Source organism: Camellia sinensis, chromosome 4 (assembly GCF_055761805.1).
Source record: "Camellia sinensis isolate YWXY chromosome 4, ASM5576180v1, whole genome shotgun sequence".
NCBI lineage: Eukaryota > Viridiplantae > Streptophyta > Magnoliopsida > Ericales > Theaceae > Camellia > Camellia sinensis.
The window spans coordinates 60,472,640-60,544,728 of record NC_138964.1 but is presented as its reverse complement, the minus strand read 5'-3'; the positions used below and the strand labels follow the sequence as shown (position 1 = coordinate 60,544,728).

General features: G+C 36.0%; 2 long non-coding RNA genes and 1 pseudogene across 2 annotated transcripts; 2 read left to right on the top strand and 1 right to left on the bottom strand.

The window, feature by feature from the left end:
• Positions 1 to 21,816: 21,816 nt before the first annotated feature.
• Positions 21,817 to 22,584, bottom strand: LOC114313663 (class V chitinase CHIT5b pseudogene; annotated as a pseudogene).
• A 5,681-nt stretch (positions 22,585 to 28,265) lies between these two features.
• Positions 28,266 to 29,729, top strand: LOC145823348 (uncharacterized). Its single transcript, XR_014365629.1, has 3 exons — positions 28,266 to 28,592; positions 28,916 to 29,184; positions 29,414 to 29,729. It is a non-coding gene; the product is annotated as an uncharacterized LOC145823348 (long non-coding RNA).
• Positions 29,730 to 30,834: 1,105 nt separating this feature from the next.
• Positions 30,835 to 31,627, top strand: LOC114269740 (uncharacterized). The gene is made up of 3 exons (XR_003631712.2): positions 30,835 to 30,952; positions 31,089 to 31,147; positions 31,517 to 31,627. It is a non-coding gene; the product is annotated as an uncharacterized LOC114269740 (long non-coding RNA).
• The last annotated feature ends 40,462 nt before the right edge of the window (positions 31,628 to 72,089 follow it).

The window sequence follows — 72,089 nt, the reverse complement described above, 5'->3', positions numbered from 1 at the left end:
TGGGTGGCCCATCAGCAGCAAACTCCGGAATGGGTGGTGGCTGGTTTTGAGACTGTCCAGCAATTCTATAATGTTGCAACCTGTTTGTGTGTCGCTTTTTTTTTTCCTTTCGAACAACAATTGGCCAATTTACCTTCCTTCTGAAAAACTATCTCATTGTGCATGGAATATTTAAGCCTTTAGCACTTGATGTAATATTTGTGTGATGTTGATGGTGTTGCATATGCTTGCTGCTGCTTTTTTGTTTTTTGTTTTTTGTTTTTTGTTTTGTTTTGTTGTTGTAGTATATGCGTGCCGCTGTTGATTGCGTGTATGGCAACAGACTGGAATGTATTCCAAGTCTGGACTTGTTTATCACAGCAGGGTCAGTAAGAACAGGACATACATTTGTTGATTTTAAATCCATCTAGTCCAGATTACTTGCTCAAAGTTTTGACTACAAAGAAAAGTGTATGATATATAAGCACTGCTTGGTAAGAAAGTGGGAAGAGTGGTTCTATTAGCATTTATTTATATAAATGTTTAAGCTGGATAATTGAGATAATTGACAAAAGTCTGAAGGGTTTTATCATAATTTTCACCCAAGAAAAAACACAAAAGTGAATTGCATCTAATAAAAAAAAGAGTGTGAATAGAACCACCTTTCTTTAATTTTATTATTAATTTTGGTCTTTCTATTATGACAAAAACAACCACTTTTGTAGATGACGCGGAGAAAAATTATTTAAGCCTTTTTTTAAGACAAAGTGAATTTGTTCACCTAATTGTGAATAAAATACAGAATTTGATTTGTCTAAAATTATTAGTTACATAGATTTCATTTAAAATTTAAACTCCATTATTTGAAGTCAATAAGAACTTATATTTTATTTACCTATTTTGTTAATATGTGAACAAGATCGAATTCTTCTTTAGCTTCTAGAATGTTAACCTAAAGGATTGTGTTAACAAGTGTACATTCAGCATTTGTTAATGATAAAAAAAAAAAAAAAATTAAAATTTAAAAAAAAATAATGTCAAAAATTTATAATCCAATACACATTTATATATTTTTATGTATTTGTATACTTTTTAACATTTTCAATATACTATAACTCTAGTAAATGAAAAACAACATATTAAATGAAAAACATAACTCTAGTAAAAACAATATATTAAATGAAAATCAATTTTATTTTTAAATTGCCATTCAAACTCATGAAGTAAATACAGACTAGTACTTGAGATTTGAATTATGTTGACCATTGATTTCATTTTGGGAAAATGGAGGAAAGTTGATTTTTTTGAATTTTTTTTTTTTTTGGAAAAACGGTGTAAAAAATGTGTGAGGTAATGTGAACCAAAATGAGTTAAAAGTATTGCCAAATTGTGTGAATTTGTATCTTGTTTTGTATTTTTTGAGCGAGAGATTTCCAATTATCTTACATATTTCTATTAAACATCTTTAAAACTTCACATAAAACAAAAAATGAAATGGTACATTGCACCAAGGCAAATAATTGCAAAGGAATGTTAAAGTAGATGCTAGCCTCAGAGGGGAGGATGTAGGTGCTGCCCATTTTTTGAGAGAACCGAGCATGCTGCATCTGATTCTTTTATGGGAATCTCTTGTACATTTCACTACTTTTTCAGGGAATGCTTTGTCATCATGCATACTTTGAACAGGTGCAGCTTTTTGAATAATGATATGTAATTGATAATTTGGCATTACCTTTTCCTTCTTCAACTGTTTTGTCGGCAAGATAGGAATTTGCTCACTGGTTTCTTTATTAACATTTTCTCTTTGTTGTGAACCATACTTTTGTTCCCAAGTTGTGTTACATTTTTATACTATTTTTACTTTTCCATTACACTGACATACAATTTTGGTAAATTCATGTCACGCGTGTCTACCAATTTAAAATGTTGACTATAACATATGAACAAAAGGTAGATAACAGAAAAATTACGCAGCGGAACAAAATACTATTTTCTGAACACTGTTTCTAAAAAAATATAACATAACAAGGTGTGTATTTGACTTTTGGGATGCACAACATACAATTAGGTGTACACAAATAAAATAATGGCTGCACCAAAAAGAAGGGAATCATAGACGCAGGCCCCTTCGTCATTGTGTTGCTCTCAAAAGCACGTGAACTTTTTGAAATGCAAGAAAAAGGACCCACCACCACCAAAGCTTAGCTCGTCTTTCATTTCTTTATATAATCATATGTTGACAGTGTGGTTCTCTCGTATACTCCCTCTCCCTTAAACTCTTTCATTTTCCATAGTTTTTGCAGAAGGTGTGTGCTTACATTAGTACACATCACTCATTCAGATTGCGGAAAATTCTTGATAGTCAGCCTCGTAGCGGCCGTTGTATTGCCATTTTTGGTTGTTGCATAGTTTGCGTTATATTTTTTACAAATGGCGGACGACGTTGGTCCTAGTCACATTGTGCACAGTACTACATCCCGGGAAACTGTCGCTGAAATTGCACGGGAAATGGCGGTTGAAACGGATCACAACTTGGTAGAGGCGTGGAACAGTGCAGCTAGATATTATTACAACCATTATCACAAAGTGCCTCGAAATACATCAATACTTTCGGGACGTTTATGGATGTATGAGTTGTTTAACGGGCACCAAGGCCGATTTGAAGATGTTGTCAGTATGTGCAAACTAGTGTTCTTGTTGTTATGCGACGCGCTTCATAGTTTTGGATTGACACTGCCACAGCGGGAGCATGGCGTTCCGCTAGAAGAGAAGGTAGCCATTTTTATTTGTGCGTTGCAGGGAATCAAATTGAAAGATTTGCAAGAACGGTTCCAACACTCGAAGGAGACATTGTCATGCAATTTTCCATGAGGTTTTTGCAAGCTATGATACCGTTCACATCGGTTCATAGTAGGATTTCAACAGGGGGGCCACCCACATTTACAATTGCAATGGCGGTACCGGCCATTCAAGGTGACACTTTTCATAAAATTTTAAATATCACAGTGGCGACATATACCCTGAATTTTTATTTATACTTTCTGCATAATGGTGCGTTGCGTAGGACTGCATCGGTGCACTAGACAGCACGCACGTGATGGCTCGTGTCTCGCAAGAATACGCCACTTCGTACTATGGCCGGAAAGGCATCCCAACACAGAACATACTGGCCGTATGTGACTTCGATTTGTGCTTCACGTTTGTGTCAGCCGGTTGGGACGGGAGCATGCACGATAGCAGGGTGTTGCACTACGTGACAACCAAGCCTAAACATCGCTTCCCGCACCCCGCACCTGGTAAAAATTATTTAACATTTAACAAAGTAGTATAATTTTAAAATAATAGAAGACAAATTACGACGTCATACTTGCTCGCGTACAACAAATTGATAACATTACAAATAACAGTTGGTAATTGATTTTTTTTTAAAAATTAAATATTTTTAAAAATTGTGATAATGCAAACATGGCCACACGATATTGCACACATACACAATATCATGTAAAAAAAATTGTACATAAACAAATTGATGAAATAAATTAATATGAGAAATTTGTACGTCCAAACAAAATATTTAAAACTACTATTTAGAAAAACTAGAAATGTAATTCAAAATTGTTGTATTTGACAAGACAATGTATTAACGAAAAGGTATTTGAAAACAAAATTGGAAAACAAAATAAATAGTAACACAATAATAGCAACATTATTTTTTTGCAAAAAAAACAAAAAAAATACTGAATGGCCACTTGTATTTATTTCACCCAATAAAATTGTAGGTGGAAAATTAGTATATGAAAATCAAAATTAATTGAAAAACAATAACTTGTTTGAAAAATGATTTCACAAAAATAACTGACTTGAAAAAAAAAATATTTGTTACTAAAAATTTCAAATGTCAGTTTAAAAACAATGTAAACTTATGATTTCACACAACGGTTTTTCCTAAAATTATTGTACGGGAAAACCATTTACAAACCCGAAAAACTCTTTTTGAACACTGTTTTATTGGCAGTAATTCTGAGTTTTGTAGTTATAAACTGCAAACTGACAACCAAATGGGCACGAACTTGCAATTTGTGAATAAAATCTCTATGTTCGTTGCAGGAAAATACTATTTGGTGGATAGCGGCTACAGCAACAAGACATGGTACCTAGCCCCATACAAGGGGTATAGGTATCACCAAAATGCACATTCGTCATTGCGTAGTTGTATCGAGCGAACATTCGGTGCGTGGAAGTCAAGGTGGGGAGCATTGCGGAATATTCAGAAGTTGAGTTTCTCTAATCAAGTGACCTTTGTATGTGCGTTGATGGCGTTATATAACTTCATATGCCGAAACAGTCAAATTGATGAGGTCACGCTTGCTATCGCAGATAGCATCGACTACGTGGCCCCCGAAATGCCCGACCAAGAAGAATACGCACGGGTTGCCGATGTGATTGAGGAAGGGGACTCCGACCCCGCAATGACCGCTGTACGGGCGAACATTACGTACCAACTCAGACGGCAACTGAACATGAATATTTGAAACGTTAATGTTGATTAAATTTATAATGTGTGTAACTGAGATTGAAATTTATATTATCATATCTTCTTAAAAAACGTTTGGTTTTAATATTATGATGTATCCGGTAAATTATATTGTCAACGAATTTTATTTGAACAGGAACTACGTCCAATCATTAACATATAAAATACATGAAGGATGTATGTCCAATAAGTGTGTGCTCACATTTGAATTTTTTTTTTAGATGCAGCTTCTATAAAAACAAATGTGTCGAACAAATTTGAAAAAACAAATAACAAAAAAAAAAAACAGCAATAAATTTGTTTTGCTTGTCTAAATTTGTAATACTTCTCAGTAGAAACTTGATACAATTTTGTATCCAATTTTGTGGCACATATGTCCAACAAACACTGTTCAAAACAAAATCAAAACAATAAAAAATAAAACAAAAAATTGTTGAACAACTATCAAGTCCACTGGGCATGACCAGCTAATAAAAAAGGAAAACAATAAAAAAAAAAAGCAAAACGAAAAGAATGAAAACAAATTTGTTAAAACGAAAACAATAATAGAAAAAGGAAAAGAATTTTTAAGAAAATTTTAAAAGGAAAAGAATAAAAAACAATGAATAAAAAAGGAAAACAATCATAAAAAAAAAAATTGCACAAAACAGGAAAATAATACCAAAAAAATGATAAAAACAGGAAAATAATAATGTTAAAAGGAAACGAATAAAAAAAAACAAAAACGTTAAAAGGAAAAGAATAAAAAAAAAATATTGCCTAAAAAAGGAATAGAATAAAAAAAAATTAAAACGAAAAGAATGAAAACAAAAATTGAATAAAAAAACGAAAAGAATAAAAAAAATTAATAATGTTAAAAGGAAAAAAAAAAATGGTAAAACGAAAAGAATGAAAACAAAAAAAATAATGAATAAAAAAAAAATTAAAGTTCAACCACAAACATCGTTGCACAGTGTTTAGGAAATGAATAAAAAAATTTAAATTATGTTCATATTACCGTTGCACAGTGTTTAGCTTGACCAAGGTGGACCACTCATTGCAAGCCACGGTTCCCAACAACGGTGACACATATCCGTGCTGGTGTGTCAGTTGGGAAGGATAAAAGAGTCATTTTACCATGTCTAATAATATTATATTACACACCTTTTTTATAAAAAGCCAAAAATTTATCCCAAACAACTATCTTTTTTCCCTCAACTTTTTAATCCAAAAAGACAAAAAGTGCACTTATTAGGACACCCCAAACAACCCCTAATTCTTCTAAATGTATTTTGTTTTTCTTTTATCAGTGTATCATAAGTTATTTTGTTCAAACTTATAATTAGTTTCGAGTGGGTTTAAGCAAGGGACACGTGTATCCTCCAATCCAAGTGTCTAAAGCTTGTCGAGGTCCAAAACAAAAGTAAAAAAGTAGGACAAAATTTGACGAGTTTGGACACATGTCAGGAAGTGTTTGGTGAGTGTCTGCGGCATATGAACATGCCACCTTCTTAGAAGTGACTATGTTCCTTAGGTTTCAATTTTTATTATGAATGATGGAATGTGCAGTGGTGATGTTTTTGGCTATGCCATGCTTATATTTAGGGTCTAATTTTCATACCATGCTATTCTTGATTCCTGTTATATTTTCTGAGAATAATTGATATACCCGCTTTTTCTACCTTTTTTAGTAATTCTTTTGCATATAGTAGGATGTTATTATCTCAAAAGATTTCTGTTTTATCAACATACTATGAAGATTGAATGATCCTTTTCATTATTATGAACCTTCAGACAACACACGTTATCAATCTAGCTACCTAGGTTTTTGGTTTCACCCATTGTAACTGGCCATTTGTGTGCCCTTCTATCTGTGGCAGCACAATTACCCGCTATGTTACACGGACTCAGCACTTTGGGGCGAAGTACCCGTGTCGACACGACATGACACGGGTGCGGATGTGGGATTTGTGTCGGATTTGCCTCTTCTCTCTCAAACACGGCTAATCAAAATGGAAAAAAGTTGAGATACTTATATTGATGTATAAGTTCAAGATCTTGATCTGTGTCTTTTGATCTTCTTCTCTGTTTCGATCTCCTTTTCTCTCTCGATCTTCTTTTCTCTCTCTATCACGATCTCCTTCTCTCTCTTGATATCTCTCTCGTTCGTGCTGTGTGTGTGTGTGAGAGAAGAGAAGAGAAGAGACAGATTCCATCTAGTGCTACTGTGCTGCTGAGAGAGAAGCGAAGAGGAGAACGTTTGACTGGCTGCTGCTGCTCGTTTGTATCAAACCCTAATTGGCCGGACCAAATACATAAATAAAAAAGTTGGGCTTTTTGGCTAGTTAATATTATAAACCCTAGTGGGTTGGACCCAAAAAATTAAATAAAAAGCTTGGGCCTATTGACTGCTTTGTATCATAATAATTAATATTATAAACCATAACGGGTTAGACCCACAAAAATAAATAAAAAGCTTGGGCCTATTGGTTGGTTTGTATCATAATAAGCTAGGGCTGCAAATGAACCGAGCTGTTCATGAACAATCTCGGCTCGGCTCGTTAAAGGTTCGTTTAGTAAACGAGCCGAGCTCGAGCTCGAGCTCGAGCTCGTATAAGCTCGGCTCGTTTACCTTTATTTAAATTATAACATAAATATATTATTATATATTAAATAATATATAAATATGTATAAATAATAACATAAATATATTATTTATATATTAAATAATATTTTTTATTTAAATAATATAAATAATATTAAAAAAAATTATCGAGCCGAGCCGAGCCGAGCTCAAGTTTCATTAATGTTAACGAGCTGAGCCGAGTTTCTTATCGAGCCGAGCTCGAGCTCAGCAAAGCTCAGCTCGACTCAGCTTGGTTCATTTGCAGCCCTATAATAAACCCCGACAGGTTGGATCCTATGAAGCACGAGTGTGGGTATGGATACTGGTACGGGTACGATATGAGTACACCAATATGACAAATTCTTAAAAAAGTAGGGTACAGCTACGGCTATGGCTAGGGTATGCCATTTTTTTTTTTTTTTTTTTAAATTTATAGCTAAACATCCAAGAGTAAAGACATACCCACTGGTGAACTTTGAGTCTCTAGTATCCGATATCCAATTTGCATCACAGTATCCTTCAAGTACTGCTGGATATCTAGTATAATTCAGCCCAATATTACGAGTAAATCGGAGTTACCTTAGAACCCTTATAATTGCTTTCCAGTGTTCTACTCCCGGATTACTCGTATATCTACTTAATTTACTTACTACATAAGCTATATCTAGGCGAGTGCAGTTCATCAAGTACATTAAGTTTCCAATAATTTGGGAATATTCTAATTAAGAAATACTTTCCTGTATATTCTTAGAAAGATACAAATTAACATCTACAGGTGTTCTAACAAGATGATCATCATCTTTGCAGAATTTGTCAAGTATTTTCTCAATGTAATGAGATTGTGATAGAGCATATCCTTCTGATGTTTCGGTAATTTTCATACCAAGAATAACATCAGCAATGCCCATGTCCTTCATGTCAAAATGTTTATTTAACATTTTCTTGGTAGTTTTAATCATATCATTATTACTACCTATGATGAGCATATCATCTACATAAAGACATACAATGACTTAACCTTTGTCTGTGTTTTAATATAAACACATTTGTCACACTCATTAATTTTAAATCCATTTGACATCATTGCCTTGTCAAATTTCTCATGCCATTGCTTTGGCGCTTGTTTTAAACCATATAATGATTTAACCAATTTACACACTTTCTTTTCTTTTCTTTTCCTGGAACAGAAAAACCTTCTGGTTGTTCCATGTAAATTTCTTCATTTAACTCACCATTTAAGAAAGCGGTTTTCACATCCATTTGATGAATTTCTAGATTGTATAGAGATGCAATGGCAATTAGCATTCTAGTAGATGTTTTCCTAGTAACCGATGAGTATGTGTCAAAGTAATCAAGACCTTCTTTTTGTCTAAATCCTTTGACCACAAGTCTTGTCTTGTATTTGTCAATTGATCCATCCGTTTTCAATTTTCTTTTGAAAATCCACTTATATCAAAGAGGTTTTCAACCTGATGGCAAATCCACCAATTCCCAAGTGTGATTTTGCAAGATGGATTCAACTTCACTATTGACAGCTTCTTTCCATAAAGTAGCCTCAGGACTGGACATAGCCTCTTTAAAAGTTAACGGCTCATTTTCTAACAAAAATGTTAGGAAATCTGGACCAAAAGATTTTGAAGTTCTAGTATGTTTACTACGCCTAGGTTCCTCTTCCTCATTTTGATCTTGCTCTTGCTCATGATCTTGTTCTTGATCATTACTAGTAATAGCATCAAAAGATCTTTTCTTATTACTAGTCTCTCGTCCAATCTTATTCGGAAACACATGTTCAAAGAAAGATGCATTCTGAGACTCAATAATAGTATTTACATGCATTTCAGTATGTTCTGATTTATAAATCAAAAATCGATATGCACTACTATTCTTGGCATAACTAATGAAAATGCAATCAATGGTCTTAGGACCTATATTAGTCTTTTTAGGACTAGGAATAGCCACTTTAGCCAAACACCCCCACATTTTTAAGTATTTGTAGGATGGTACTCTACCATGCCACATTTCATAAGGTGTTTGATTCACTTTCTTTCAGAGTACTTTATTTAAAATATAATTAGCAGAAAATATTGCTTCCCCCCACAAGTTCTAAGGCAATCCAGAACTTATTAACATGGCATTCATCATTTCTTTTAAAGTCCTATTTTTCCTTTCAGCAATTCCATTTTGCTGAGGTGAGTAAGGAGCGGTGGTTTGATGAATTATTTCATATTTTTTACAAAATTCACCAAAAGGTGATTCATATTCACCACCTCTATCACTTCTAAGTTTCTTGATTTTCTTACCAAGTTGATTTTCAACTTCATTCTTATATTGAATGAAAGTTTCCAAAGCTTCATCCTTGGTTCGAATTAAATAAACATAACTATATCTAGTATAGTCATCTATAAAAGTGATAAAATACTTTTTCCCACCTCTAGTTTGAATTGACTTAAAATCACAAATGTCACAATGAATTAATTCAAGTGGTTCCGTACTTCTTTCAATTGAATGAAAATGAGTTTTAGATAATTTTGCCTCAACACAAATTTCACATTTATGATTTGAATCAATTGCAAATTTAGGTAAACATTCCATATTAATTAATCTACGCAAAGATTCATAATTAACATGTCCTAGTCTACCATGCCATAAATTTGAAGACTCAAGCAAGTAAGAAGAAGATGTATTATTATTAATAACTGAGGATACAACGGTCATTACATTTAACTTGAAAAGGCCATCAGACATGTAACATTTTCCTACATACATCCCATTCTTAGTAAATACAAATTTATCACTCTCAAATACTAACCTAAACCCATTCTTACTCAACAAAGATCCGGAAACAAGATTCTTGCGAATGTCCAGTACATGCAGCACATTGTTGAGAGTGAGTTCCTTTCTAGATGTCATCTTGAGTACAATCTTTCCTTGTCCTTCAACTTTGGAAGTTGAGGAGTTGCCCATAAAAAGTTGTTCACCATTGTCCACTGTAGAATAAGATGTGAACATCTTTTTGTCGGCACAAATATGGAGAGTAGCACCAGTGTCCGCCCACCATTCTTTAGGATTTCTGACAAGATTTGCCTCGGAAACAACTGCAGAAAGATTGATGTCATCTACACCATTGGAAATCTTGTCCACTTCGGTCATATGGGCTTCAGCAGGCTTCTTGCTTGTTCTTCTTTTACTTTTGCCTTTGCTACGACAATCTTTGGCCCAATGTCCCTCTTTGTCACAGATGTAACATTTTCCATTAAACTTGTACTTTTTATTTTCCCCCCCCTTTAGAGCCTTGTGATGAACTTTCTTCAGAAGACTTTCGTTTCTTAGTTTTTGAAACATGTTCCACCACATTTACCTTAGACTTTATAGGATGCTTACCAGCTCGCTTTTCAGAATTGCGGTTGTCCTCCCCAATCCTCAAACGCACAATTAATTCTTCTGTAGAAATTTCTTTGCGCTTGTGTTTGAGGTAGTTCTTGAATTCCTTCCAGCCTTTTGGTAATTTTTCAATTAAGGCTGCAACTTGGAAGGATTCACTGAGAGACATGCCTTCTGCGTGAATGTCATACAGAATGAGTTGGAAATCTTGAGCTTGGCTGATCACAGTTTTTGAATCAACCATTACAAAATCCAGGAATCTGCCAACCACAAATTTCTTTGAGCCGGCATTGTAACGCCCTCAAAATAAACCCATTAAATATATCATTGACATGCATTATTTAATGAAAACATTTTATTAATTCATTCATCAGAGTATTACTAAGTAAAAGCATTACATGTAACATCGAATAAATTGCCCAACAGGCTTACATCTTTCTAAGCCAACACTTGGATACAAAAATATGAGTTCTAACTCAATACTAGAAAAGCCCTAGGCTTGAATGTTTACATGTACTAATAAATAAAGACAATTAACTAAAGATAATCTTCTTCAAAATCCAGAAGCCCAAACCCTCCCAAGCTAAGTCCTTGGAGGTAGCTTATCACCTGAACCTGAAAATGATGTTCCCATAAAGGGTGAGCCACAACCCAGTAGAAATATACTAAACCAAATATAAGCATTGAATAAAGCAATAGCATTCAATAGATGGTTAACCAAGATAATCAATTACAACATTTTACAGTCTCATAACTCTAATGTCAATGACACGTTCCACTTTCCAACATTATCAATATGGCTCAGAACCTGGCCAAACTTACAACAGTGCATTATAAATATCATATTCACATTCTTCCAATGCCAACAAACAAATGAGACTCAAGCTCAAATCAAAACACTTCATACTTCCAGATTGATACACATTTTAGTGCTGTATCAATAAAACACTTCTATATAAATAAGCACACATAAAAGTGATGCTAATGGAGTCCATCCCCTATCTCCTCCCAAACAAAATCCGGTTTAGAGGTCCATCCCCTATCTTCCCCTAAACCGTGGAGTACATCCCCTATCTCCTCCCACACAAATCAATGTATGCAAATGCAATGCTCAATCAATACACATATTTTCTGTATCAATGCAATAGTCAAAAATAAATTAATGACTTAACCAATGTGATTAGTTTCAGTTATTCCTAATCCACATGCAATGTCTACAACAATCACGACTATCCTTCACCGATAGCCCAAAACAGTTATTTCTAGACTGGAAATAAATATATCAACCATTCAATGGACGAGTGATTTACACTATCCAACTACACCATTTAAGCATTAAATTGCCCAATTTCATGAATTTAACCATCTTTTCCCAATTCCATGAATTAATTATACAAATTAATTTAGTAATACAACTAGGGTTTTTCCCAATATTACCAAAGTATTCCCAACATATCAAAATACCAAAACTTAGAACAAAACTTATAGAATGGAGTAGGAAATCCCTACCTCGAAGAAAACAACCCAAATGGAGAAGACAGAGATGAATACCCAAATACCAATGTGCTCCAAATCGCTAATTGTTCAGATTAAATGAAAGCCCTCGACTCCCTCTATCTTTTTAATAAAGCAACTAGGGTAGAAACACACTCTAAACAGATCAAACCTAAGAGAGAAGATGAGTAGGGAGAGAGAGAAGTCGGACCTTAGGGTTTGGAATCTAAAAAGATGATAAAAACTGATTAAAAACCCGCTGCTACGTATATAAACTGGACAGGCTAGCTCGAGCGAAGACTTGGTCGCTCGAGCGACCAGACACAGAGAAGCTACGCTCGAGCCAAGGAAGCCTTGCTCGAGCCAACAACCCAAAAGCTCGCTCGAGCGAAAGAAAACTCGATCGAGCGAAGAACTCAAACCCTCAGGTCTGTAACCAGACTCACACTCTCGCTCGAGCGACCAAACCCCGGATCGAGCGAAGAACCAAAAACAACAGCTCGCTCGAGCGACTAACTCCTCGCTCGAGCGAAGATCCAAAATTCTGGACAACAACACTTGGTTTCTAAACCCAACTAACCTGAAACAAACCTGCCCAACACATCCAATAACTTCAAATAAGAAAATATGGGACAACAACAACAATTATACAATGACAGAACCTACGGAACCTAAGTCCGGATACAATAATCAAATGGGAAAAGACCGGGGTCGCTATAACCTCCCCCCCTTAAAAGAATTTCGTCCCCGAAATTAAGCATAAGTTTGTAAACAAAACAAGTTTTTTTTCTCAATTCTCAAAGATATTAAACAACAACATTAAACATCTTGACCCAATACTGGTCACTTCATCTCTTTATCAAGGGGTATCTCACAATATATAAAACAACATATATCTCAACCTGTATCATTATTATGCATTATTCCTTTCAATGTTAACAATTCCCATATCATATTCAATGGCATGATATATACAGCACATTCAACAATGTACTCAACAGATGCAATGTTACACTAAACCTCTATAATGAAGCAAGTTTCAAGATACACCCATTTACTAAAACATACTCAACGTTTTACAACTTAAGACATAAGTAAGACTCTTAAGTTGAATAATATTACAAAATTTAGATACAAGATTACGAATTGATAAACATGTCCGGGTATTTTTCGCGGACTTCCAACTCACGTTCCCAAGTGGCTTCCTCCACTCCGTGATGTTTCCACAAAACTTTTACCAAAGGGATGGTCTTGCCTCGCAAAACTTGATCCCGACTATCCAAGACCCGAACCGGTCTCTCCTCATACGAGACATCCTCGTCAACCACTAAATCAGTCCAATCCAACACATGTGATGGATCCGGCTCATACTTCCGAAGCATACTCACATGAAACACGTCATGTACTCCGGACAACTGCGGCGGCAAAGCTAAACGATAAGCAGCCTCGCCAATCCTCTTAAGGATCTCAAACGGACCAATGAACCGAGGGGACAACTTCCCGCTCTTCCCAAACCTCATCAAACCTCGTCTAGGTGATATCTTCAGAAAGACATGATCACCCACCTCAAACACCAAAGGTCTCCTCCTACGGTCGGCATAAGATTTCTGACGACTCTGTACTGTAACAAGCCTCTTACGGATAAGCTCAACTTTCTTCGTCGTTTCCCTCACCAACTCCGGACCCAACAGAGGTGCATCACCCACCTCGGCCCAACAAACAGGAGATCTACACGGTCGGCCATACAAGGCCTCAAATGGTGCCATACCGATACTAGACTGGAAACTGTTGTTGTAGGCAAACTCCACCAACGGCAAGTGCCTCTCCCACGACCCACTAAAGTCTAGAACACAACCCCGAAGCATATCCTCAAGGATCTGAATAGTACGCTCGGACTGTCCGTCAGTCTGTGGATGATAAGCCGTGCTAAAGGTCAACTTAGTACCTAAGGCACTCTGCAAACTCTGCCACAACCTGGCAGTAAAACGAGGATCTCTATCTGAAACGATCGTCACTGGAACCCCGTGTAACCTCACTATGTCCCGAATATATAAATCGGCCAGATGATCGACTGAATCTCTAACACGCATAGGAATAAAGTGCGCCGACTTAGTCAACCGGTCTACAACTACCCAAATCGCATCACTACCCCGCTGAGTCCTCGGAAGACCCACAACGAAGTCCATAGTGACGTGTTCCCACTTCCACTCGGCAATAGGCAAGGGTTGCAACAAACCCGCTGGCCTCTGATGTTCGGCCTTCACTTGTTGACAAGTAAGGCACTTAGATACAAAAGCTGCCACATCTCTCTTCATACCCCGCCACCAAAACTGGCGACCCAAATCCCGATACATCTTAGTGCCTCCCGGATGCACCGCAAGGCATGAATGATGAAACTCTCGGAGTACCTCTTCTCGGCAAGACTCCGGCACAAACAGACGGTCTCGGTATCTCACACTCAGGTCGGAATACACCGTCAAACCCTTCTCAACCTTCCCATCGGAAATCTTCTCACGGAGGGATTCTACCTCAAGGTCACCCCTTTGAGCCTCTAACACTCGAGTCACAAGTGTAGGCTGTGCAACAACAGAAAACAAGGCCGCAGCCTCAATGGATTCGCCCAGAAGTAAATTAAACTCCCCAAGTGCACCCAACATCTCCCGTTCTCGGATGGCTATACTAGCTATGTCACCAACACGTTTCCTGCTAAGGGCATCGGCCACCACATTGGCCTTTCCCGGATGATAATGCAACTCAAAGTCATAATCCTCTATAAACTCCATCCACCTCCTCTGCCTCAAGTTCAAGTCTTTCTGTGTAAACAAATATTTCAGACTCTTATGATCCGAATATACCTCGAATCTCTCACCATAAAGATAATGCCTCCAAATCTTCAAGGCAAATATCACAGCTGCTAACTCTAGATCATGCGTAGGGTAATTCTGCTCGTGAATTTTCAACTGACGTGAGCCATAGGCAACCACTTTCCCCTCTTGCATTAACACACAACCCAGACCCTCTCGTGAGGCGTCACAATAGACTGCATAACCCAACCCTCTCTCTGGAATAATCAATACTGGAGCGGTGGTCAGTCTAACTTTCAACTCCTGGAACGACTTTTCACAAGTCTCACTCCAAGCAAATTTGACTCCCTTCCGAGTCAATCTAGTCAAAGGCGAAGCTAATCTGGAGAAATCTTTCATAAATCGACGGTAATACCCAGCTAATCCCAGAAAACTGCGGATCTCAAATACACTCTTAGGCTGTGCCCAATCCTGCACTGCCTCTACCTTGGATGTATCAACAGACACTCCTTCCCCGGATACCACGTGGCCTAAGAATTTGACCTCTTCTAGCCAGAACTCACACTTCCCAAACTTGGCATAAAGCTTATGGGCTCTAAGCAACTCAAGCACCACTCTCAAGTGTTCCTTGTGCTTCTCCTCAGAAGGTGAATAGATAAGGATGTCGTCCACGAAAACGACTACGAAACGATCTAAAAATTCTCGGAATATCCGGTTCATCAAATCCATAAACACTGCTGGTGCATTGGTGAGCCCAAATGGCATCACCAGAAACTCATAGTGGCCATACCGCGTACGGAATGCCGTCTTCGGAATATCCTCCTCCCTGACTCTCAACTGATGATAACCCGATCTCAAGTCTATTTTAGGGAAACAACGGGAACCTTTCAACTGATCGAACAGATCATCTATACGAGGCATAGGGTACTTATTCTTAACCGTAGCCCGATTCAATTTCCGGTAATCTATACAAAGTCTCAAAGCACCACCTTTCTTTTTAACAAAGAGGGCCGGTGCTCCCCAAGGCGAAACACTAGGATGTATATAGCCTCTATCTAGCAACTCCTGGAGCTGAATCTTCAACTCAACTAACTCGGCTGGGGCAAAACGATAAGGTGCCATAGAAATCGGCGCCGTGCCGGGCACTAGGTCAATAGAGAATTCAATCTCTCGATGCGGTGGCAACCCGACAAGATCCTCGGGAAAGACGTCCGAGTACTCACAAACCACCCTTGGCAACACAATCTGAGTCTCATCATCCTCACTAATCGACAGGTTAGCAAGTAGACCACTAAGTTCACTCCGTCCTCGTGGAACATACCCCGGTGGCAACACATTACCGACCCGGTCCCCCAGAAAATGAAAATACTCTCCGCTCACGGTACAACAAGTGACCCTCTGGCGGTAGCAATCAATAATTGCCCGGTATGACGATAACCAGTCCATACCCAAAATAACATCAAAACCCCGCATAGGCATAACTACAAAGGAAAATGGGATTCTATGATAATCAACCTCTATATCACAACCCCTAACACCTTGTTTCAAGATCAATTCACCCCCAAGAGGTGACACTACACAAATAGGAGATGCTAACAGTGCTAACTCCAACTCCAAAACAGATGCAAATGCAGCAGACACAAAGGAATGAGATGCACCCGTATCAATCAAAACATTAGCAACCGAGTTGCAAAACAAGAAGGTACCTCTCACAACTGATGGTGCCGGTACAAGATCCTGCGCGGTAACTGCATACACGCGCCCAGACGACATCTGATCAACCTGCTCACCCCTAGGAGCATAAGATTGTTGAACTGACTGGGACGATGAAGCCCCCTGATTGGCCCTCGAGGCCTGACCCGACTGAGCTGGCTGCTGACCCTGAATCGGCCTCAAACCAGATGCACCAGGTGTGCCACCCAACTGCGGGCAATACCTCTTCATATGCCCTGGCTGACCACACTGATAACACGAGAGTAGCTGACCTCTACCCTGGCTCTGGCTCTGAGATCGAGCCGAAGATGATGCTGCTCTCTGCACTCCTCCCCTCTGAGGACAAACTGGAGACTTGTGGCCCAACTGGCCACACTTGAAACAGGTAATGTCTCCCTGACTGCCTTTCCCCGAACTAGCACTCGGCACAGGAAAGGTCGATCTAGAAAAGCTACCTTGAGACTGCTGAGGATTAAAACCCTTCTATCTCCTACCATCATTCTGACCATCCTGACTCCTCTTGGAGCCCTTCTGTCCTTCCTCCTCCTCCTGCATCATGATTTCCATGTGGGCTGCAGCATCAACCATACGCCCATAATCCCGAATCATAGTTCCCCCAACTCTCAGCTTGAGGCCACGCCTCAACTTCTTCTCAAACTCAATACAACGGCGTTCCTCAGACGCCACCAACTCAGGTGCAAACCTGGACAAACTAGTAAATGCAGCCTCAAACTCGGCCACTGAAGAACTCGACTGCTTAAGCTGACAAAACTGGTCTCTCAGCTTCTCCCTAACTGCTGGAGATAAGAACTTCTCCTGAAATGCATTCACAAAAGCCTCCCATGTACCTCCAACACGAGCCTTAGTGAACTTCCACCACTGACCCGCATCCCCCTTCAGCTGGAAAGATGCCAAGGTCACTTTCAACCCCTCGTCTTCGATGCCAAGCATCTCAAACGTCTTCGTTGTCTGTTCGAGCCATTCATCTGCCTTAAGCGGCTCTTTAGGATCACCCACAAATTCATCCGGGTTAGACCGGAAGAACTCCCTCTTCAGAAAGGAAGGTCCTGCATCCGCAACAACAACCTGAGCTTGATTCTCAGCTCTGAGAATGCCTACTGACTCCCTGAATGCCCCTGCTATCTCTCGGGCTAGAGCGCCCATAGCCTGCTGACCTACTGGCTCGGCCACATTGGCCTGGCCAATTCCCTCCTGAACTGCCGGAATCTCCTCTGGCACAGGCACCTCCTGCCTACCCGGCCTACCACGCCTACCGCGTCCTCGTCCTCGTCCTGACATCCTAATAAAGGAAACAAGGACGTTAGCACATTAATAAATGTGCCGAAGCTAAACACTCGCGTCCTAATGCATTGGACAACAATAATTCATTCCACGTAAGCACATAATCACATAAGCACCTACGAATTTCATTCCCGGAATAATGATAGTCCCAATGCGTTACTATAGTTCCGGTTGGAAGCAGCAGTGATCAAGTGCCTTTCCAACAACACTATAAGAAACTCAAGGTCCAATCAACATCCTAGAAACTACATTCCATACCCACATAATCACATAAACATGTTATCACATAAGCATAAAACATTACAATAAGTCTCTATTAAACGAGACGAACCCAATGTGATACTAATCACTTCCCACGTACCCAAAGTATTCAAACCCGGTACGCTCTGATACCAAGTTGTAACGCCCTCAAAATAAACCCATTAAATATATCATTGACATGCATTATTTAATGAAAACATTTTATTAATTCATTCATCAGAGTATTACTAAGTAAAAGCATTACATGTAACATCGAATAAATTGCCCAACAGGCTTACATCTTTCCAAGCCAACACTTGGATACAAAAATATGAGTTCTAACTCAATACTAGAAAAGCCCTAGGCTTGAATGTTTACATGTACTAATAAATAAAGACAATTAACTAAAGATAATCTTCTACAAAATCCAGAAGCCCAAACCCTCCCAAGCTAAGTCCTTGGAGGTAGCTTATCACCTGAACCTGAAAATGATGTTCCCATAAAGGGTGAGCCACAGCCCAGTAGAAATATACTAAACCAAATATAAGCATTGAATAAAGCAATAGCATTCAATAGATGGTTAACCAAGATAATCAATTACAACATTTTACAGTCTCATAACTCTAATGTCAATGACACGTTCCACTTTCCAACATTATCAATATGGCTCAGAACCTGGCCAAACTTACAACAGTGCATTATAAATATCATATTCACATTCTTCCAATGCCAACAAACAAATGAGACTCAAGCTCAAATCAAAACACTTCATACTTCCAGATTGATACACATTTTAGTGCTGTATCAATAAAACACTTCTATATAAATAAGCACACATAAAAGTGATGCTAATGGAGTCCATCCCCTATCTCCTCCCAAACAAAATCCGGTTTAGAGGTCCATCCCCTATCTTCCCCTAAACCGTGGAGTACATCCCCTATCTCCTCCCACACAAATCAATGTATGCAAATGCAATGCTCAATCAATACACATATTTTCTGTATCAATGCAATAGTCAAAAATAAATTAATGACTTAACCAATGTGATTAGTTTCAGTTATTCCTAATCCACATGCAATGTCTACAACAATCACGACTATCCTTCACCGATAGCCCAAAACAGTTATTTCTAGACTGGAAATAAATATATCAACCATTCAATGGACGAGTGATTTACACTATCCAACTACACCATTTAAGCATTAAATTGCCCAATTTCATGAATTTAACCATCTTTTCCCAATTCCATGAATTAATTATACAAATTAATTTAGTAATACAACTAGGGTTTTTCCCAATATTACCAAAGTATTCCCAACATATCAAAATACCAAAACTTAGAACAAAACTTATAGAATGGAGTAGGAAATCCCTACCTCGAAGAAAACAACCCAAATGGAGAAGACAGAGATGAATACCCAAATACCAATGTGCTCCAAATCGCCAATTGTTCAGATTAAATGAAAGCCCTCAACTCCCTCTATCTTTTTAATAAAGCAACTAGGGTAGAAACACACTCTAAACAGATCAAACCTAAGAGAGAAGATGAGTAGGGAGAGAGAGAAGTCGGACCTTAGGGTTTGGAATCTAGAAAGATGATAAAAACTGATTAAAAACCCGCTGCTACGTATATAAACTAGACAAGCTCGCTCGAGCGAAGACTTGGTCGCTCGAGCGACCAGACACAGAGAAGCTACGCTCGAGCCAAGGAAGCCTTGCTCGAGCCAACAACCCAAAAGCTCGCTCGAGCGAAAGAAAACTCGATCGAGCGAAGAACTCAAACCCTCAGGTCTGTAACCAGACTCACACTCTCGCTCGAGCGACCAAACCCCGGATCGAGCGAAGAACCAAAAACAACAGCTCGCTCGAGCGACTAACTCCTCGCTCGAGCGAAGATCCAAAATTCTGGACAGCAACACTTGGTTTCTAAACCCAACTAACCTGAAACAAACCTGCCCAACACATCCAATAACTTCAAATAAGAAAATATGGGACAACAACAACAATTATACAATGACAGAACCTACGGAACCTAAGTCCGGATACAATAATCAAATGGGAAAAGACCGGGGTCGCTATAGGCATCTTCCGTTTTGTACTTTTTCTCCAACGATTCCCAAAGTTCCTTTGCTGTCTTGATTGGACTGTAGACGTTGTATAATGTGTTCTCAAGTCCGTTTAAGATGTAATTCTGACAAAGGAAATCGGCATGTTTCCAAGCATCAACCGCAACAACCACTTGCCGGTCAGTTTCATCCTCTTTCAGGATATGAGCATCTTCACGGAGGAAACGAGCCAGGTTCAGAGTTGTAAGATAAAACAACATTTTATGTTGCCATCTTTTAAAGTCAGTTCCTGAGAACTTCTCTGGCTTCTCTCCATGATTTATTGGTACTGTCACCACAGGAGAGGGGGTTGGTGCAATTGCAGCCACCACAGTAGTACTTGTTTGGGCATTTGTTTCAGTAGCCATCAATTCTAATGTATAAAACAAAATAATAATTAGAATTTACACTACACAGAAAATTAAACCAAATGCACATAATTAAATTCTATAAAAAATAAAAGAAACAAGAATGTAACTTTTATTTTCCAATTAATTTGGAAATAAAATAAAATTTTATTCAACCAAATTAATTCCACACAGGAAATTTAAATTCTGTAAAATAAAAAAAATAAGAATATAACTTTTATTTTTCAATTAATTTGGAAATAAAATAAAATTTTATTCAACCAAAGTAATTCCACACAGAAAAATTAAATTCTGTAAAATAAAAGAAATAAGAAAATAACTTTTATTTTTCAATTAATTTGGAAATAAAATAAAATTTTATTCAACCAAATTAATTCCACACCGAAAATTAATTTCAGTAACACTTCAATAATTAAAATACTAAAACAGAATTTTAATTAATGAAAACTCAGAAAATAATTTCTAAAAACCAAAATTAATTTTCTGACAAAATTTCACAAAAATATATTCTGAATTGTTAATGACACCAGTATCGTACTACTAGTTGTCAAAGAAAATAGACAGTATATTACTACTATCTGTCAAATAGCATATAAACACTATTTGTTTTTCCAACCAGAATATTAATTTGTAAATCCACAGAAAATAATTTTCTTTATAAACGAAGAAAGAGAAAAGGAAACAAACGAAAAATTCTGTAAACAAAATAATTCGAATCTGTCTTAAGATTATTGGAACAATCTTCTGTGTAAATAAAATAAATTGAAACAAAATCAAACCAATAAATAAATAACGTACCGAATTTATTTATCGAACCGAATTAAAAATAAAAGACCAAGTTGAGTGTGTGACACTCTGTCCTTAAGACAGATTCGCCCCGCTACGGTGCTTACGGTTGAGTGGCGTCTATCTCTCCGGATACAATGATCTTCACAAATTGTAATAGCACTCCAAACAATTTGTTCGGCGAACCAAACATGTGTTCTAACTCTCTGAAAATTACCCTAAAATAATATGAAGAATAAAGGACGCAAGAGAGCAAAATGAAGGCAAGGAAAATGAATTTTCGGAATCAATCAAAATTGGAATGGGGCTGCCTTTATATAGGCTTTGTTGGCACCTATTCAATTTGAATAGAAAAGGTATGAAGAAGGGACATAACCATTCCTTTAAAATAAAGAGACACCATGAAAAGTTTGCACCCTTTCATTCAAATAAAGGTTTGAACCTTCCTTTAAAACAAAAAGACACCATGAAAGGTTACACTCTTTCATTCAAAATGGAGTCTATTTCAATTCACAACTACCTCTTTATAAATTTTCCAACAACTTTTTGGGTCGAACAATGCAGCTTGGGCCCCTGTTGTCGAAGTCTCCCATCCTCCGTGGTAATCGTAACACATCGCATTGATCCAGTCCAAGTTCTTACCAATCGAATCCACTGGGTACGAGCGTTGGACATCGTAGAGGAAAAAGTCCACGGAGAAGTACATGGCCGCGGTGAGCAAGAGAGGGGCCTGGCCCGTTGCCTTGGACTCTTTATGGACCATAACCCGCCATTCATGGAGTAAGAGGCCCAAATTTTCCATTTCTTTTGGGTTTTGAGGAGATTCCCAATCAAGATCAATACCATTAAAACCAAACTTTCTTGCTACTTCTATGGATGACTCAATGAAACTCCTCCTTGAGTGACCACTAGATACCGTGTTGGAAAAGATACTCAGGTCTTCGCCGGCTCCACCGATGGAAAAGAGCGTCTGCATTGGCGGTTTCTTCACATGGAGCGTAGAGGTAAAGTCCAAGAGCATCGAGGCTGTTGAATTTGAGATATCAAACTTGAAAGTAACATTGTTAGGTGAAAGAAAAGCATACTAGATGTGAGTGAACAACGTAGTGTCGATGGATGACAGAGGCAAATCCGAGGCCCCTGAAGGCCAGTAAGCCCCTTTGATTACGTCAGATGGTGAGGTTGTGGCCATGGAACAAGAAGTAGTAGTAGTCAAGATGACAAAAGCACACAGATAGTAGTAGTAGTTGTAGTAACCTTTGAAGTCTACCATTTTTTTTTTTTTTTTTTGTGTGTGGCTAGTCAATGTGGTACTCACAATACTATGGGTTTTTTAGTACATACATATAGAGAGAGAGAGATCAAAGCATTCATGCAATAAGGCAAGTGGGCATTGTTTTATAGAGATTTTTGGAGTGTTGTGTTTAGCTATGTCTCGTAAGAAATTTTGGATATAGTTGAAAGAAGTTGACAACATTATGGTGTGAAGAAAATGTTGGCTTGACTAGTATTGATGGGTTAGGTTATAGTTTATAGTGCTCCAATTTGATTTTCATTTTTATTTTTAGAAAGCCGTCCATCACTAGTGGGACTAATTCAACATGGTGATCAACCAAAAATCAAAAGAGGACATATGGTGATGCCCTATGTAGTGGATGACAAAACAACGATGACAAAACAACGCCCATAGACAAGGTGAAGTTAGCTCAAGGTAAATAGTTTTTCCAAATTGAAGTATTAAAAAATCTATAGGTAAATAAATAAATAAAAATTTGGGACAATTGGTGCACAATGGTGACAGGAAAAGTTAATTAATAATTTTAAAATATTTATCATTATTTGTAATTTTAATAATTAATATTTATCTTTATTTTGTAATTTTTTTTTTTTCTAACATCCACTGTGGTGTAGTTTCTCTGAAAAGTTTAACGTCATCAAATATGTATCTTAGACTTTAGTCAAATAAGAAACAGAGTAGAGCAATCTCTCTCATTGGATACAAAAAGTTCTTAGATTTTCATTTTATTACATCGTCTCCAATCCTTACTCATATATTTTATCAAATTTGAATTTGATAAAAAAATGTGTACTTTTTAGGCTCTAACCGTGTCATCAAACTCATATCAAATGAAAAAAAACCAAAACTTTCATCAAATCAATGAAACATTTAACCTTTTAACAAATTTCACAGATAACCATTGGTGGATGACTGGGTGGACGATTGGCCGGACAACCAGATAGACGATCGAATTGAAAAAGATTTGATGAAAATTTACTCTATATTGGATGACCGACCAAATTTAATGAAACAATTGGAGCATATCATATCAGATCAATCTTTTATTCAAAGTTTTACTAGAATTTGATGAAATATTAGAGATGCTCCCAATCAAAACAACAAAAAGACCTTTTTAACAAAATATTTTAATTGTGAAGGTTTGAAATGTTATGAATTTTAATAATATTATAGTATACCAAATAAATGGGTTAATTACACTAATAGTCCCTATAGTTTGGGGCTTGTGTCACTTTGATCCCTGACTTTTTAATTGTGACACATTTGACCTTGAATTTTGAATCTTGTCCCAAATAAGGACAATTGAAAATATCATTAGATTTTTTAAAGGTAAAATCGTCAATTTGATAAAATATAAACTAATTTGACAAAAATAAATGTCAAAAAAATATTTTTAATTTTTAAAAAATTACTTTTATCCACCAATGATAAAATTATGTAAAATTAATAAAAATTACATGATTAATTTTTTAAAATTAATTTTACATGATCATCATCTAAATACATAATAAAAATTAATTTGGTAAAAAAAATAAATAAATGTCTAAAAGATTTATCAATTTTACAGAATTTTATTTTTAGTGGGCAGGAATAATTTTTAAAAATTCAAAAATATTTGTTTGACATTTATTTTTGTCAAATTAGTTTATATTTTATCAAATTGACAATTTTACCCTTGAAAAATCTAATGATATCTTCAATTTTCCTTATTTGGAACAACATTCAAAATTCAGGGTCAAATGTGTCACAATTGAAAAGTTATGGATCAAAGTGACACAAACCCCAAACTACAGGACTATTTGTGTAATTCGCCCAAAATAAGTTTACAATATAAAAAATTATAAAGAACTCTAATTAAAATTTTTACTTTAGACTTCAAATAGGCTTGAGATGCCCTTGGTCTAAAGGCCATCATGTGTTTTGTTATGACGATTTGATTCATTATTCATGTATATATTATTTGAAAAAAAAATAATTAAAAAATAAAAATTATTAATCTGATAATTATAAAAATACAAATTTATCATATTTGTCTTGAAAAAATATATAGTAATTATGATTTTGAAAATAAATCATTCACTTTTTTTATTTTTTATATTTTTTTAAAGATAAATATAGTCCAATTTTATTTTGTTTGATGCATATACACAGACTTTTAAAATGAACATATTAGATCATCGAAGTGGAATCCGTGATCCGTTTACATACCTGGACTGCACGAGTGTGGACTGGAAATACGCCATTTTTGCATATTAACTATATTTTAGAGCTTTGGACGGCAAGGCAACATCTTACAACACTAACCATAGGTACAAGTTAATTAATTGCTCAGCACGGCTAAATCATCTTTAATTAGATTGTGTTTTGATGACGTGAACTATTGTGAACCCTTGAAAATAGGATCATGTTTGATTGTGAACTATTGTGAACCCTTGAAATTTTAAGAGCACATAGAATGAATTATAAAAGAAAAGAAGTAGGCAACACACAACTTGGAATATGATTCATGTGAACTAGGTGAATATAAGAAATTAAAACTAAAGCAAAATTTTCTTTAACTGCATATGATCACTCAATGCAACACATTCAAACTAGAGACGTTGAAATATCTAGTTTTTGGATTGTCTCTCATTTAGTTTTTCACTAAACGCTGTCCGTTTCCAGAAAAATGAAAATGCTGTAACAGCATCGAAGGACTAAAGAGGAATTCTGGAATGATAAAAGGAACATCATTCATGTGAACTAGGTGAATATAAGCAATTAAAGAAATAGGAATGTTTTAACTTAGAGCTATATGCCAAATTAAACTTCTACTTCATTTACAGTCACTTCAGAGAAGCAACTATCAGAAATATTAACAGAAACATTATCAAGGGACTCTACTTCTATGTGAAAAGAAATAGGAAAGCACAACAAAAAGTCTCACAACTGGAGATGAAACACAGAGCAAAACTTTCTGTGTATCTTCCTTCCGCAAAGTTTGCAAAAAAAAAAGTGCCATCAATACATTTGGCGTATACGCCAACACATCTTAGTTTGGTCTTTATTTAAATGAGCTTAGAATGATCATCAATACTTGGAAGAATTTACGATTCCAAGGGGTTGACCTGGTGGTCAAAGTTTGGGGTCTAGCGATGTGCTCTCTTCATGGTCTGAAACTTTCTAAGTGCAAACAATTTTTGGAACCAATACATAAGGGGCTTTGCCTAACGTTAATTGGGTCCCTCACTAGTGGATGGTAGAATTAGTCTCCAAATTAGTTAATGAGTTTTACTACATCTCTCTATTTTATCACTCCCAATTACACCTCTAATAAGGTGGTAAACAATTTTAAAAGGACAGAGACGAATTTGAAAAAAGTTGATTGGTTGGTATTGTTTTCGACCTCATTAAAGGTGCAATTGGGGGATGATAAAATGGGAAAATGGAGCATTTCTCTTTAATTAATTCTTAGACCAGATACCGAGTTATCCAAAAAATAAAAATAAAAATTACTTATGGCATGGGACTATCAAAACTGATCAATGGGGAGAGTTTGATAAGACCAGAGATTCTGTGGGTTAGCTTACATGAGGCCTTCGATGACTCTTTCTCTATATGTGTCCAATAATAATTTCCAATTTGATTCTTCAATTGAAGTGTGTAATAAGAGTAGAAAATAAAATGGTTTCCTCATTAGAATATTTTCGAGATACATTTTCAAGGCTAATATAATTTGCCAGTCCATTCTTAAATAAAAAAAGAACTGAGTTTAGAATATGATAGTTTGTAGAATTGATGGAACCCAACAAGTGCTCCATGGTAAGAAACCTTAGCCCTTCACTCTATAAGAAACTCTAACCGTTTCCTTTCTTTCTTTTCTGTTTAGGAGAAGAGAGTGGTGTTGCTAACCTTTCTCTTCTTTTCTTTTTTTCGATCAGCAAAAACAAAAGCTTTATTGATGAAAAAGAGGCACAATATATGCATAAATTACATCAACAAAGAAGGAAAATGCAAAAAACATCATAGCTAACCTCAAACAATCCCAATTAAGTTGGCACCACAAAGAAAGTACAATCATATGCTAGCACTTAACTCATAAGTTTTCTCTTCTCATCGTTGTTGTTGTTGTTTTTTTTTTTTTTTTTTTTTTATCAGCAAAAAGAACTTCATTGATGAACAAGGAAAAAACAACAAAAAAGAAAAAAGAGAAAGAAGCAACAACGCAACAAGCCGAAACAAAAAAAAACAAAACCCAACTAATCTGGAACTGATGTTGGCGAGTAACCAACGCAGAGTACCAGCCACACCCAAAAAATAAAAATAAAAATAAAATCTAAACAGCAACAACCAAACCCAAGCCAGACCCGAACAGCCTCAACAGCTTCTGCCCTTCTAAACAGATCACTGCCCAAGCAAAAAACTACTCAGAACCCCACCCCAATCCCACCCCTACCAGCTACACACACAGATACCCACAGTGTAATCTGCCAAAGCAGAGGAACCAGCACCTCTACTGCTAAGAAAAACATGCTACATCACTTGGAGTATCGGATTTGCTGCCAGTTAAACACCAAATGTAATTTCTTTCTTATTCAACACCATACTAGTCACTACTCGCTAATCTTGTTTCTATCATCAACTTACCACCAAAGAAGCTTTCAAATCTAGACTCAGATCTGATTCATAATCAAGATTTAACGCTGTTAAACACGCTTTTTACTTGACAGATTTGAACGTGCTTTTTGCATGTAGTTTATTTGTACTCCGATATATTTTATTAGACGACTTATTGTCAGATGTGTAATGTACTACGTATCATGTTTTTCTATTAAAAAAAAAAAAGTGTTCCATGGTTATGGGACATCCTGATTCATTAATCGTATCAAATAGAAAGGTAAATTTAGTATATAAGGCCTTTATTATTATAGTGTTTTGAAGGATCAAATTTACTATGTTTTACTCCCACATGCAAAGAAAATATTTATGTAATTTGAAACATGATGAATGCTTAGAAGTGTATAATTATTCTATTATTTTAGAGTATTATTACACTTTATTATAGTAGTTCTTATAATTTATATTTTATTGTGATTTAATAAATTAATGGGAAAATTATGCTAGTAGTCCATGTACTTTGATCCTTGTATCATTTTGTTTATCGTATTTTTAATTGGCTCGATTTTAACCCTTAATTTATGATTTTATTTCAATTTGATCTAATTGCTTATAATCACTACAGGAAAGAAGGGTTTAGGTGGCGTTTTTTTAACGGCGTTTTTTAAAACGTCACTATTTTTAATATTTTACGGCGTTTTATAAACGTCTTGTTTTTCTTTAATTGAAGCGGTGCCGTTTTATGAATAGGAGGCGTTTATTTACGCCTTCAAATGCATGTTGTCTCACGCGCTTCCTTTTCCAATCTGAGAATCTCAACTCCCCAATGCACTCACAAATAGTCTCTCTCTCTCCCCGTTGTCTAAACCCTCAGAAATTGAAGTTGCTTATCAATGGAATGCTCAGAAATTGAAGTTCTCTCTCGAGATCGAAGTGATTCATCAGAGTGATTTCGAAGTTCATCTCAGCGATTCAGATCTCGATTTCATATTGCAATTCAAAATCTGAGTTTATATCACTTCGATTTTGATTTAGATCTGAGTTCATATCACTTCGATTTCGATTCAGATCGTGATTCAGATCTCAGCGATTCAGATCGGTCTCCGTGATTCATATCTCGAAATCGAAATCGAAGTTCGATTCAGATCGTGATTCAAGTATCAGCGATTCAGATCGGTCTCAGTGATTCACATCTTGAAATCGAAATCGAAGGTCATCTCAGCGATTCAGATCGGTGATTCAGCTTGGTGATTCAGAGGTTCAGATCGATCTCAGCGATTCAGATCGGTGATGAAGACAGTAAGATTACCACTGTTCAACTAAGGTTACTGCAATTTTTCCACAAAACATTATCACATGTTCAGGAGACACAACTTATGATGAAGACAGTAAGATTACCACTCTTTATCTCTTCACTTTTTCTTCTCCCTACAAATCCCTTCACATATCCAATATCCAAACATAGCTCAAGCATTTTACTTCTTGTTTTTTATGAGTGACATGGGATTTGCTTATATGTCTTTGATGTAATAATGATTTCTTGAAGAATTTACTTCATAACAAATTCTTCTGGTCTTGTGAATTCTGAAATTAGGGCTGTAAATTTGATGCAAAATTGCTAGTTATGCCAAAGGTGGAATGTATAAACTAACTTCTTGTGAGATATGATTGTTTTGATTCTTGTTTTGGATTATATAATGGTAAATTTCAGGAAATTCTAAGAGAAGGGCAATACTGTTGGGAGTAGGAGCATTAGCTTTGATTTCATGCCCTGCAAGTTCACTCTTTGCTGAAGGCATGATGGTTTTTTTAGATATACCACATTAATGTGTGCATAATTTATGAAGTCTGTTGTTTAGGAATTTGATTTCAGAGGGCACGATTCTGCATTCAAAGACCGATATCTGCAATTACAAAATGTTCGGGTGAGCGTTGGGAATGCCCTGCACTCAAATTTCTCTGACAACCCTGACCAAGAATGTATCCTTGCCACAATTTTGCATGTACAAACACATATATCAACACACATGCATTTGAAAAAGAGATGGCATGTAAACATACATTACATGCATAGATGAGAAATTATGTAATGGATTGAGAGTGATCAATAATGATATTCATAATGTTAATGGATTTACTTGGCTAAGTATTCCATATATATATTATCTTGCTTTCCCTGAAAATGTGACTACTTGACTGTGTTTCGTAGCTATTAAACAGGAAAAGCTGATCCTTGGAATGCTGAGCCCTATCGATGAATTCTCCAACATAAATAGTAGGAACAACCAGTGAATGATACTAAACAGAAAGCAAAGGTGTGATGTCTGAAAGTTGATTGCTTGAAGAGGTAATATGTTAGTAACTTGAGATCCTTTGTGATTGTTAATGTTAATTGGATGGTTATAGGCAATGTATGAAGAAGTTTATGACAAGCTCACATGTGATTGATCCGTGTTACATCTAGTGATTCTTTAAGGATGTATGGCCTGCAGCCCATCGTTTTGGCCCGGGTCCAGTCTCGCCCTCCTATCTTAGGTAAGGCTAGATATATGGAACATTGCTTGGTCTGAAAACCCAACCCGGTTTCATGAAAACAGAAGCATAACTAAGTATTATTATTTGGTTTAAAACTTGAGAGGAGTGAACCAGTGGCTGGGCAGATTTTGCTGAGGCTTGAAAAGGGCAATAATTGCAAGATAAAAAGAAGAAAGAGGTGGGTGGTGGGGGGGGGGGGGGGCGGGGGTATCTAGGAATCACTCCCAGAACTGGGCATCACACCTAATGTTAGAATTGTATCACACATTTAAATAGCTTGTTTGTATGATTAAGGCTTGAATTTGAAGTCGTCTTGATGATGCATGACTACGGAACATTTTCAAGACTCAACTAAGCCTAAGAAATAAAATAAAATTACAGATTCAATTTTGGACTGAAATTACCATCACAAAAATGATTGGTTAACTAGACATTTTTCCTAACATGGGATTTAGCAGAAGTTAATTTGAGGGATGGCTTTCTCAACAAATAGTTTTCGAGAAAAAACGGGGGGGGGGGGGGGGGGGGCTGGCATTGGAGTAGTACAGGTAAGTAGCTTGTGGATTGTAGGTCTCCCTTTGTTGGTCTGTACTCTTTTCATTTTTAAGCTGTTTTTCTTTTTGGCTTTAACTCCCTTAGTTTCTGGCAAGGAATTCTCTTTGATTATTTTTTTCTTCTCTTTTCTGTAACATTTTATTTATCTATAAAAGGGAAAAAGGAAAATAATTTAGAAGAGAGATAGTAAAGAGAAGGATATGGAAATATGAGAATATTGCTGATATACGTCCGTGCATATCTTAATGAACCATCATTGGCAAACCTTGCCACATAAGAATATGTATTTTTAGATTTTTGGAAATATGTTATGAATTTTTTAATAGGTTTGTCCTTTTTGTTTGGTATCTTGTTACAGTAATACTAACATGTGTTTTTTTTTTCTTTGAAAAGAATAAGTTCTCTTACAACTGTGATTTAGAATTTTGAAGACTGGATTGTGTACTAAATGTTTTTATTTTTATTTATGTATTGTATATATTTTATTATATATTTATTTTTCTAGAGAAATAGGTTTCATTGTTGAATATTTACTATTTTAGGAAATTGATGAACCTGCATTGATTCCACATATAGCTGAAGCCAGCTCCCGCAAGTATCCTTATGAAGTCTTATTTAGGAGCTTGCACAAGCTGCTTATGGATACTGCTAGTTCTGAGTACACTCTAGTTCTCTGTGTACTTGATATTGTATTTAAATGCTAGTCAATACTGTATTCACCACTGTGACAGTAATTTTAAGTTTTAGTGCACAAGAGAAATGCATATTGACGTTTTGTTTTTCTCATTATACAGGTATCTTTTCTGTGATGATTTCTTTGGGAAAGAATCTATATTTTATGAAATATTTGCAGGTACTGGTGTATGGTATAAACCATTTTCTCTAGTGTAGATAAAAATGGAAGTGTTATAAGTGGCTGGCTTTGTATGAGATGAATCTTATTGGATCCAAATTGTTACATTCTTTAAAAATCTTCTTGTATACACCTCTTGGGCAAGAAACCATTTCCTTGTACGAAGATCTTCTGCCAATATACTGTTCTTGAAATTTCTAGTCATTCTGCAATGACAACAGAAAACTTTTTTTGCCTCCGAAATTTGGACCCTAAAAATGATTTTCTTGCCAAAGAACAATGATTTGGAGTTATCATATTTTATCATTGTAGGAAATATTTGGTTCCATGATGTTAGTTTAACATTTGCTTTTACTTTGATGCCATCAGGTCCATTTGTGGTAATTGATGAACACTTTAATTCAATCCTTCCAAATTGTTTTGATGCAATTGGACTAATGCTTATGATTCGCATTATACACCAGCACCAGGTAATGCTTGGCACACTGTTCCCTGAATATGCTGTCATTTTTTTTTTTTTCCCTCCACTAAGTCTTGTATGAAGAGTGCTCACACTACATGTACTTACACATGTATAATTGGTGCATCTCTACAGTGCTCATAATGTACCAGCTAAAGGTAACTTTTTGGCTTTTTGGCTAAAAAAGTAAGTCTCCAAACGGGGCCTAAGTGTATCATCAGGATTTCTATATTGTTATTTCGGATAAAAATAGACTAGAGCAAGTTTTCATGAAGTGTCAAGATGTGCTCTATAATTGTCAAATGGTGAACAAATTAATTTGAGAAGATGACTAACACTAAGTCACCTAATTCGGGTTAGAATAATATATTGGTTATTATGTATTGCTTATTCTATTTTGTTGTCATTAGTTGTTATTTCTTTATTATGTATTTTTCCTTATTTGTGCCTCAAGGCTTCCATTGTAAGCTACATATTATCAATAAAAAGGGAATGATTGTCTCATCATTCCCGAAGTTTGTTTTCTCCTAACAAACATGGTATCAGAGTAAGGAGGCTCCTAAACCACCACCCGACACCACCACAGCTTCACCACATCATCACCCATCACTCCGGCGGCTACCCATCATCACCCATACCCTTCTATACCTAGAAAACCCTTCTTTCGGCACTTCCCAGGCTTGTTGGCCCCCTGTTCAGTTTCCTAGGGCTTGCTGACAGCCCTCCTAGCCCTGTCAGCTCCTTCTCCAGCCTACTAGGGCCCTGCCTAGTACACATTTAAATGTTAGGCTTTTGTTCCTAACCTGCTCTGCTTTTAAATAGCTTGTTTGTGTTGTAGGTATGTGTGGGGTTTACCATACAACATGACTATATGTTTTTAAAATTCTGTTGTGCATAATTTTTAATTTTGTGGAATGTAGTAAGTATGCAATCTTGGGGATTAAGGTTTTTACAAGTAATATACAAATGATTTTTTATTTTTTATTCTTTTTCCAGCAAGACATGTTAAGATGTCCTCTATCTTATCTTACACTGAAATTCACATGACAGCTTATATGGGAGTTGCTAATTACATTTTTTATGTGCAAAATTGGATGAATTTTCAATCCGACATCATGTGGCCTTCAATATATATACCATCTGCTTGGGGGATTATCATAAGGAAAAAGAACTGCTTGTTTTGAAGGTTTACATTAGTATTTAAGGATCAAAATGTCAAAATCATGGGCATATCACTCACTATTGTAGTTCAGGGAATGAAGTAATATGGAATTGAGTTGCAACCACTGCATTAGTCACTGGTTAGTCATCTCATCTCCAACCACACACAAACACACAACACATACACAAACTTCTTTATGATGAAGAACAGTGCCCATTTCCCCCCCTTCTGAATCTGGTCTTCATTTAAACATACACATTCTGATCTGTCCATGAGAGAGACTTCATTATATATTTAGAAATGCATCAAGTTTGATATTGTTGCATAATTTTTATGTTCTTTTTTTTTTCTTCCTATATTTTTATTTGTTTATTTCTTCTTCTTCTTCTTCTTCTTTTTGTTGTTTTGTGAGTTCACAAAATTGAAGTAGGGTTTCAGAGAAAGAATAATATATATATATATGTAATTAATATTCCTTTGTGAAGATTTATGCGAAGATTTGATGACTTTTCTTAGAATTCTCTCCCGGTTTTGATTTTATCATCCATATAAATCATTGTTTCTCATTTTCCATCTATTTCATTCTGATAGAAATCTTTCTATTTTGATAGAAAATCTTTTGAAAAAGGAATTTTCTTGAAGTAAAATTAACGGTGTATTGTAGACTAGTGTTGCTTCACATTTTCTTGATATATTGTACAAAGCAAAAAACATCATACAAGGTAGTTACTTTTCCAGTTCTCTTTTACTTTGGTGATCAACTGAGTAATTTTCTCTCTTTTTCTTCTTTTCTATCTACCTTTTTTATTTTTTCCCCACACGGTAATATCTTTCTGTTCCTATCTCCCCCATACTTTTTGATTAACAAAACACAGCACTTTAATTGTCATTTAATTTTCTAAGTTTTTTTTTTTTTTTGAATATTCAATAGTTACAATCAGAAAAACACATAATTCTTTTTGGAGAGAATAGTTGTTACCATTGATGATAATTAATGTGTATTTAAACCAGTAAAAATCACATATTGTATTCTATTAGTGCTCCTTTTTGAATCTAGCATGATACATTTTTGTCTCAATGAGTTAATATCAACCAATTCATAGATTATTTTCCTTCAAAAACACTGATGGCATTATCAGTTGGACTAAATTGACCCAAAATTTAAATCAATGATGAAAATTGAGCCAATTAAAAATAGAGGGACCAAAATGACACAAGTAACAAAATGTAAAGATTATAATTTATCCTAAATTAATTCTGTTTCCATAGAAATCTTGCAATTAAAAGGAAAATTGGGCCCGGAAAGAAATAAACAAAAGAAGAAAAATGATTTTCCATCACCTTTGGTGGATGGGCCTACTTGCCTCAACGAGGTATGATTCACACATGTACATCAAATGTTGGACTCTTAACATGAGTTAACTATTTCCTTGGACGCAAAGCGAGATGGGTGAGTGTTATCCACGTTCCGCCAACTCAGAGGAATTTGTGTAAAGTAAAATAGTTTCCTATTTACATTACGTTAGATTTTTTTAGGGTTTATTTTATTATAAATGCATGTTAAACACAAGATAAGGATATTTTTTAGGGAGACTTACGTATAAGTCTTAATAGGTGGACTTATTGTCCAATAGGTGCTATGATAATTAATGATGTTTTTCATCAAACACTATTAAAAAAACATCACTAATTGTTAATTTTTAGTGACAGTTGAAAATTTTATCACAAAAAAATGTTAATAATTATAAGTTTTAGCGACAATTTAAAAAAATCGTCACAAAAAAAAAGTCACTAATTTTCAATTTTTAGAGACAGTTTGAAAATTGTCACAGAAAAAGGTCACTAATTGTAAGTTTTAGTGACAATTTATAAAAATCGTGATAAAAAAAGTCGCTAATTGTCAATTTTTAGCGTCATATGCAAAAAATCGTCACAAAAAATAAGTTTTAGCGACGATTTTATTAGGACTTATTTTTAATAGGACTTGATGGGAATTAAGTCCGAGCAGGACCTATTGGTAGTTTATTCTATTTTTTATTCAGTCATTTTTTAATACAGAATTGCCTTTGGAGTTCTAGTTTTCTTTGTTAACGGTTAGGGGTGAAACCTCAGTGGATTGTTTTAAATATTTTATGATTCAATCATAATTTTTATTGTTAGATTATATTGATTGATTTATTTAAATATTTTTGGATAAAGTTTTTGTTTTGTAAAATTGTTTGTTCCGTCGTAAACTCCGGACATGGTAGAAGCTCAGAATTTATGGTGTAATCAATAAATCTTTTAAGATATTATTTTTATAAAATAACTGTTTTATTTTTCGATTGGAAACACATTTTGTGTGATTTTTAGTTAAGTTAAACAAATTGAATCAGAAATATTTTACAAATAAAAGATTGGTGATGAATTCTTAATGGCTTAGTACTTTCATGTTATTGGTACTTCAAATTATTTTTGATCAATTAATTCTCTCAAACCATTCAAACTTTTTTCAATCAATTTTATTCTATTTTATTTTCCATCACTTGGTTCTTTGGTCGAATATGCTGATCCTTATGGATTCTATTTTAATTTTATTCTATTTTATTTTCCATAACTTGTTTCTTTGTTCGAATATACTGATCCTTGTGGATTCGACCTCAGACTCACCGAAACTTTATTACTTCGTGACAACCTGCACTTGGGTATATACACTCAAAGTTGTAGCAAACCACATGCAAAAAATATTTGTTTGATTTGAATCTATAACAATCAAGTCATGAACCCCAAGGGTTTGGCCTTATACATAAGACTTAGGACTTAGGGGTTTGCTTCTTCCAATGTCTCAGGTTCGACTCCCCTTGCCAACAAAACTCTTAAGGTCACGGATCGCAGAGAATAAATCTATTTTTGGAAGGCTTGTTCGGGTTGTAAGGAAGTTAGTTTGGTGAGCACAAGCTAGCCCAAAATACCTTACATTATGTAAGCTACATATTAAAATAAAATAATAGTTATATTGATGAAGTAATATTATTAAACAAAAATGTTCCAAAGCACTTTGCCCCCCTATAGTTCAAATATATATATATATAGCCAGAAAATTTCCATACGATTTTGGATCAAAGTGCAACCATCAACACTATTAACTATACATGGGAAATGACTATAATACTCTCAAACCCTACACTTTTTTGTTAGTTTTATCTCTCTCCTCTCTTATACACATAATTTACAATGTCTAATATTAATTCAATTAAATCACAAATTAATTATAAATTCTTAATTATTTATTATAATTCTTATCTTTTTATTCTTATTTTAATTTAATTATATTTTAGATCAAAATTGATCCAAAATATTTAATAATTAATTGTAATTCTTAACTTTTTAATCTAATTTTAATTTATATATGACAATTAATCCTAAATTCTTAATTATTTATTGTAATTCCTAACATGTTAATCTAATTTTAAGTTAATTATATTTTAGATCAATTTTTAAATATTATTTATTTTATATTTTTTAATTATATTTTATATTTTAGATCAAGTTTTAATTATATTTTAATTTTTTAATTTTAATTAGTACATTAATTTAATTTCAAGTTTAGAGAAAATAAAAGTAAAATTATCTTTTTGATGTATTAATTTCACTTTATTTTTTCAGAAAATCAACCAATCTAAAAAATAGTGTGTATAGTACACCTTCTATTAGTTTGGATAGAAAAACTAACGATGACACTTTAGTCTAAAAATCATATGGGTGCTTTTTGACTATATTCGAACCATAAGAGCATTTCCAATTGTTTGCCATTAGAGTTGCCGAAGTAATAATATAGTAACTTTGGGTAAAAAGTGCTTCTCCAATAATGTCAAAGCCTGTGCCAAATTTGGCACAAACTTTGACAAATGCCAAATCTGCTAGCTCACCCCTTTCTCATCATTTCCTAGAAAAAAAAACTCTCCAAAACAAGTAATTTAAAAAAAAAAAAAAAAAATTCACCAATTTTTTAGAATATCATAATTCACCAAATTGTTTATACAAATTTGGCATTTTTTTTTGGTTAAATAAACTCACCAAAATTTGCTCAACAGAATCATACAGCGACAACAATCAAGAAATTTCAAACAAATTTGAAGTAATTCCAAACAAATTTCAAATTATCTTAACAAATCTCAAGAAATTTGAAACAAATTTTAAACAAAAAATACCTAGATTTGAAGATAGTTGATGGATTTAAGACAATTTCAGCATTTTGAAGAGTCGGCTTTATATTCTTTGTTTTCATCTTCTTCAAAAAGCTTATTTGGATGCTTCGAGTTTCGATTCTAGGGTTTCAAGGGTTTCATCTTCTTCTTCAAGTGATTTCAAGGGTTTCAACTTGGTTCAATCAAGGGTTTTGGTTTATCTTAGACATATGTCAAAGATACAACAGGGTTTCAATTTTAAGGGTTAGGGTTTATAGAGAGAGATAGAACAGAGGCATGGTTCTTGTGATGTCCCGGATCCTTTAAAGCAAATTGAGTGCATTAATTGGTAATCTCTGTCCCTTTGTGTGTCTTCATCATTGTTAAACCACTTGAATCTTGTGTTGTTATCAATTTTCCCTTGTGGTTGTTTCGATAGGTACATCTTAGTGTGTTCTGAGATGTCATCTTGTACTTTTGGGTGTTGGAGAGAAATTGGGAAGGTTGGCCAATGTTTTGTAGTTCCTAGTCTCACCTTTAGGTTGAAACCGCTCGAGCCGTCTTTTGGTTGCTCGATCGGTGAAATCAACCTTATAGTACTTTGGTTTGCAGTTTGAACATTTGGAGCATGTATTCTTCACTTGTGTGAAGCATTCATCGCTCGAACGGTCTTTTATAGAGGGGAATGGAGATTCTGGGAGTGGGTGTTTTTCACTCGAGCGCAAGTTTGGTCTCTCGAGTGGTGTCTCAAATTGAACAGTTTGCTCGGGCGCAGGTTTGGTAGTTTCAGCGGTCTGTCCACAGTCAGCTGCAAAAATTGAGTTAAATCATTTCAAAAGTTGAGCCTTACAGATTTTTCTATCACTTTTACTTCAAACAGTCTCTCTGCATTAACTCTCACTCCTTTTTCTCTTATCTTTCTCTGGAAACCCTCCACCCACTTCATTTACTCCTTGATCTTTCACTATCCATTGAGATTTTAACCTTGGTGCCTACTTTAATTTTGGAGAGCTTGTCGGGGGCTACGTTATGTACGGTGGAGATCGGATTTTAACACTGTTGATTTTGGAGTTTTTCATCTTTTCTTCTCAAGGTCTTAAGGCAGGGATATTCTTTGAGTTGCATATATGGTTTTTAGCATTTATAGAGGGGAATGGAGATTCTGGGAGTGGGTGTTTTTCGATCAAGCGCAAGTCTAGTCGCTCGAGTGGTGTCTCAAATTGAACTGTTTGCTCGAGCGCAGGTTTGGTCGCTCAAGTGGTCTGTCCGCAGTCAGCTGCAAAAATTGAGTTAAATCATTTCAAAAGTTGAACCTTACACATTTTTCTATCACTTTTACTTCACACAGCCTCTCTACATTAACTCTCACTCCTTTTTCTCTCATCTTTCTCTAGAAACCCTCCATCCACTTCATTTACTCCTTGATCTTTTCACTATCCATTGAGATTTTAACCTTGGTGCCTTCTTTATTTTGGAGAGCTTGTCGAGGGCTACGTTATGTACGGTGGAGATCGGATTTTAACACCGTTGATTTCAGAGTTTTTCATCTTTTCTTCTCAAGGTCTTAAGGTAGGGATATTTCTTTTTTTTAGCATGTCTTGTTCTTTTCACTATGATTTCCAGTGTGTGTTTGGTTTTTAGATATTGAATCAAGAAAAAAAAATTCTAGAGATATGGTTTCTTTCTCATGATTTGGTCCAATTAAGATAAATTATTTTGGGTATACTATGAATCATTTGGGGATGTATGCCTGTAGTTATTTTGAAAATGAAGGAAAAACTCTCTTTTGATCAAACCCTAGGTGTTTTGGGAAATTTGGGAAAAAGTGAAATTGATGTAATATTTATGAAATTGATGATAAATCTCTTGAGAAATTGAAGAAAAATTTCTAGGTTGTTATATTTTTTTTTTTTTTTTTTTGATCAGCAAAATAAACCTTTATTAATGAAAATCATACAACAAATGAAATTACATCAAATAAAGGGGGGAGGAGCAAAAAGTATCATAACAAACTAACCTGATCCCAACCATTATATTATTGAGGCACTCATGAAAGGAAATGAGAATTTTGGTTGAACAATTATGGAAATATGGGATGTGCATGTTGGCATTTTGGAAAATTGAATAATGGGTGTTGATTGTAAATATGTGGTAATCTCATATGTCACATGGATTTGTACCATGTTATGATTTTGAGAATTATTGAATCATGAAAGTTTAACTTGAACAACTGTGAGAACGTTGGCAATATTGTATAAAGAAGATATTTATATGTAGTCAATTCTCATTTGATTCATTTGCATTATCTTGAATTTTGTTCACTTACAATCTTGACTCGAAAATAAATTCTGTGTTTGAGAAAACAATTGTTGTTAATGAAAACATTTCGGGGTAAATACGTTTGGTAAGTCCGGTTAGGGGGCGTAGATTAGAAATTAAGTTGGTCTGAGTGTTCTTGGTGTAAGACCAGAAACATGCGCGTGTGAATGCCTAAGCTCTCCGGTTAGTAGCCGATAAGGTAGGATTTTGGTAATGCTTGATATGCCTACTTGCAGACACTAGTTCTGGGGAATTACCTGAGTCTTATTTACTACCCCATTGTTTAAATCTTGGCTTTCATGAAGATAATGAACCTTGAATGAAATATTGCTGGATTTCAAAAGAAATGGAAAACTTTGACATTTGATCATGACATGGCATTGTATTCATATAACTATATGAGATTGCTCAAAACATATATACTTTATTAAGATATCTCTACCGTGTTCTGTGCTCACCCCTATTGGAATTGTGTAGGAAAGGATGTAGTGATCCCACCTAGTTGAAGGTGTGGAATGTGTTGAGAGCAAGAGACTCTCCCTTTTTGTATGATGTTAATGCAAGCCAAGAGCTTAATATGTTTGGGTTTGATAACTTTTTTGTGTAGCCAAGCTTAAGCCTTGAAACTTGTAGCCTCAGGGCATTTACTTTATTGTTCATTTCTTTACTTCCATATTGTTACACATGCTATGGGTTCATCTTTTTAGGAGGGTGAATATGTATTGCATGTGAACACTTCTTTTGAATACTTCTTCCTTGAAATGAAATACTAATCGAGGGAGTTGGTTGATCAAGGTAGGATTGTATGTTGGGCATGTCTATTTCATATAATTTATTGTTATAATTTTGGGGGCGTTACATTCTGGTGATTTGCAAGAGAGACAGAGATGGAGATAAAGATAAAGAAAGAGAGGCGTGGTTGTAGTGATGAAGATCTAGTGGTGGTGGTGGGGAAGAGATGGAGGAGAAGGATGGAAGGAGAGAGAGACGACTACATCAGGGTAGAGTGAATGAGAAGGTGCCAAAGAGCATTTGTGTTTCAAAGAGTTCTCTCTCAAAAAGAAGTTTTTAAATTTTTTTTTTTTAATTTGTCTAGTTGGGCTAGAATATAAATATTTAATTTAATTTTTTTAATGTCATAAAAGACAAAAAAAAATTAAAAAAAAAATACAAAGACAACAAGAAAATCACTCAAAAAATTATATCCAAACACCACCTAAAAATATAAGAGGGAAAATTGGTTGGAATTTTGCCAAAATTACTTTGTAACATTAGATCATTATTGCTATAATTTGACAATTTATTACTGTAGATTGCCAAATTATAACTTTGGCAATGCTATAATAGCAATTACCATTGGAGATAGTTTAAGGGGATAAAGTGCTCTAATCCCAAACTACGAGAGGCAAAATGAATTTAACCCTTGTTTCTAACAAACCTTATGACTCTTCATATTAAATGAAAGTAGTAAAATTTACAAAAAATATTCCATAAGCATTTTGGAATATTTTATAAAAAATAATACTCATTTAACTGTAACTAATTGGATAAATTACACTAACTTCCTCTGAGATTTAGCATAATTACAAGGATCTCTCTTGTAGTTTTAATAATAACACTAACATCCCTTACTTTTGAAATTATTATAAAGATTTCCTCTTTTGTTAACTTTGTTATAAACAGTGTCAAAAATATCATTAAATGATTAAAAATACCCCACTCCATCTTTCTCACTATATTAATCCAACTACTCCAACATTGCCTCATCTAACTCACCAAATCCTAGAAAAACAGAAATTGGTGATCCACTATCCAAGGCTATTGTCAGCTTCCATTTCCAAGTGAGCTTGCAGTTAAATTTAAAGAATTATTACACATTCATAAAAAAATATATATTTTTTTAATTATTAATATTTATAAAATTTATCATTTATTTAAAATTATTCTTCAAAATCACTCCTGAAATGAAATTTCTCCTAAATTTAAAGGTTAGCATAACTAAACTTTTATATCCCACTGTGAAAGGCTATTGAAAAAAATAAATAAATAAAAAATTATTCTCACAGGATTTAGAGATATAGTCAGCATAACTAAACTTTTAAATCCTATTAGATTTTTTGTTTTTATCTCTTTTTTTTTTGTTTTTGATTTTGATTTTGTTTTTTTTTTTAATCTTTTAATTTTATATTTAAAGGTCACAGTATTATGCTATCATAACCAACATTTCCAGTACAAAACAATTCAAAACATATAAATATATATACACACTATATACGGAAAGTGAATGATAACACTTTTTGTTTCGTTTAATTTTCATAATCAGTTTTCTCAAACAAAAAAAAAAAATGAAAAAACTAAAAAAAAATGCTCATCATTTTCACATGATTTTTTTTTTTTTTTTTTGGGTGTAGAAATAATTTTTAAATAACCAACATTCTTAATACAAGACAATTCAAAACATATACATATATACACACACACTATACAGGGATGGTGTGAATCATAACACTCGTTGTTTGGTTTAGTTAACATAATCAATTTTCTAAAAAAGTTACCAAAAAATTAAAAATTAATTTGGTGTAAAAACAATACTCATCACTTTCACATTTTTTTTTTGGGTGCATAATTAATTTTTGGGAAATACAATGTGTATCATATGTACCTTATAACTAAAAAGAAAAATAACATAATTTTAATTTTCTGAGTTATAAATAAAAAAAGAAAAAGAAAAAATGTCATAACTAAATACAACATGAGGTATAACTAAAGAACTCATGAGTCATAACTAAAAAAAAAAAAATAGTCATAACAAAAGAAGAAAATGACATAATTAGGGGTACATATGATGCACTATTTTTAAATGGATGTATATTAGAATTTTCCTTAATTTTTAAGTATTTAAAAATATTCTTTTGGTGTTTATTCTTGTTAAATTAATTTTATTTTTCAAAAAAAAATTCAAAAAATATGTTTTGAATATGAAACTTAAGAAATTCATTTTATTTAATAATAATAAAAAAAAATTCACTAATATTTATCAATTGTAATGGTGGTGCCGATCAAAAAAAATTGTAATGATGGTAATGGTGTTTCACAAGCTTGTTGGGTCTTTGGATATAGACGACCAAGGGTATTATTGGCATTTAAAGTGCTAAAACATGTGACATCAACATATTTTGACAAGAGTGCTAGCAGAGGGTTAACATTTTATTTTTTATTTTATTGTTTTTTGCCCACAACACCCCTAAGGCAGGACTCTTAGAATCCACTCTTACAAGTCAAATTGGGAAAAGTTAGCCGATCTATCTAAATCGTTGGATTTCCACTTAGTAGTAGAGAATTTGAAACTTAATCAGTAATGAGAGGAGCAAACTCCCTTACCAATTCGAATGGCAAAAAAAAAATAAAAGAATAAAAAAATAAAAAAAGAGGAGGCTACCATTAGCCTAGCAGTGGGTCAAAATGTATAATAATTTAAGAGTGGTTATTGTTATTATTAAAACCACATAGGAGGTCAATGTAAGTGTAATTTATCCTAACTGAATTTGACAGAATTTAATAATATTCTTAATAGTAAAAAAAGATTTATTGATAATTTTTTCTAAAAAATAAACCTTTGTTAAATGGACAATGAAAAATGAAAATAGTAGAAAGTGAAGTGAAAGAAAGGAAAAAGAAATGAAAATTTATTTTCTTGCATGTATTTGAATAAATGAAAATTTTTGCAAGAAAATTGCTGGAAAAAAAAAATATAATTACTATATAACAAGGAGTTGTGGAGATAAATGTAGCCAAAAAGGGAAACAAAATAAATTTCGTCAAGATTTGTGGGAAAAATAATTTTTTGCTGTATATTTTACAAGAAATTGTTAGCCTAACTAACAAGCTAATTTGAGTAATGCAGAAAAGTTTAGTTTTCATTACTTTTTAAGACACTCTATCTAAACAAGCACATAAATTATTTTTTTTCTTTCACTTTCCTATATTATCTATCAAACCAAATTGAGCATTAATAAATCAAGAAATTATATTGATATAGAAAAAAGAAAGTACATCATAGCAAACCTGCCTTAACCAACTTAAATTAGCAAAAAAAGAATTACAAAATCTTGTGCATACACTCCACCAAAGATCAAAGTAAGACTATTTCCAATCATTCATTAAAATTTTCATTTAATTTGATTATTAATTTAAGCAAAAAGTTTGATTTGATATAAATTATTCTAATCTTTTTATCAAATTTTCATCAAAATCCTCTTACAAATTACATTCTCATCTCAAATTTCACTTTTCATCAAATTTGATGAAAAAAATTATCTTCAATGTTTCATCTTTTTAAATTTTTATCAAATTCAAATTGGATGAATGATTTGATGAGTTTTCAATTTAATGAAAAAAATGATTCTTCGTTGATTTGATAAACATTTGATGAAAGTATTGGAGATGATTTTTAAATACTTTTTCATCAAATTTAAATTTAATTAAAAAATATGAAAGATTGGCAAGACATCAACCAAATCAAAAGAAAAGAAAAGGGGAACTTACTGATAAGTCCCATGTACCAAGTTCAAAACCCAGCTAATCCCAAAACAAAATACTTGCACCAATTAGTCCAATACATTTTTAATTGTTACCAAAAAATCCTTTTTTTTTTTAATTTACAGACACTGTTCACATCTTACTACCGTAGGACTTCCGTCAAACGGTTGCCGGAGACTCGTCGGAATGTTCAACATCGCCGGGAAGTCGCCGGAGTTTCGCCGGAAGTTCGCCGGAGTGTTAAGAACGTTAATGGAAGTCGCCGGAATGTTTAGAACGTTCACTGGACGTTAAGAACATCACTGGAGACTCACCGGAATGTCTAGAATATTGCCGGAAAAAAAAAGAATAAATAGATAAATTATAGCAAAAAAAACATAGCAAAATGTGCTAAATATTGATAAACTAAAAGGAAAAAAAATGAAACGACAAAAAACAGAAACAATGGGGAAAACATATGTTATTTTTCAATTTTTGTAAGGTTCAAGCAAATAATCTCTAAATAGTGATCAAACTGAAAAGTAAGTTTTGAAACTGTAAAATGTTACAGTTTCAAAACAAAAATCTATTAAGCATTTATCCTTATTAATCAAACTGAAAAACATGTTATGAAACTGTAAAATTTTACAGTTTTATACCATGATTCATTCTAGCACCAAAAAAATTTGAAACTGCAAAATTTTACAGTTTTCACCGCCTGTAACTAAAACTCGAAAACTACTTGTTCAGAATTTTAAAATTTTCTCCATTAGAATAGAAAAACAGAAGTGTATAGCAGAGAAAAAAAAAAAAAAAGAGATCGAAGGAGAAAGGCGCATGTAGAGAGAGGATTGTACTCCAGCAACTATTTTTTGTTTAGATCTAGCCAAATCTGATGTAGATCTACTCAGATCTACATCAGATCTGAGTAGATCTACATCAGATCTAAGTAGATCCACTCATCTTCTTCGTCGGAAATATATTATCTTCGTCGTCGGTGAGAGTGAAGTCACGAGTTGATTTCGATGGTTGGTGGTTATCAGTGAACCCCGATCAATGGAGAAAGACATGATCACCGGTCGTCGTCCATGACAAAGACGATGAGAGAAAAATGCAGAAAAAAAAAAACAAGAGAGGAAGGGAAGCAAAAAACAGAGAGAGAGAGGAAAGGACTTTTGGGTGTACTCAAAAAGTTATGGGATTAAATGGTGTCCACATGTTCCACATGGGACCTGTGGGTAATTTCCCCAAAAGATAAAAACAAAACAAAAAATTTCCCAGAAAGTCTACCTCACAACATCACCACAAACCAAACTGCATTTCAAGCTGACGTACAAAAAAACTAACTCCTATTCATGATCAGAACTACAATTTTGATTTAAAGGGAGCCAAACTAAGGCACCGTTTGAAGGGACGTTTTTTTTTTTTTTTGGTAAAAATAATCAAAAAATAAAAATAAAAATAACAATATCATATTTTACATATCAATCAATTACTTTTTTCCTTATAACTATTCAATAATTTAAAAAAAAAAAATCCTAAATGCACCAATTTTTTTCATTTCGTAAAAAAATAAAAATAAAAATCACTTAAAAAAACCAATTTTCCAAATTAACCCTAAGAGAAAAAATATTTTTTACTAACCAATAGAACCATATAACGAAGTGTAGGCTCATCTAATAAATATGAACAAAGGAGGTTTAATTTCACATTTCGAGTTGTTTATGTATATATCAAAGTGAAACTCCATGCTTGTCTACACAGATGATTTACTCATCTAGATTTTGGATAGAATGAAAATACAAGCTGAAATAGACTGGCCTTGATATAAGCCCATTGAATTTCATCACGTTGATTACTATGATAATCCCACATATGTGGATGCAATCCTGAATTATGATACAATAAACTAATTACAAGGTTGAAATGAATCGTGATAATCCCAGATATATGGAAGCAATCTTGAATTATGCTCAAAAGAACTAATTACGACATTGGAATAAACCACCCTAGTTATGAAGATTTGTGGTGCTCATTATGAATTGTATTGGTATTTAGTTATGAGATTTTGAATGAAGATGTATATGGTCATAGTTATGAATTATGTTGATGCTTAGTTATGAGATTATGTAGTAGCCAAAATTTAGGGTGGGGATGGTTCTCAATTTTTTTGTTGCTGCAAGTGTTTTTGGTTTTTTTTTTTTCTTTCCTTTTTCTCTTGGCAGTTGGCTTCTGGCCAACTATTCCATTCTCCCTATTTTAAAGTTTTATTAACATTAATAAAATATTACTTTGTTTTTTTTTTTTTTTTTTTTTTTTTTTGTGGTGAACTTGGTTATGAGACTTGTGATATTTTTTTATTGGGACTCAAATTAAATTTAGCTATAAGATTTGTAGTGCATGGTTATGAAATGAAATGGATTATGAAGTTTTGTGATATTTTATAGCAAATCAAAATAGTTTTAGTTATGATAATTTTGTAGTGGATTATGAAGTTTTGTGATATTTTATAGCAAATCAAAATAGTTTTAGTTATGAGAATTTTGTAGTGTCTGTTATAAATTAATTTGATTTTGTTATGATCTAAATTGGCGAAACTTATGAACTATAGTAGCTCAAATTTTAGATACATAAAAATGAAAAAAAAAAAAGAAGAAAAGAAAATAGAAGAAAGAAAAAACAAGCTAAGACATTCAATTACCTTAGCAATATGCATGATAGCCAATCATCAATCGTTTCAAATCTCGTTTGGCTGTTTGGAAGTGAAATTATCTTGCTAAATGCATCTCTTGCTAATCTTCCCATCGACTATATGTTGCTCTTCAAGCTTCCTTCATCTATTTGTCATGGTTTGGAAAAGATTCAAAGGAAAATTTTGTGGGGTATCAATGGTGAGAAAAACAAGCTCCACTTAACAAAATGGAGCATAGTTTCTAAAAGCAAGAAACTTGGCTGTTTGGGTATCCAATCTCTGAAGTTGAAGAATGGTATCTGTGGGGATATATTTTCTGAGTACCAACACGTGGCAAGGTGACGCCGATGTGTCAGTTGAGGTGCCACGTGTCCTGGTCGTGACGCCGAGGTTATCTCGGCAAGGCTGAGGTAATCTCCGAAGATATCGGGATCCGAGATAAACAGATAAGGGACACGAGTCCTAGAATGAAGAGGAAATTTAGTCAAGATATGGATCAAGCTCTTTGGGAGTTTATCTTTATCTCTTGAAGAGTCCAAAGTCAGTATTGAATTGGAGTCCATAGAATTCAGGCTTCTAGTGGGACTAGGATTGAGTTAACTATAAAAGAGAGGCACCCTCGTGGGTCTAAGCTACACAATTTTATGCTTTGAGCAGTAAGTTTTGCACTTGATTATCTTTGAGAGATATACTGACTTGATCATCGGAGTGCCCCCGGGTGGAAGAGCCACCGCCGGAGCCTTCTCTTTCTGTTGCAGGTTAGCTGAAGCCATCTATTCTGCCAGTGCTCTCCAGTTGATCACTAAACGGGCAGTGTGATCAGAAAATTACTCACACAATTTGGCGCCGTCTGTGGGAACATCGAAGAATAGATGGCTAGTAACGGACAGAAGGAAAAGATTGGGAACGACACTCCTGTTGGGAGTGGCAGACCAATAGACCTTGATGTCGAAGGAGACAACCACAATGCAGAAACTCGCGACCAGGGCCACGGGGAGAAAGACGTCGGCCAGGAGGGCGACACTTCGAAGAAGACAGACCAGAGCAGGTACTATAACAAAGATAACCTCCAGGTATGAAGGGATAGATGCCTACAGAGGGATGAAGAAGTAAAAGAATTGGCAAACAAGTTGGCAGACCTGCAGTCGGTCGTCAACTTCATGATGCAAAACAATGTCATGCAGCCACCATACCCGCTGCAGGACACGCTGATTCCAGCAATTAATACCCAGAAGGGAGGAAGGAAAACAATCCCCGAAGCCCCTCAGCACACTAGGAGCGGAAGGCACTCTCACCGGCCTTCCAGGGAAGTCGGACGAGAGGAGTCGAGACGAGAGGAGTCCCGAAGGACGTATCACACGAAGGACCCAGAGCCCAAAGAACATCGGCATGTTCAAGGGCAAGCACTTTGCTTTGACACAACCCATGGATAAAGATCGAAACGGGCCCACCACGAGGCCGAAAGTAGTGTGCCGAAAAGATTGAAGTCCAGAGATAGCCGAGCTCTAGGGAAGAGTAAAGAAGACTTGAGAGATTACCTCAAGAGGAAGCAACAGAATGCTGAAGCCGAGGTAACTTCCCCGGTTAAGCCGAGGACACCATTCTCGGTGGAAATGGACAAATTTAAAGCACCAAAGAGATTTAGTATGCCGAGGTTACAAATATATGATGGTAAGTCAGATCCCAACTTTCACGTTGGACTGTACCTGAATTCAATGGCATTATATAGTGGGAACGAGCCATTGCTCTGCAAAGTATTCCCCTCATCCTTCAGGAAGATTGCATCAGACTGGTTCCATAAACTACCAAAGGGAAGCGTGAAGACTTGAGAAGGCCTGGCCGAGATGTTTATGGCCAGGTTTGTGACGAACAAACTACAGCCCCTGAGGGTCGACGCTCTAATGGCTTTAAGAATCACCAAGGATGAAGGCCTTAGGGCCTACGCAAAAAGGTACTACGAGGTGTTCAATCGAATACCCGAATGCAACCAAGAGATGGCGGTTGTGTCTTTCAAGAACGGCCTGAAAGATGACTGCCCACTATGGAAGTCTTTGGCAAAGACATTGCCAAAGAGCATGGAAGAACTCATGGCAAGAATCGAGAAGTACGCCAGAACCGAGGAGGATACGTCGGGAAACAAAGAGACAAAGCAGGAGAAAGGAAACGGTTCGCCGAAGCGAGGCCGAGGTAACAATGGATCGAACAAACAAGAAACGGAATTAAGGGCTAAACAGGCAGTGACGACTGTGTTTCGAATCCCGATCCACAAAGTCCTTGATCAAATACGAAACCAACCCTATTTCAGGGCACCGGCAAGAGCACCAGGGGAATTTATGGGAAGAAACCTCGGTAGAGGTTGTGCTTACCACAATGAAGAAGGGCACCCAACTCAGGGCTGTAGAGCCCTAAAAGCACACTTAGAAGACTTGGTTAGGCAAGGCCTTCTGAGGGACCTTGTCGATGAGGCCAGGACAAGAGAAGAACAGGCAAGATTGCCTCAAGCACCGGCAGCTCCCCCTCCTCCAGCACAGCAACCACCAGCAGGAGGACCATGGGTGGTTAACGTAATTCACTCAAAGGTGAACGAAAACGACATACGAGGAGAGACCTAGAAGGTAAAACACCTACAGCACGTGAACCAGGTTGGACATAAAAGACCTCGGCCTAAAGAATGCCAGGGACCGACGATAGCCTTTACTGAAGCCGACCTAGAGATGGTCTAGCATCCACATAATGATGCCTTGGTAGTATCCCTCCAGGTCGGGGAGTGCCAAGTGAAACGCATCCTGATTGATCAAGGCAGCTCTTGCGACATCATGTATGTTAGATGTTACAAAGAGCTAGGCCTTCATCCTGATAACTTGGAGCAATCAAATGGCCCAATGGTCGACTTTAATGGAACGCCGATATGGCCACTGGGCGCAACAAGCTTGGAAGTACAAGCTGGCACTAAGAAGATCAAGACAGAATTCATGGTGATTGATACACCCTCTCCTTACAACATCATCTTGGGAAGGCTATGGTTACATGCAATGGGGGCAGTTCCCTCAACATTGCATCAACTACTGCGATTCCCAACAGAGCATGGGATAAAGGAAGTTAGGGGTGATCAACTACAAGCGAAGAATTGCTCCATGGCAGCAATGAAATCTACCTGCAGCGTGCAAGAGCCAAAGAATGCAGAAATTGAAGATGAGGACGTGGAAGTCCTAGAAGACGTCGGCAAAGAACCAGCCGAGAAGAGCGAAGAGGAGCTAAAGAAAATCCTCATCCAGGATGGGGATGAAAAACGCTTCTTTCTTCTCGGCTCGGGCTTAGCCGAAGAAGAGGAAAAAGAGTTGGAAACTTTTATAAGAGCCAACATTGAGGTGTTTGCCTGGACACCTTACAAAATGCCTGGCATCGACCCCGAGGTCACTTGCCACAGACTGAATGTCGACAGGTCGGCAAAACCTGTGATTCAACGAGCCAGAAGACCGACGTTGATGCACGTCGAAGCAGTAGAGGAAGAAGTGGATAGAATTCTGGAGGCCAGGGCCATCCGAGAAGTTCACTACCCGACATGGCTATCCAACACAGTAGTGGTGAAGAAGAAGAATGGTAAATGGAGGGTCTACGTAGATTTTACAAGCCTGAACAAAGCTTGTCCCAAAGACAGCTTTCCTCTACCCAAGATCGACCAGTTGGTAGACGCCACATCTGGACATGGAAGGATGAGCTTCCTGGACGCTTACAGAGGATACCACCAGACAGCCATGTACCCCCCAGACGAGGAGAAGACAGCATTTATCACCCCGAAAGGGCTGTATTGTTACAAGGTAATGCCTTTTGGGTTGAAAAACGCAGAAGCAACTTACCAAAGATTGGTAACCAAGATGTTCAAAAACCTGATTGGCCAAACAGTAGAGGTCTACATCGACGATATGGTCGTGAAGACCAAGGAACCTAAGGGTCATCTTGCCGACCTAAAAGAGGTCTTTGATATACTCAAAACATACCGGCTCCGACTCAACGCATTGAAGTGTGCGTTTGGAGTTGAATCAGGTAAATTTTTGGGGTACCTGGTAACAAGAAAGGGCATTGAGGCCAGCCCAGATCAAATCAAGGCCATCATAGAGCTAAAAAGCCCGACGTTGGCAAAACAGGTTCAGACGCTTACTGGAAGGGCCGCAGCCCTAAACAGATTCATCAGCAGAAGCTCAGATAAGTGCAGACCTTTCTTCAACTTGGTAAAGAAAGCCTCAGACTTCCTATGGACTGAGGAATGTGAGGCCGCTTTGGCCGACGGACATCTCTACAGAAGGTCCTTCATTGGACCCCTTTTAAGGTGCGTACACCCGTTGCAGTTTGAAGATTTCCTATATGAAATTCACGAAGGGATTTGCGGAAACCACGCTGGGGGCAGATCCCTAGCTTACAGGGCCATTACCCGGGGGTATTGGTGGCCTTACAGGCAAAAAGATGCCGAAGCCTATGTGAAGAAGTGTGAACAATGCCAGAGGTTTGCACCTTTGATACACCAGCCAGCTGCTGACCTGAACCCTGTATCCAGTCCTTGGCCATTTGCCCAATGGGGCATGGATCTCGTTGGGCAATTGCCCAGAGCAACTGGGCAAAGGAAGTACTTGCTGGTGGCAACAGATTACTTCACGAAGTGGATAGAAGCAGAACCTCTTGCCAAAATCCGAGATGTGGATGTTAAGAACTTCATATGGAGAAACATCATCACCAGATTTGGCATTCCAAGAGCCATAGTAGCCGACAACGGAACACAGTTTGACAGCAAACTCATCAAGAACTTCTATGCGAAATTCAAGATAAAGAACTACTTTTCAACACCAAGTTTGCCCCAAAGCAATGGGCAAGTAGAAGCATCCAACAAAGTAATTCTGGATGGGTTAAAGAGGAGGCTACAGGCAGCAAAAGGAAAGTGGGTAGACGAGTTGCCCAATGTACTCTGGGCATATCGGACTACGTCGAGAAGATGAACAGGAGAAACCCCATTTGCCATGGCTTATGGCACAGAAGCAGTCATCCCGCTGGAGATCGGCATCCCAGGGATCAGAACCCAGGGAGTAGAGAATGGGACTAATGATATACTTCTAGCCCGAGATCTGGATCTCTTAGAAGAAAGAAGGGAGAAAGCTTCAATTCAGCTCGCAGCATACCAGCAACAGCTTGCCAGAGCTTACAATAAGAAGGTCAATCTAAGGGATTTTCAGGTCGGCGACCTAGTCCTAAGAAAAGTTGTTGGCAACAAGAAGGATCCCAGAAAGGGAAATCTTGGCCCAAACTGGGAAGGACCCTACGGAATTACTTCGGTATTGGGCAATGGAGCATACCGGCTTGAAGATAATGAGGGCAAAGCATTGCCAAGATCCTGGAACACTTGTAATTTGAAATTTTTTTATCATTAGATGTTCCTTGTTATTTTTTGCTGACGTCATCAATAAAATCTTAACAGAAATTTTCAAGACTTGTGAATTCATAATAATGAGAACCCAAGTGGAACTTAGGTTCACATTGGGGGCAGAGAGAAGACACAAATGCTTAACGCTTGTTGAAATTTGTAGCAATTTACAAGTTGAAGTTAAACCAAAAGTAATGCTTAACGCTTGTTGAAATTTGTAGCAATTTACAAGTTGAAGTTAAGCCGAGATTATTGTTTATCTTCACTTGTTGAAATTTGTAACAATTTACAAGTCGAAGTTAAACCGAAGTAATGTTTAACGCTTGTTGAAATTTGTAGCAATTTACAAGTTGAAGTTAAGCCGAGATAATTGTTTACCTTCGCTTGTTGAAATTTGTAGCAATTTACAAGTTGAAGTTAAACCGAGATAATTGTTTACCTTCACTTGTTGAAATTTGTAGCAATTTACAAGTTGAAGTTAAGCCGAGATAATTGTTTACCTTCGCTTGTTGAAATTTGTAGCAATTTACAAGTTGAAGTTAAGCCGAGATAATTGTTTACCTTCGCTTGTTGAAATTTGTAGCAATTTACAAGTTGAAGTTAAGCCGAGATAATTGTTTACCTTCACTTGTTGAAATTTGTAGCAATTTACAAGTTGAAGTTAAACCGGAATAATGCTTAACGCTTGTTGAAATTTGTAGCAATTTACAAGTTGAAGTTAAGCCGAGATAATTGTTTACCTTCGCTTGTTGAAATTTGTATCAATTTACAAGTTGAAGTTAAACCGAAGTAATGCTTAACGCTTGTTGAAATTTGTAGCAATTTACAAGTTGAAGTTAAGCCGATACAATTGTTTACCTTCACTTGTTGAAATTTGTAGCAATTTACAAGTTGAAGTTAAGCCGAGATTATTGTTTATCTTCACTTGTTAAAATTTGTAGCAATTTACAAGTCGAAGTTAAACCGAAGTAATGCTTAACGCTTATTTGTAGCAATTTACAAGTTGAAGTTAAGTCGAGACAATTGTTTACCTTCGCTTGTTGGAATTTGTCGCAATTTACAAGTTGAAGTTAAGCCGAGACAATTGTTTACCTTCGCTTGTTGAAATTTGTAGCAATTTACAAGTTGAAGTTAAGCCGAGATAATTGTTTACCTTCACTTGTTGAAATTTGTAGCAATTTACAAGTTGAAGTTAAACCGGAATAATGCTTAACACTTGTTGAAATTTGTAGCAATTTACAAGTTGAAGTTAAGCCGATATATATTGTTTAACACTTGTGAAAATTCATAGCAATTTACAAGTAGATCATTGTTTAGTACTTGTTATAACTTAAGAAAAAAGTTGAGATTGAACTAGTATATGTTTTTCCTTGTTGAAACTTGTAAGCAATTTACAGGATAAGTACTTGCCGAGGTAAATTATCAGGTGGCATAACCGAAGTGTGTTACCCCGAGAAGATTGCACAAAGAAGAAAGAGTACATAAGATATATACAGAATATTCTAAGTATAGAATCATACGAAGACAAAAAAGAGAAGACAAGAGTACAAGCACTTAGAAAAGAAAAGTTATATTCATTCACCCAAAAAAAAAAGGGCATATCGGCCATACAAAGAACATACATTGTTCCCCAAGATAAAGAAGCAACAAAATACAAGTAAGAAAAAGATAACAGCTAAGACTCCTCCCCACCAGTTGGTTGAGTTTTAAGATCGGATGATTGTTGAGAAGACATCTCGGCAGCCTTATCCGCCGCTATCTCGGCATCAATTTCTTGCAGAGTTTCTTCAACACTCTTGTCTGCAAAGGAGACGTCGGCTGGTGCAATCTCGGGAACAGCTTCTATGGGAACCTCATCACCTTCCTCATCCTGAGTTAAGTCTAGGACTTGCTCATTCTGAGGAGGGGACTTGGCCCCATCAGCATCTTTGGATTTTCTGACCAAAGCCTCATCCTCTTCTTCATCACCATCCTCAGACTCAGATTCGCCGACATCTTGAGATGATGGAAGAGGTGGAGGGAATGGGAGAGAAATGGCATCGACTTTCCTCAGTGGTGAGTCCTCTGGGACATTAAGTTTCTTTAGAAGGGACATCCAACCAAGGGTGAAACCCTTGTTGCATGCCTCCTTCACTTGTTGTTCATAAGCCTCAGTAACGTCGGCCATGCCTTGGGCATATGCCTTTTCATCAGCATCTTTTATTTCAGCCTCTTTGGTGGCCAAGGCTTCTTGAAGCTCTTTCTCGGCTTGGGTCATCTTCACCTCAGCCTCCTTTCTTTGGGACTCAGCCACTTTTCTGATAGCCGCAGCAGCTTCAGCCTTCTCTTCGGCATTATTTTAAGCTTTAATTGCAGCCTCGGCTTGATCCTCCAACTTCTTCATTTTTGATTGAAGGCCCTTATTGATCTTTTTGAGAGAAGAGAACTCCTTCTTCATGTCAGCCAACTTTTGCCGATTTTCAAAAGACTGAACAGAAAAGGAGTGGGCATGCTGGATTGCCTGAAAAAACACAAGGCAAAAATTAGTACAAAATTTTCTAAATACAAAACAGGAAATAAGAAAATTACCAAGAAGAAGACACCTACTTGAACGGAGCGTTGAAACATCAACGCATAATTCTCATACTCGCTCAACTCAGTGTTAAGGTCAAGATCGCCAGGGAGGAGCAGAACTGTGCTAAGGGCCACGCCGACATTTATGTCGTCGGCACTGTCAGAAGCCAAGACTAGCTTGTCCTCCAGAGTAATTTTTGGGGACCAGGCGGCACCATTCTTCTTGGACCCCGAAGTCGTAGCGGAAGAAGACCTCGGCTTTTTGGATTTTGGGGACTCTGATGGTTGGGTTTCGGAGCGCCTCTTCCCAGCAGAGGGTTGAGGTTTGTCACTCTCAGCCAATTTTGATATAGGCAGAGTATCCTCAGACTCAGTCTGAGTAACTTTGGCCTTTGGTTGGGCCTTCTTAATTCTTTTTGGCTTAGGCGGAGGAAGGGTTTGTGCTGATTGCTCATCAACAGATGATGGAATACTGGCCAAAAGATCTTTTGCAACAGGCTTAGGGCGACCCATCTCGGCAGTAAGGACAAGTCGTCGCCGACGTTTTCGTTCTGATATTGGGACTAGGTATAGAGCCGAAGTTGATGGCTGATCAGCTGGATCAGATGTTGATCCTTGATCTGTTCGTGATGTGGATGCCGTAAACGGAGTTGTAGCAGAGGGTGGAGAAAGGCTTTTCTTCTTCCTTTTGGGAACGTCGGGCAAAATTGACTTGTATGTTGGAATAAAATTGAGGAGCAGAGGTGCTTTCCTTTTGTGGATTGGCAAGTCCAGAAGTTTCTTCAAATCCTTGCTGGGGACAAAGGATTGGCAAAAATTTTTCGGTGGCTGACGAACAGCTGCAAGAAGAACAGACGTCAGAAACAGACAAGGTATTTAAGACTTCGAAAGAAAACAGGCAAAGATGAATATTGGGCTCTTACCCTTGCCCTCTAAAACTGATCGGGGAAGAGGGTAGAGATGGATGTCCTCGTCTGGAGCAAACTCCCAATTTCCCGAGGTAATGAGATAGTCATCTCCAGCCCCCTTGTTGGAGTCTGGGAGGTCGGCTACAATTTTGAATTCTGTAGACCTCGATTTAAGGTAATAAATGTAGCCTTTTTCTTTCAAGTTAAGGACACACATAGTATAGCAGTACTGGATATCGGCTAGGGTAATCCTAGCATTTTCTCGTTTAGCTAAGGCTATGACGCCAAAAATCACTCGATAGGAATTGATTGCCAGTTGCATAGAGTTCAACTTATAATAGTGAAGAATCTCGCGAAAAAGGATGTTGAGTGGGAGCCGGAGTCCGCACTCAGTAAAAGCTACAATAGGAAAGGGCATCGAATCATCTGTGGGCATGATGGAGTCGTTATCTCCAGCCAGCCTCAGATGGACATCGGCAGGAATAGAGAACTCTTGCCTAAAGTACTCAAGTTTGGTTGGGGTGTCTACCCTATGTCTCCACATACCCATGACGTCGGCCTAGGTTAAAAGAGTTGGGCTTGGGAAAGAAGATGTTTTGCAAAGGGTTATTGGGACCTCGACAAAAACCTAGGTTTGGGCTGGTGCAGAAATTTGTAAGGAATGTTTCAGTTTTTTCCTAAGGATTGATGGGTTCTACAATCAAAAGTCCCAAACCTAAACCTATAAGGACGAAGATTGAAGGCACAAATCTAAAAAACAGAATGCAAGAACGAAGTTTCAGAATCAAGAACAAAGGTGGGACTGTCAAAAGCATAGAGAATACAAGGAGTATAAGGTCAAGAACAGTGACAAAAAACACAAGAACGTGGTGAAAACAGTATGTGTGTTCAAGATATGGGCAAAAGCAGAATCAACGCATTCAGGTATATGGTTCGCAAGCCAAATATTTGAACAAAGCAGTAATGACGACAAATAATGAAGAATATCAACAGAATTGAAAACAAAAGAAACAGTGGCTTACCAGAAAAAGTGAGGCCGGAATAAGGTTTGCTGAAGTCAGACGATGGTTACAAAGTAGTGAAAGCTCCACCAGAAAGATAAAGGAAGACGATTGCAGAGCTTGGAGCTTGAGCAATAGCGGATTCGAAGGAAAGAGTTTAGAGAGAGAAAAAGTGAAGAGAAATCGGATGCGAAAGTAAAAATTGAAGAAAGGGGGAAAAGTTTTGTTAAAAAACTTGAAACGGCGGCAAAGCAGAGCATTTAATGCGCCTGGAACAACGCATACGTCAGGCAGCGCACACAGACACAAGACGGATTGCAAGCGCGTCATAGGCACGGTCCAATAAGGTTGAGACGCGTGAATGAAACGGTTGAGTAAAATGATGCATGACAGCTCACACACGTGAAAGAATTCACTGGAATTCTTGTTCTCCGAAGAGAATATGTCGTCCTAAGATGAATGATCTCGGCTAAGGAGTTCTTGAGCCGATGTATAGGAAGAAATACCGATATAGGTTCCATCACCTCAGAATGCCGAGGTAATAGAACCTAGGGGGCAGTTGTGGGGATATATTTTCTGAGTACCAACACGTGGCAAGGTGACGCCGACGTGTCCGCCGACGTGCCACGTGTCCTGGTCATGACGCCGAGGTTATCTCGGCAAGGCCGAGTTAATCTCCAAAGATATCGGAATCCGAGATAAACAAATAAGGGACAAGAGTCCTAGAATGAAGAGGAAATTTAGTCAAGATATGGATAAAGCTCTTTGGGAGTTTATCTTTATCTTTTGAAGAGTCCAAAGTCAGTATTGAATTGAAGTCCATAGAAGTCAGGCTTCTAGTGGGACTGTGATTGAGTTAACTATAAAAGAGAGGCACCCCCGTGGGTCTAAGGTACACAATTTTATGCTTTGAGCAGTAAGTTTTGCACTTGATTATCTTTGAGAGATATACTGACTTGATCGTCGAAGTGCCCCCAGGTGGAAGAGCCACCGCCGGAGCCTTCTCTTTCTGTTGCAGGTTAGCTGAAGCTATCTATTCTACCAGTGCTCTCTAGTTGATCACTAAACGGGCAGTGTGATCAGAAAATTACTCACACAGTATCCTTCTTGCAAAATGGTGGTGGCGGTTCGGTACTAAAAAACATGTTCTTTGGAGGCGAGTGTTGGTTGAAAAATATGGGTTGAAGCCTAATGCTTGGCTCCCATCATATCACCAAGGCTCAAATCCTTCCAGCCTATGGAAATCCATTGTCAACATTGGAAGCCGAAGTGATATGTTCAGCTCTGTTCTCATCAACAACCTCCTTCTCAAGCTTGGTTCTGGTGTGGACATCATCTTTTAAAAGGATCCTTGGGTCAGTTCCTCTCCCTTATATTGTGTTTGATTCATGGATTTGGAAAGGGAAATGAAAAAGGTGTGTGAAATTAGGTGAAATGTATGTGTATTTTGTTGAAAAAATTGGTTTTTATAGGCTTATTTTGGGCCAACTTTGAGCCCAAAATTGAGTGGGTCCCACACGTCTTTTGGGGTGGGTCCGGAGACGTGACGTGTTCCTTGCTGCATGGCAAGTCACACCGGTTTTTCAAAACCATTTATGAGTGAGTAGGAACTTGACGTCGTTTTTAGGTTCGTGGAATGGACATTTTAAGGCTTGTCTCACATTGAAATTTTAAGAGAGCTTGTGTATGTATATAAGCTCTGGGTGGCAACACTTAGGCTGGCTCCCAAGGGGCACCCCAAGTTTGTAGAAGGGATGAGTTATGGACAAATGGAACCTTGGCTCAAACCACCACACGTGCGCGCCACTGGCCAAGCTGTGCCGAGCGCGAGTTTTGGGTCGGGTCGGTTCTAATGTTAATTTTTTGGACAAAACTCATTTGAATTTTTTCAAAAATTATTGCGGGAAATTAATTCAAATTTTGCACCAAATTTGAATTTAAATTTTCTGTCCATAATTGTGCCACTTGCAGTCCAAAATTCCACAACAGATTCAAAACATCCCTGACAGGTTTTTAACTGCTGCAGTTTTCAATAGATTTAACTGCCCAGCAGTTATCTGTTCGAAATAGTGTTGTATCTATTTAGTTTAATTTTTGCATCTGTTCATTCAAATTACACGCCTACTCGGGTCTGTCAAAATTTTCCTATAAATACTAGCCATTCCCAGCAGTTTTGGAGATCAGAAAATAATCTGAAAACTTCATTTTGCTGTTTGGTTTTGCTCCTTTGCATAAAATTCTCTTCATATTAGTTTTTAGGAAAAATTAAAGAGAGTATAGAACACAAGGATTTTGTTCGCCGTACAAATTGTTTGAAGTGCTACTACAATTTGTGAAGATCATTGTATCCTGGAAGATAGACGCCATTTTTCCGTAAGCACTGTAGCGGGGTGAATCTGTCTTAAGGACAGAGAGTCACACACTCGACTTGATCTTTTTGTACTTTTATATTTCGGTAAAATAAATTCTGTAAGTAATTTATTTTTTTATTTGTTTGATTTGTTTTAAGTTATTTATTTTACACAGAAGATTGTTCCAACAATCTTAAGACAGATTCGAATTATTCTGTTTACATAATTTTTCGTTTGTTTCCTTTTCTTTTTCTTCTTCTTACAGAAATTATTTTCTGTGGTTTCACAAAATAATATTCTGGGTAGAAAAACAAATGGTAGTAATATACTATTTGATAGATAGTAATAATATACCGTCTATTTTCTTTGATAACTAATAGTAATATATTGGTGTCATTAACAATTCATAATATTTATTTGTGAAATTTGTCAGAAATTAATTTTGATTTTCAGAAATAATTTTGAGTTTTCATTAATTAAAATTCTGTTTCAGTATTTTAATTATTAACGTGTTACAGAAATTTAATTTTCTGTGTGGAATTAATTTGGTTAAATAAAATTTTATTTTATTTTCAAATTAATTGAAAATAAAAGTTACAATTCTCGTTTATTTTATTTTACAGAATTTAATTCTGTAGTTTTGGTTTAAAATTTCCGTGTAGTATAAAATTCTAATTATAATTTTGTTTTATAATTTAGAATTCATGGCTACTGAAACTGGTCAAACTAATACTCAAACAAATACTAGTGTGGTGGCTGCAATTGTTCCAACCCTTCCTATTGTGACTCTGTCAATCAATCACGGTGAGAAGTCAGAGAAGTTCTCAAAAATTGATTTTAAAAGATGGTAGTAGAAAATGCTATTCTATCTTACAACTCTGAACTTGGCTCGTTTTCTCCATGAGAATGCTTCTACTCTAAACGAGGATGAAACTAACCTGCAAGTGGTTGTCGCGGTCAATGCCTAGAAACATGCTGATTTCCTTTGCCGAAATTACATCTTGAATGGACTTGACAACACATTATACAACGTCTACAGTCCTATCAAGACATCAAAGGAACTTTGGGAGGAGTCTTTGGAGAAAAAGTACAAAACAGAAGATGTTGGCTCAAAGAAATTTGTTATTGGCAAATTCCTAGACTTTGTGATGGTTGATTCTAAGACTATGATCAGCCAAGTTCAAGTTCTCCAACTCATTCTGCATGACATTCATGCAGAAGGCATGTCTCTCAGTGAATCCTTCCAAGTTGCTGCCTTAATTGAGAAATTACCACAAGGCTGGAAGGAATTCAAGAATTACCTCAAACACAAGCGCAAAGAAATGTCTTTAGAGGGATTAATTGTGCGTTTGAGGATTGAGGAAGACAGCTGCAATTTAGAGAAGCGGGCTGGTAAGCATCCAATGGAGTCAAAGGCAAATGTGGTGGAATATGCTCCAAAAGCCAAGAAACAAAAGTTTTCTGGAGAAAGTTCCTCACAAGGCTCTAAAGGGGGGGGGGGGACTAAAAAGTACAAATTTAATGACAAGTGTTACATTTGTGACAAAAAGGGGCATCAGGCCAAAGATTGTCGTAGCAAAGGCAAAAGCAAAGGAAGAACAAGCAGGAAGCCTGCCCAAGCCAATATGACCAAAGTGGGCAAAATTTTCAGTGGTGTAGATGACATAAATCTTTCTGCAGTTGTTTCCGAGAAAAACCTTATCGAAAATCCTAAAGAATTGTGGGTGGACACCGGTTTTACTCGCCACATCTGTGCCGACAAAAAGATGTTCACATCTTATTCTATAGTGGACAATGGTGAACAACTTTTTATGAGCAACTCTTTGACCTCTAAAGTTGAAGGACAATGAAAGATTATTCTGAAGATGACATCTGAAAAGGAACTCACTCTCAACAATGTGCTGCATGGACCAAACATTTGCAAGAATCTTGTTTTCGGATCTTTGTTGAGTAAAAATAGGTTTAGGCTAGTTTTTGAAAGTGACAAGTTTGTACTTATCAAAAACGGGATGTATCTAGGAAAATGTTACATGTCTGATGGCCTTTTTAAAATGAATGTAATAACTGTTGTACCCTCTGTTATTAATAAAAATACATCTTCTTTTTACTTGTTTGAGTCTTCAAATTTGTGGCGTGTTAGACTTAGACATGTTAATTATGGATCTTTGAGTAAATTAATTAATATGAAATGTTTACCTAAATTTGACATTGATTCAAATCATAAATGTGAAATTTGTGTTGAAGCAAAATTATCCAAAACTCTTTTTCATTCAATTGAAAGAAGTATGAAACCGCTTGAATTAATTCATAGTAACATTTGTGATTTTAAATAGATTCAAACCAGAGGTAGGAAAAGATATTTTATCACTTTTATAGATGACATACTAGATATAGTTATGTTTATTTAATTCGAACAAAGGATGAAGTTTTAGAAACTTTCATTCAATATAAGAATGAAGTTGAAAATCAACTTGGTAAGAAAATTAAGAAACTTAGAAGTAATAGAGGTGGTGAATATGAATCACCTTTTGGTAAATTTTGTAAAGAACATGGAATAATTCATCAAACCACCGCTCCTTACTCACCTCAGCAAAATGGAATTGCTGAAAGGAAAAATAGGACTTTAAAAGAAATGATGAATGTCATATTAATAAATTATATATTACCTTAGAACTTGTGGAGGGAAGCAATACTTTTTGCTAATTATATACTGAATAAAGTACCTTGAAGGAAATTGAATCAAACACCTTATGAAATGTGGCAAGGAAGAGTACCATCCTACAAATACTTAAAAGTGTGGGGGTGTTTGGCTAAAGTGGCTATTCCTAGTCCTAAAAAGACTAAGATAGGTCCTAAAACCGTTAATTGTATTTTCATTGGTTATTCCAAGAATAGTTGTGTATATTGATTTTTGATTCATAAATCAGAACATTCTTAAATGCATGTAAATACTATTATTGAATCTCGGAATGCATCATTCTTTGAACATGTATTTCCAAATAAGACTGGACAAGAGACTAGTACTAATAAAAGATCTTATGATGCTATTACTAGTCATGATAAAAAACAAGAGCAAGAGATAGATCAAAGTGAGGAAGAAGAACCCAAGTGTAGTAAACGTGCTAGAACCTCAAAATCTTTTGGTCTAGATTTTCTAACATTTTTGTTAAAAAATGAGCCTTTAACTTTTAAAGAAGCTGTGTCCAGTCTTGAGGCTCCTTTATGGAAAGAAGCTGTAAACAGCGCAGTTGAATCCATCTTGCAAAATCACACTTTGGAATTCGTGGATTTGCCACCAGGTTGTAAACCTCTTGGATATAAGTGGATTTTCAAAAGAAAAATGAAAGCGGATGGATCAATTGACAAATACAAGGCAAGACTTGTGGTCAAAGGTTTTAGACAAAAAGAAGGTCTTGATTATTTTGACACATACTCACTGGTTACTAGACTAACATCCATTAGAATGCTAATTGCTATTGCATCATTATACAATCTAGAAATTCATCAAATGGATGTGAAAACCGCTTTCTTAAATGGTGAGTTAGATGAAGAAATTTACATAAAACAACCAAAATGATTTTCTGTTCCAGGAAAAGAAAGAAAGTGTGTAAATTGGTTAAATCATTATATGGTTTAAAACAAGCGCCAAAGTAATGGCATGAGAAATTTGACAAATTTGACAAAGCAATGATGTCAAATGGATTCAAAATTAATGAATGTAACAAATGTGTTTATGTTAAAAATACAAACAAAGGCTATGTCATAGTATGCCTTTATGTGGATGATATGCTTATCAGAGGTAGTAATAATGACATGATTAAAACTACTAAGACAATGTTGAATAAATATTTTGACATGAAGGACATGAGGATTGTTGATGTAATTCTTGGTATGAAAATTATCAAAACATTAGAAGGTTATGCTTTGTCACAATCACATTACATTAAGAAAATACTTGATAGATTTAGCAAAGATGATGATCATCTTGCTAGAACACATGTGGATGTTAATTTGTTTCCTTCTAAGAACGTACAGAAAAGTATTTCTCAATTAGAGTATGTACAAATTATTGGAAGCTTAATGTACTTGATGAACTGCACTCGTCTAGATATAGCCTATGTAGTAAGTAAATTAAGTAAATATATGAGTAACCCGGGAGTCGAACACTGGAAAGCAATTATAAGGGTTCTAAGATACCTCAGATTTACTCGTAACGTTGGGCTTAATTATACTAGATATCCTACAGTACTTGAAGGATATTGTGATGTAAACTGGATATCGGATACTAGAGACTCAAAATCTACTAGTGGGTATGTCTTTACTCTTAGTGGTGCTGCTGTATCTTGGAAATCTTCCAAACTGACTTGTATTGCTAGGTCTACTATGGAATCAGAATTCATAGCTTTAGATAAAGCTGGGGAAGAGGCGGAATGACTTCATCACTTCCTTGATGATATTCCAATATGGCCAAAACTGGTGCCTGTTATATGCATATATTGTGATAGTCAATCAGCAATAGGTAAAGCAGAGAGTCATATATATAACGGTAAGTCATGACACATTCGTCGTCGACATAACACCGTGAGACAACTACTCTCTAATGGAAATATTTCCATTGAATATGTGAAGTCTAAAGATAACATAGCGGATCCACTAACCAAAGGGTTAGCAAGAGAGTTAGTTGAGAACTCATCGAAGGGAATGAGACTTAAGCCTATTAAATAAGAGTTACTAGAACGGCAATGCAACCTAGTTGACTGGAGATCCCAAGATCTAGGTTCAAAAGGACAACCGAGTTGTGTATGACTCATAAGGATCACTAGGGAGTCAAACTCCTACCCATTTTTATGATGAAATAGGGATGTCTGTAGCATTTTAGGTTAAGTAAAACTTTAATGATTCTTATATCTAGGTAAACCTAGTGGAGTATGGCACGATACTCTTCATAAGAATCACCTATGTGAGTGTGAACTGAGCCGGTTCTATGAGATTTGTGAAGGGCTACAATTCTCTAGAGCACTTATGAAAGACCAGGTTGTTCAGGGCCAAAATGAACACAATAGTGAGAACTAAATTGTGTCTGAGGATATATTGTGTGAGTTCTATTGTCTTGGTTTACACAAATGGCTGAACAGACATCATGTTCACTAGTTAGCTAGTAAATCCGATAATGTCTCACAAGGGAAGGTTTAAAGCCAAAAGCTACTTATCCTTTGCAGAATATTTCCAATTTTTGTACTCTCTGTAATTAGATCATGTTGTTGCATTTTCTCTCCGTCAAATTCCATTTATGTGGGTGATTGTTCGAAAATTTGGTTTTTATAGGCTTATTTTGGGCCAACTTTGAGCCCAAAATTGAGTGGGTCCCATACGTTTGTTAGGGTGGGTCCGAAGAATTGACATGTTCCTTGTGGCATGGCAAGTTATACAGTGAAGACGGTTCGTCAAAACTATTTATGAGTGAATGGGAACTTAACGTCATTTTCGGGTTCATGGAATGGACATTTAAAGAATTAGATGTGGATTTCCTTGTAAGACTTGTCCCATATTGAAACTTTAGGAGAGTTTGTGTATGTATATAAGCTCTAGGTGGCAACACTTAGGTTAGGCTCCAAGGGGTACCCCAAGTTTGTAAAAGGGAGGAATTATGGACAAATGGAACCTTGGCTCAAAACACCAGACGCGCGCGCGTGCTGCAGCCGCCATCTAACCAACCAACCGGACCGAGCTGAGCAGGGCACGGGTGTGAGTTGTGGGTCAGGTCAATTCTAATGTTAATTTTTTGGACAAAATTCATTTGAATTTTTTCAAAAATTATTGGGGAAATTAATTCAAAATTTTGTACCAAATTTGAATTTAAATTTTCTGTCCATAATTATCCCAATTTGAATCCAAAATTCCACAATAGATTCAAATTTTCAGACAGATTAAAAATGTCCCAGACAGGTTTTTAACTGCTATAATTTTCAATAGATTTAACTGCCCTGCAATTATCCATTCGAAACAGTGTTGTATCTATTCAGTTTAATTTTTGCATATGTTCATTCAAATTACACACCTGTTCGGGTCTGTCAAAATTTGCCTATAAATACTAGCCATTTCCAACAGTTTTGGAGATCAGAAAATAATCTGAAAATTTCATTTTGCTGTCTGATTTTTCTCATTCTCATAAAATTCTCTTCATATTAGTTTTTAGGAAAAATTAAAGAGAGTATAAAACATAAGGTTTTTGTTTGCCGTATAAATTGTTTGGAGTGCTACTACAATTTGTAAAGATCATTGTATCTTGGGAGATAGACTTCATTTTTCCGTAAGCACCGTAGCGGGGCAAATCTGTCTTAAGGACAGAGTGTCACACACTCGACTTGATCTTTTTGTACTTTTACATTTTGATAAAATAAATTCTATAAGTAATTTATTTTTTATTTGTTTGATTTGTTTCAAGTTATTTATTTTACACAGAAGATTGTTCCAACATATTTTATTTACATTTCACCTATGTTTTCCCTTTTCCTTTCCAAATCCGTCCCGAAATCTATGAACTAAACATAGCCTTAATATTTGTTTTCCCTGTTTGTCCTCTTTTTCACTTTAGAAAGATATGTTTGTGGCCGAAATCTTCACTGTCTTTTCAAATGGTCGTCTCGCATTCCGTAGACAACTTCGTGATTAGGAATATGAAAATCTCCTTGAGCTTCTCCATTTGATTAGCATCCTTATTCCCAATCCCAATTGGGATGACTCTATGCAATTGAGGATTGATAAACAGGGCATTTTATCAGTAAAGTCGTTTTGTTCCCATTTTGAAGACTCTTTGGGTAGTAACTAAGATTCTTGCAAGCACCTCTGGAGAAGTGTAGCTCCACCAAATGTTAAAGTCTTTTGTGGGCTTATGTTGAAAGGGAAAATTGCTACCAAGGATGTTCTAATCAATAGTAACATCCTTCTAGTCAACTCAAATGTTTCTTGTCCTTTTTGTAAGCATGAACCTAAATCATCAAACCATCTTCTTTTTCACTGTCATCTATCCTTCATTTGTGGGGAACTTCTTGGATTTGTCGAGACTGTCTCACATTCCTCTCACATTGTTGGTTTAACTCTTGTTAGAAATGGTTTTGGAAAATAAGATTGTCCCTTAACTTTGGTTTAATTTTTAGCTGGGATCCATGCGCCAAATTTGGCAGGTCTCAGTGGTAACGCGTTCTATACTGCGTTGTGATTTGGTTGCTCAAAACCATTATCGGGTGAATGGAAAATTGAAGCCAAAGTGAGCTTCATGGAAATAGAGTTTTGGTGGAAATTCCTTAAAGGTTTGAATTAAAGGCTTGTCCCATATTGATTTGGTGGGCAAACTTGGTTTATAAAGCTTGGGTTTGTAACTTAGGGAGGGCCTTAAGGGGTATCCGAGTTTTGTAGAAAGGTGAGGTTATGGGCAAAGTGTACTAGATCCATTGGACCCAAAAAATAAACACACACGTCCGTTGCCGTCTGTCCGGGTAGGCTAGACTGGGTTTAGGCGCGGATACATGGTATAAGGTTGGGTTAGGCTTGTCTGGTCCAATACTAATTCTTTTTGGCCAAAAACATTTGAACTTCTATTCGATTTTTTGGTTTCAAAATTTGGTTGGAACTCTTTAGATTTTCTGTACAGGTTTTATATCTGTCCGAATTCAAATATGTTCAAATTTAAACCCAAACAGTTTCGTATCTGTTCAAATTCAAACCCAACAGGTTCTTTACCTGTTCAATCTATATCGAATAGGTTCAGTATCTGTTCAAACAGGTTTGCTACTTGTTTAAATCAAATTGAAAATGTACAACTACATCTATAAATAGGCAGTCCATCATTTGGATTTTTCACTTGAATTTTCGTCCAAATTCTGCCATTGCTCTCTCTGCATTTTCGCTGCATTATTTTTTTGTGAGAAAGAGTGTAAACACAAAATTAATTGATCATTTTATCTTGGGAGACAGACGTTCATAATTTGAAAGCACCATGGAGAAGATGAATCTGTCTTAAGGACACAGTGTTAAACACTAGACTTGATCATAATTTTGTTCAATAAATACATCAGATTAGTAATTAATTTACTTTCTATTTTATTTATTTATTTTTATCAGGTTCTGATTTTATTTTTGTAACAAAATAAGAATCTATTGTTTTATTTTATTTTCTTTTTTGGTTTGATTTTACTAATCAAACAGTCTCTCTCCTTCTTTATTTCTTTTGTTTGTTGTTAAGTACACAAACATTATTTATTCTTAATACAGTGAAGATTGTCTGACAATCTTAAGACAAATTATTTTTTTGATGTTTTCATTGTATTTATTTTCTGTGCTTTTTACAAAGTGATATTCTGGTTGGAAAATACAAATAGTAGTCATGTACTGTTTGACAAATAGTAGTAATATACTGTTTATTTTCTTTGACAACTAGTAGTAATATACTTGTGTCATTAACAATTTCAGAATATTAATTTGTGTAATAGTGTTACAGAAAACTATTGTGTAGTAATTTATTTTCCTGGTTTTAGTAACTAGAAAAATAAAATTATTTTGTGTTATAATTTATTTTCTGGTTTGAGTAACTACAAAATTAATTTGTGTTTTGGTTTTTCTGATTTTTGTAATAAGATATTATGGCTACTGCAACTGAAATTGCAACTGAAAGTGGTACTCCAATTATTACAACGACTCATGTCCCTATTCAAAACTATGTTCAAGTTCCAATAAATCATGAAGAAAAATTGGAAAAATTTAACGGTACAGAGTTTAAGAGATAGCAGCAGAAAATCCTGTTTTAACTTACAACTATAAATCTGGCCCGATTTCTCCGTGAAGAGGCTCCAGTACTTAAAGGGAGTGAAAGTGATTGGGAAGTTGTTGATGCTGTAGACGCCTGGAAACATTCTGATTTTCTGTGCAAAAACTACATCTTCAATGACCTTGACAACATGCTATATAATGTTTACAGTTCTCTGAAAACAACAAAAGAATTGTGGGATTCTTTGGAAAAAAAATACAAGACGGAGGATGTCGGCACAAAGAAATTTGTTGTCGGTAAATTTTTGGACTTCGTTATGGTAGACTCCCAAACGGTAATTTCTCAAGTTCAAAATTTTCAATTAATTTTGCATGATATTCATGCTAAGGGTATGTCTCTGAGCGAGTCTTTCCAAGTCGCTGTGTTAGTGGAAAAATTACTACTGGTTTGGAAAGATTTTAAAAATTATTTAAAACATAAACACAAGGAGATGACTATGGATGAATTGATTGTAAGACTAAGAATTGAGAAAGATAACCGTAAGGTTGAAAAGAAGAATGGTAAAAATCTCATTGAGTCCAAGGTTAATGTGGTTGGACATGTGACCAAACCACATAACAAAATGAGAAAGTTTGCTGGAGATGGTCATAAACAAGGCAACAACAATGGCAATAAAAAGTTCAAAGGTCAATGATATAACTGTGGCAAGATCGGACATCGAGCCTCTGATTGCTGTCGCTCTAAGAAGGATCACGGAAGTACAATCAAGAAGACTACCAATCAAGCTAATGTGATAGAACTTGATTACATCTCTGACGGGGTAAATGACATCAATCTCTCTGTTGTGGTGTTTGAGGCTAATTTGGTTGGAAATTCCAAAGAATGGTGGGTTGACACTCGGGCAACCGACACATTTGCACGGACAAGAAGATGTTCACTACCTATAATGAAGCTGCAAATGGTAAGCAACTATTCATGAGAAATTCATCTACTTCTGTTGTGGCTGGACAAGGGAAAGTAGTCTTGAAGATGACATCAGGGAAGGAACTAACCCTCAACAACGTGCTGTATATACCAGACATCCGAAAGAATTTAGTTTCTGGTTCTTTGTTAAGTAAAAATGGTTTTAGTCATGTATTTGAGTCTGGTAAATTTGTATTAACAAAGAGTGGTATGTATTTTGGTAAGGGATACATGAGTGATGGTCTCTTCAAGTTGAATTTAATGACAACTTGCTATTAATAAGAATAACACATCTTTTGCTTATATTCTTGAGTCAAATTTATGGCATGGTAGATTAGGACATGTGAATTTTGATGCTTTGCGTAGATTAATTGGTTTGGAGTATATACCAAGTTTGAAATTGATCCTAATCACAAATGTGAGATTTGTGTAGAAGCGAAACTAACTAAGGCTCCATTTAACTCAGTTGAAAAAAAACCCTGAACCTATAGAATTAATATATATTGATGTGTGTGATTTTAAATTTGTTCAAACTAGAGGAAGCAAGAAGTATTTCATAACATTTATCGATGATTGCATAAGATATTGTTATGTATACTTAGAAGTAAAGATGAAGCCTTAGAAATGTTTAAATTCTACAAAACTGAAGTTGAAAATCAACTTGGTAAAACCATTAAAATGGTTAGAAGTGACAAGGGTGGTGAATATGATACACCATTAAATAAATTTTGTGCATAATATGGCATTATACACCAAACTACAACACCCTATTCTCCTCAGCAAAATGGAATTGTTGAAAGGAAGAAAAGAACCCTTAAAGAAATGATGAATGCCATGTTACTAAGTTCAGGCTTACCATAGAACTTGCGAAGGGAAGCAATATTGTCTGCTAATTATGTTCTTAACAGAATACCCCATAAGAAAACCAACAGCACTTTTTATGAATTGTAGAAAGGTCGACCACCTTCATACAAATACTTAAAAGTGTGGGGGTGTTTAGCAAAAGTTGAAGTTATTGTTCCGAAAAAGACAAAGATAGGACGAAAAACAGTGGATTGTGTGTTTATTAGTTATGCTCAGAATAGTAGTGCATATCGGTTTCTGACTTATAAATCAGAAATACCAGATATAAATGTGAACACTATTATAGAGTCAAGGAATACTGGGTTTTTGGAACATGTTTTTCCTTACAAAAAAGGACAGGAATTAAGTTCACAAAAAAGAATTTATGATTGTACACAAGAGACTAATGACAATCAAATGCAAGAGACTAGTAATGGTCTTGACCAACAGGATTTAACTGATGATGAATCAAGACGAAGTAAGAAAGTAAGAACATCAAAATCCTTTGGTCCAGATTTTCTGACATACTTGTTAGAAAATGAACCTCAAAGCTTTAAGGAAGCAATTACAGGTCTTGAAACACCTTTGTAGAAAGAGGCTGTTAATAATGAAATTGAATCCATTATGCTAAATCATACTTGGGAATTGGTGGATCTTCCACTTGGTTCTAAACCTCTTGGATATAAATGGATATTCAAGAGAAAAATGAAAGCAGATGGTTCAATAAACAAGTATAAAACAAGACTTGTGGTAAAAGGTTACAGACAAAAGGAAGGTCTAGACTATTTTGACACATATTCTCCTGTGACAAGAATAACATCCATCTGCATGCTTATTGCCATAGCAGGGTTGTATAATCTAGAGATACATCAAATGGATATTAAGACAGCTTTCTTAAACGGTGATTTAAATGAAGAGATCTATATAGAGCAACCCGAAGGGGTTGTAGTGCCAGAGCAAGAAAAGAAAGTTTATCGGCTTGTAAAATCTCTTTATGGATTAAAACAAGCTCCTAAGCTATAGCGATCCGGGTTTTGGACTCGATCTCCATAGTGTTTCGGCCTTGGGTTACGCGGTTTAATAATGCATTTGTGTTCCGTTTTTCTCCTTTAACTCTTGAATCTGAGCTTTTGAATGTGTTAGGTGTGTTTGGAGTAGGACGGTTGTTGAGTGGTCCAAATATTTCCTTCCCAGCTTTTGGCTTTTTTGCTCGAGCGAGGCTTCCTGCGCTCGACCGAGCTTCGTGAAATCTGCTTCTTCGCTCGAGTGAGATTTCCTTCACTCGAGCGAGTTTTGTGGGTCTTCAGGTTTCTTTTTCAGACGCAGTTTCTGCTCGAGCGAGCCTTTTGGCGCTCCAGCGAGGCTTGTGTATTCATTCATTTGCTTGAGTGAGAACTCTTGCGCTCGAGCGTGCGTCTGCTTCTGAGGCAGACCTGAAGCTTGGAATTGTGCACTTGAGCGAAACTTCTTACGCTCGAACGAGGCCACTAGTTGCTTGTGGTTGCTCGAGCGATAATTCCTTCGGTCAAGCGAGGATCGCGATCTCAGTTTTTTTTAAACATAGCGATTTTAGATCATTCGGATACAACACTTTTCTACTCTCCATTCCTTTTCTCTCTCTTTTTGAAACCCTAACTTTCTACCATCAAATACCTCACATACACTTGTGATTCACCCTAAAATCGTTTGCTAGGGGCGGAGGGCACTTGAAGAGGGTCATTCTCAACCGATTTGATTGTGGGTTTGTGGTAGATTCGTGAAGGGGCTTGGACATTTGGCTTTATAGTTGAGGTAGGGATATTTTTACCCTTGTATGTCTTCATTAATGAAGAGATTTATGGTATTTAAGGTGATTTGTGAACCAATTGTAGGTTTGGTGATATTGAACCCACATTCTTTTATTTCTTTTCTTTTGTTTATCAATGGTTAGAAATCTCTCATTTCTTCTTTTCAAAAATGATTGGAAATGTGATTGAGAAATTAGATTGGTGACCAAGAATGAGAAACCCCAAATTTGGTAAAACCCTAAGTTTCTAATTTAATAGGAATTACTTAGTGTACTGAAATTTCCTCTTGAACCATAGACATGGATAAATAATGGAGAAATGCAATGTGGGCTTTGATGTGATTAGAGAGATGGTGACTTGAATGCTATGATTCTTTGAATTTTATGTGTTGCTTATCTATGATTATGGTTGATGTTCATATGTGGGGTTGAGATGTGATTTAAATTGTTGACATACATGAGTCCTTATGTGTGTGTCGGTGAAGAGTGGAGATGGTGTTGTGTTGGAACCCGCGCAGGGAGTTTAAAAAGGTGCCCAATTGCCCTGTCTAGGGTTATCGCTGGATGAATGTGGGAAAAATGTTTTTGGGTGTCCACATAGTCCCGCCGTATAGTAGCCGGCGAAAGTGGAAAAATGGATGATTTTCTTAGGGTGCCCACCTCCCACTGTATGGTAGCCGGCGAATGTAGGGGTTGTCTTTACAAAGTAAAGGTTGATCTTGGTTGGGCTTGTGTAGAGAGGAGTGTAGTCTATTTCTCACGTTGTGGATATTTGCTTGTAGTACTTGATTGATGTGAGTTGTGATTATCATTCTATTGTACAATACTTCATTATGAATTGTTGACTGTGTCCTTGTGAAAACAATATTAATAGAACATTTTACCTCATAGAAACCATTATCTCGTTCAAAGGAATAGATACATGGATAAATGTATCTCTACTGGGCACCTAGCTCAATCCTAACCTAATTTTTTCAGGAATTGATGAAGGGCAGCCACATTGAGGGATTGGTTCAAGCACTAGCATTATCACCTTTTGGGAACTA